This window comes from Mobula birostris, chromosome 10, assembly GCF_030028105.1.
Source record: "Mobula birostris isolate sMobBir1 chromosome 10, sMobBir1.hap1, whole genome shotgun sequence".
NCBI classification, from domain to species: Eukaryota; Metazoa; Chordata; class Chondrichthyes; order Myliobatiformes; family Myliobatidae; genus Mobula; species Mobula birostris.
In genome coordinates this window covers 45,340,012-45,412,100 of record NC_092379.1, presented here as the reverse complement: position 1 = coordinate 45,412,100, position 72,089 = coordinate 45,340,012, and the positions used below count along the sequence as shown (strand labels likewise).

The 72,089-nt window shown below is 43.3% G+C and overlaps 2 protein-coding genes and 1 pseudogene across 3 annotated transcripts; 1 reads left to right on the top strand and 2 right to left on the bottom strand.

Moving 5' to 3' along the window:
- Positions 1–29,548: 29,548 nt before the first annotated feature.
- Positions 29,549–31,124, bottom strand: LOC140203654 (probable G-protein coupled receptor 139). Its single transcript, XM_072269701.1, has 2 exons — positions 31,055–31,124; positions 29,549–30,450 (listed from the first exon to the last, which is right to left on the bottom strand). Exons 1-2 carry the CDS (start codon positions 31,122–31,124, stop codon positions 29,549–29,551), a joined length of 972 nt encoding a protein of 323 aa, XP_072125802.1.
- A 13,546-nt stretch (positions 31,125–44,670) lies between these two features.
- On the bottom strand, positions 44,671–57,974 carry LOC140203652 (probable G-protein coupled receptor 139; annotated as a pseudogene).
- Positions 57,975–65,703: 7,729 nt separating this feature from the next.
- On the top strand, positions 65,704–70,213 carry LOC140203962 (uncharacterized). 2 transcript variants are annotated; one of them, XM_072270156.1, is made up of 2 exons: positions 65,704–65,873; positions 67,460–70,213. In XM_072270156.1, exon 2 carries the CDS (start codon positions 67,749–67,751, stop codon positions 69,156–69,158), a length of 1,410 nt encoding a protein of 469 aa, XP_072126257.1. In that variant the 5' UTR covers positions 65,704–65,873; positions 67,460–67,748; the 3' UTR covers positions 69,159–70,213. The 2 variants fall into 2 exon arrangements, with proteins under 2 accessions (XP_072126257.1, XP_072126258.1); XM_072270157.1 differs by lacking the exon at positions 65,704–65,873 and adding an exon at positions 66,534–66,553.
- Positions 70,214–72,089: the final 1,876 nt, after the last annotated feature.

Sequence of the window (72,089 nt, the reverse complement as noted above, 5' to 3'; positions counted from 1 at the left end):
AGCCCGAGGCAAGACCCAGGTACTGAGTCCTTGCCCAGTCCGGTCTCGGAGTCCATACCCTAGCTTCTTCACATCTCCTCTAGTGTGGGAGCCGATTCGGAGTCCTAGCCCAGACCCTTGGTCCCAGCCTAGTCGTAGTCCTCAGTCCTTGTCCAGTTCGCTACTCCTGCTCCTGCCTAGCTCTCCTGATATCGAACAATAAACTAAATTTAATTGCCCTCACAAGATGTGTCTTGCATTTGGGTCCACCCTTGCTCCCTATGGCCCCGCCATTGTGACAAGACCTTTTCTATAAAGAACTTTGAAGCCTCCCTTTATACAGTTCGGAGTGGCGGAGACAGACGATATAAGAATATCACAGAGTAATATGAAACACACCCCAAAACTAAGGGACAATTGCTTTATTAACTTTAAAGTGTTATTTGTTGTCAGTTTGTAGTTTCTATTGACATTCAATTTTCCTAAAATAAAGCACGATTCATCTTGCAGGTAAGAAATTCAAACCTGCACAATTTACCAAGTCGTCAATATCCATAACTGATAAGAAAATTCAATGTAAAAATAGCCATTTTTGATCTGTCTCCAGAGCATGTGCTATGCTGTTCTCCTTGTGCAAAAGGCAAATAAAGTGTGATTGAGTGGGAAGCGTGTTTGTACTCTAGGTCCAGTTTTTTTTTCACTTTATTATTGGCAACAACGCACGCATAGAGACACTGCAGGAGAAATTCTCATGAGCATGTTTTATATACGTTTTGAAGAGTGGGCTCTGATTAGAAATGGTCTGCATAGCATTCGATGAGGGCACCCTTATTCCACTAATTTAATTGTTCTTTGTGGACATAACAAAAGGGAGGTAAGACGAGAGGCTGTAACGACAATCTGGACATTAGCAAGGCATTTGATAAAAATCCAGTTGGTACACGTGCCAGAAGATTGGATCCAAAATTGGCTTCATGATGGGAAGCAAAGTGTGCTTGTGCAAGAATATTTTCCTGATGTTAACTTTAGTGTCATAGGTGCCTTTGCGATTAGTGCTAAATATCATCAACTTGTATGTGAATGTAAGAGATGTGGTGGTACGAGAGTTTTTAACTTTGTGGTTTGCGACGAATTTTATCAAAGGCTCCAGAGGATACGACCAAACTGAATCCTCGGTGCAGCGTTGGCAGATGGAATTTAATCCAGGGAAATGTAAGGAAGTACGTTTTGGAAAATCAGATAAAGTAGGACATGACAAATTTATCACAAAATTTTAAGAATACAGATAAACACTTGAACCACGGATCCATGTGAGGTTAAGTACCGGGTACTGCGAAATCGGATTTCTACAGATAGGTATTTTGTGATTGGCAAGGACCGACGAGTTGAACCAAAGAGTCGGTGTTGTTCTGGATTACTCTCTGAGTTCACAGTGTTATTGTAAAGTTACTCATAAGGGATCTGGTTTACAATATATATTAATGACTTAGATGAGGGAATTAAATGCAGCATCTCCAAGTTTGCGGACGACACGAAGCTGGGCGGCAATGTTAGCTGTGAGGAGGACGCTAAGAGGATGCAGGGTGACTTCGATAGGTTAGATGAGTGGGCAAATTCATGGCAGATGCAATTTAATGTGGATAAATGTGAAGTTATCCACTTTGGTGGCAAAAACAGGGAAACAGATTATTATCTGAATGGTGGCCGATTAGGAAAAAGGGAGGTGCAACGAGAACTGGGTGTCATTATACACCAGTCATTGAAAGTGGGCATGCAGGTACAGCAGGCAGTGAAAAAGGTGAATGTTATGCTGGCATTCATAGCAAGAGGATTCGAGTACAGGAGCAGGGAGGTACTACTGCAGTTGTATAAGGCCTTGGTGAGACCACACCTGGAGTATTGTGTGCAGTTTTGGTCCCCTAATCTGATGAAAGACATCCTTGCCATAGAAGGGGTACAATGAAGGTTCACTAGATTGATTCCTGGGATGACAGGACATTCATATGAAGAAAGACTGGATCAACTAGGCTTATACTCGTTGATATTTAGAAGATTGAGGGGGGATCTTTTTGAAACATATAAAATCCTAAAGGGATTGGACAGGCTAGATGCAGGAAGATTGTTCCCAATGTTGGGGAAGTCCAGAACGAGGGGTCACAGTTTGCGGATAAAGGAGAAGCCTTTTAGGACCGAGATTAGGAAAGCTTCTTCACACAGAGAGTGGTGCATCAGTGGAATTCTCTGCCACAGGAAACAGTTGAGGCCAGTTCATTGGCTATATTTAAGAGGGAGTTAGATATGGCCCTTGTGGCTAAAGGGATCAGCGGGTATGGAGGGAAGGCTGGTACAGGGTTCTGAGTTAGATGATCAGCCATGATCATACTGAATGGCGGTGCAGGCTCGAAGGGCCGAATGGCCTATTCCTGCACCTATTTTCTATGTTTCTATGGTACCATCATTCTTTCAGAGGCTTCTGCTACATTCCCACAAAAAAATGTTCGTCCACAAAATTATAGCATACAGGTTTGGGGGTGATACCGTGACAGAGATTGCCTTAGTCTGACAGTCCTAGAGTCTTAGATGGATCAAAATGACTTAAGTGGCTAAATATGGTTTCTGGGCCAATATACTAACACCGAAGCTGCTGTAATTGTCCTTAGCATAATAATGAAACTGGGCAAAGGTGAAATTGTCGGTTAGAAAATATTTTTGGAACATTCACAATAATTCTGTAGGATGCAAGTTTGTTACAGAAAGGGGATAAGTTTTCTTCTCAGGTCAAGTTCTTAAATTTGGAAAGGTTGGTGGTCAGAGTTTAAGAGAGATGTAAATTTATTCCTGAAGCTGTTGCTTGCAACTGAAATGACTTCTGACCTGTAGAAATCTTTCCAAACAGGGATTACTGGAACTCAGACCAACTTCTAACAGCAAGCGTCAATGACACTAATGTCAAAATTAGTGAAACTACAGCGACAATTGAAGGTTTGAAGAAAAGGGGAAGCATATAATAGTTCCAGGTAACTCCAAAGAAACACATCCTTGAGGAATTATATAGACTGTGGGGGGGCGGGGGGGGCTTACGAACACATTTCCGATGTGGAACAAAGTGCCATGGCATATACGTGGCCGGAAGCTTAAGAGAACCCCAAGACACTCTAGGTGCAGGAGCGCACGTTGGGAACTATTGGGGCACTTTAGAGAGCACAAGAACAATCCATGTGTGGATTGAGGAGACATGGGTCAATTCTTAAATAAATAAAGTGTCTATATTCAGGACGGCAAGTATGTGAAAGTTGGTGAATTTAGGGTAAGATATGTTGTGATTATGGCACATAGTATTCGGAATAAGGTGGACGGGATCATGGCACAACTAGAGACTGTATGATGCTGTGGGCATCACTGAATCGTGGCGGAGAGAAGGCCATAGTTGCGAGCTTAATATCAAAGGATATACTTTGAACAAGGGGATAGGCAGGAAGGCACAGGCTGTGGTGTGGCTCTGTTGGTAAGAGATGAAATTACATCTTTAGAAAGATGTAATAGGCCATAGGGTCAGAGAATGTTGAATCTTGTAGGTGGAATTCAGAAACTACAAGGGTAGAAAAACCATTATGGGAATCATATATAGGCCTCCAAGCAGTAGCCAGATTGTGGGGTTGAGATTGCCAAGAAAGCTGAAAGAGGTATGTAATAGGGGTAATCAAACAATTCTAATGGGGAAATTCAATATGCAGGGGGACTGGGGACATAAGGTAGGTGCAGGATCACAAGAGAGGGAATTTGTTGAATGCCTACGAGAGTGCTTTTTAGAGCAGCTTGGATGTGCAGAAAGCATTTGATAAGGTGCCAACATGAGGCTGCTTAACAAGATAAAAACCTATGGCGTTACGCAAAGATTTTGGCATGGATAGAGTAATAGCTGGCAGGCAGGAGGTAGCGAGTGGGAATAAAGGCGGCCTTTTCTAGTTGGATGCCAGTGATTAGTGATGTACCTCAGGAGTTAGTGTTAGGACGGCTACTTTACACACTGTTTCTCGGTTGTTTATATAATGCAATTGATGGCTTTAAGGCAAAGTTTTCGGATGATACATAGATAGGTGGAGGGGTAGATAGTGCTGAGGAAGCAGCGGGTTTACAGCAGGACTTGGAAAAATTGGAAGGATGGGCTAAAAAGTGGCAAAAGGAATGATAATGCGTGTTGGGAAATGTTTGATAATGCATTTTGGTAAAAGGGACAATAGTGCGGACTATTATCTAAATGGGGAGAAGGTTCAAATATCAGAGGTACAGAGGAACTTAGGTGTCCTCGTGCAAGACTCCCAGCAGGTTAAATTGTAGGTTCAGTCTGTGGTGAAGAAGGCAAATGCAAAGTTCGCACTTACGACAAGGGGAATGGAATACAAAAGCAAGGAGGTAATGCTGAGCCTTTTTAAGACACCAGTCAGGCCGCACTTGGAGTATTGTCAACACTTGTGGGTCCCATATCTCAGAAAGGATGTGTTATCATTGGAGAGAGTCCAGAGGGGGTTCACAAGGATGATTCCGGAAATGGGGAGGTTAGCATATGAGGAGCGTTTGGCAGTTTTGGGCCTGAACTTATTGGAGTTTAGAATGTTGCATCGGGATCTCATTGAAACCATCCAAATGTTGAAAGGACTAAATAGGGTGGATGTGAAGAACATGATTCCTGCGATGGGGTATCCAGAACCGCTGGGCATCACCTCAAAATTGAGGGGTGACCTTTTAAAACAGAGTGCAGGATGATTTTTTTTTTTGTTTGCCATTGAATCTGTGGAATGCTGTGCCACAGACTGGGGTGGAGGCAAAGTCCGTAAATATATTTAGGGCGGAAAGCGATCGTTTCCTCATCAGTCAGTGCATCAAAGTATATCGCGAGTAGCAGGTGCATGGGGCTGAGTGGGATGGCGGAGCAGACTAAATAGGCTGAGTGGCTTAATTATGCTCCTATGTCTTCTGGTATTATGGCCTGAAGTGGGGGTGTAAGTGAAGTGTAGCGTATAAGCATGCGGGAATCCCCACACGCAGTTAACTTATGTAACCCCAGAACCAATGACAGAAAATTTGTACAACGTTCCCTGAAGTACAGAATTTAATTACATTTGAAAAGGCCGAACTGATTAGGTATTGCACCATGGTATTGTGCAGGAAAATCCTTTCTCAATGCTTAAAGTTGTGGAAAAAGTGACGCGGGGGGTGGGGGGGGGATGTTTTCTATACGGCATTTGACAAAGGCTCGTTTGCAAGATTGATCGAGAAGTTTTCGACACATGGGACTTAAGACAAGCTGTCAAATTGAATCCAAAATTGACTTCAAAGTTCAAACTACATTTATTGTCAATGTATGTATATGGTGCATAATCTTGCAATTCGACGTCTTACAGAAAGCCACAAAAAGAGAAATCCAGTAGAACCCAATAGAAACGAACGTCAAGCACACAGTGTGCGAAATAAAGAACAAATTGCGCACGCAATAAAAAATAAATGCGATACTCAGAACTAAATTCCTGGCCACGAGGCCACCACTGCAGCCGGTCCAGGAACTTGAGTATGGAATCAAAGCGTAGTGGTACAATAATGCATATTTTATTGAAAGAATGGTGGAGGAGACGGTTCTTGCACGCAAAATACACTAATAACAAATGTGAATGAGGAGATGCAACCGGGCATTTTGTGAAGGATGCTAATGAAGTTGAACTCCGCCGTTTCCGGACCCAAGCCCGGGTGTGAAATCAGCAGCATTGGGCATGGGGCTATCAACCTCCTGCCGTAAAAGCCCAGAGTTACAGCAACGTCAGCAGAAATTCCAAGGAACTCATTCCTGGGAGAGAAGGATGTCAGCAAGATGACGTGTGAAATCATGTGGTGACGGCGGAAGTCACAGGGCTGATCGACATTTGACTCAGGTCGAAGGTCTCCGGGGAGCTGCTGTTGGCAGTCTATGTCGCGTTGGGAATGATGGGCTTAGGAGGACGAGGAAGACTAATATATTTGCAGAAGTTGCAACCAGGTAATATCAGCATAAGTAAAATGAAAAAAGGTAGTGCATTAGTAAATGAAGTTTAATCGTGACAAGTGCGAAGTCATGTATTTTGAGGAAAGATATAGGGGATAGTGTATATACAGTAAATGATAGGGCACTGAGGAATTTTGATTAACGAATACATGGGTATTCAGGGTCATATTTCAAAGTGCAAAGTCGATCGACTAGATGATAAAGGCACATGGCATGGTTGCTTTCATAGGTCTAACTACATCAGATAAGAGCTGGAACGTAATATTGCAAAACAGTCGTTAGACAACACTTGGAGTAGTTATTGCAACCGTTGTATAAAAGGACTGGACTGCGCAAGGGAGAATGCAGATAATGTTGCCTGGTTTGGATCTGGTTAAATGTTGAGTAGGCTGTAGGCTGGGTTTCTTGTCTTTGAGTCAAAGAGGATGAGATGCATGGTACATAGATAATTAGAACATTATCGGAAGACAGTGATATCAAAGAAAGGGATATTGGATTCTGGTGAGCGAAAGAAAGATGAAGAAGCTTTTTAGGTGGGAGGTTTTTTTTAAATAAAGTGTAAGTAAATGAGCCCCGACAGAGATCAAGTATAATTAATAGGTTTGAGAAATGTTTGCACAAGGCACTTAAATGGGTAAGAAACAGAAGGAAACTGTCCTAGTGTAAGCAGACAAGATTTTTGTAAACGAGCGAAAAATATTGGCAAACTGTAGATTTCGTAGGCCGAGTTCACCATTTTTATAATTATCTTTCACTCCACGTATTTCCACAGCAGACCTGTCCCAGCAATTTTCCGACACAGGAACATGTGAGAATCTGTACGGAAGAATTCATCAGAGGATACAAATACTGCTGTCAGATTTCAAAATGTACGGTATTCTGAAACAGAATTCCCATCAGCCGTTTTTGCACATACTCTTAAACACAGTACAGTGCTGTGGGAACGTGATAGTGATGGCCAGCACCCTATTTGCAGATTTGTAGAGAATGCATAAAGGCAGGAGGATTCTCTCAAAATGTGCTTGAAAAATGCACACAATGCATCCATCTTAATTACTTTATTTTCCAATTGTTAGATTAAGTAAGTATTTAAACCCATTTTTAAATTCATCTCTGAACTTTCTTTGAGTGCCTGCATAAATACATGTGTTGGTGCAGCAGCTCAGAAGTAGCAACATGACTCCGGTTTCCTGGAGAATGAATCTTGGATTGCTGGGGCTTGAACCGGTCGAATAGTTGCTGTTTGTAAACCGGACAAATAAAAAATTGACAACACGAATCGCCGATAACAAGATGAAACTACCCGAAATAGTGAAGAGTAAAACAATAGACTTTCGGCGACTCTCTATTTCCGAGTCCTTCTGTTTCTCTCCATTACTGTGAACCCGGAGTCTCTTGCGGGCTCTGCTCGCTGCTAGAATGTGCCTAACGGTGAGTGCGTTGAGCAGTAACATCAGGACGAAAGGCACAAACGGATTTAAAATGTGGTCAATCCAGTTAAATGCTGTCCATAAAACATTGGAATAAAAACTTGACCTAAAGTTGCAGAACCACTGGATATTATTGATTATATACAAAGGTTCAATTGCAAAGTATATAGGGATATTTTTGACAAAAGACATGGCGCAAACAACTCCTATAGCAAGAGCAGCCGTTGTCTCGGCGCAATATTTCGTTTTTAGCTTTTGCCAGCAAATCGCCACAAACCGATCAAATGTGAAGGCGACGGTTAACCAGACGAAACTGTCTCTGGTTACAAAGATTAGAGCAATACGAAATCTACAGACTGGGGTGGCTTGGAGAAACAGAACGGGGAAATACAACATACTGATCCTGTGTAATAACACCGCCGTGATGAGCACCAGAAGATCCGTCACTGCCATGCCGATCAGGTACCGAGTGATACACCGAGAGAGACCACACCTTCCACGCGACAGGATAACGATCGTCACCAAATTACCTGATTCAATAAAAAGACACTTTCAAATTCCATAGTTCCGTGACATTCTAATCGCATTGTATATTTAAGAAATGCGCTACGAACAAGACGGGCATAACTACATTTAGAATATCAGAAAGATGTTCAGCTCTAACACTACAAGTCGCTGAGAACAACAGGAATTCTGCAGATGCTGGAAATTCAAGCAACACACATCAAAGTTGCTGGTGAACGCAGCAGGCCAGGCAGCATCTCTAGGAAGAGGTGCAGTCGACGTTTCAGGCCGAGACCCTTCGTCAGCTGAGATATGGATTTGACATGAGAATGTGCAATCCAAAAGATCCTAGGAACATGAATCCTAGAAAAATAGAGGGCTACGGATAACTCTCGGTAATTTCTAAAGTAAGGACATGTTCGGCACAGCATTGTGCAGAAGAGTTTCTATATTTCAATGTTCTATGCTTAAAACAAATTCCACGCGGACTCTAATGTATTTTCTTTAGGAAGATGAGATGGAGTGGCGGGGCAGCAATCTATTGAAACTGAGATCATTATTACAAACGTTGGGACGAACCTCTCTGAATGCGTCCACGATCAGTCCTTCAGATAAGTGTCAGAATTCTTTACAGTAGTTTCTGGTGTTTCAAAAAAAAACTGTTCATATAGAAAGGCATTAGTTGATGTCACAGAGCTGACTTCAGGAATCCCATCAAGATCATGACACTGAAATAAAATGAATCTCTTACAATTCGTTGATTGCATGACAGTGATAAAATAGTCATGTTCAACGGATGGGAACTAATAACAATATATACATAGCCCTGCACTGATGCAGAGACATAACCTGTTGCCTGACAGAGAGGGCACCAACTCTCAAATTGATGGATTACTATAAAAATAAATTATTCCGTCCTTACCTGGAACTCCAACAGCTGCCAGGACTGGGTAATAAATAGCGAACAGCAAGCCCGCCACACTTCCGTGCATCTTTTTTCTGAAGCTCTGACAGTCTGCGGAGCTGCAGTAAACTGGACGCTGTGTGAAATGCAGAAGGCTCTGTCATATAATGATTAGAATTCCTCCGTGGCCAATTAAGCCCTATCACCCATCATGTTATCTGCATTCCTGAAATAAACAAATTAAAATTTCATTTTGTATTATACACTGTGTATTAAATGGTGTCGTGGAAATATTAACCATTAACACAAATAAGAATCAAATTCAAAGCATTCAAATTATATTCAAATATAATTTGCATTGTTAATCAGTGCAAATGCATAAACAGCATCATTATGCATCAGAGCAAGTTACCGATCCACAGTCGGAGACTTGTGATAACCGGAGTAGCAATCGTTGCAGCAGCCATTGTTGGAAAGGGACAGGATTAGATGGTGGAACTGACGCTTTGTCTCAAGCACTTTCGACAAGAAGCCGAAGAGTAAGATCAGGAGGCCACTTCAGTCGGACACTGTTTGAAAAGCCATTTTTGGAGTTTGAATTCTACGGCTTTGTCTCGAGCAACTTCGGCAAGGAGGCACAAGAGGGTTGTTATCAGTAGCTAGCTAAAAAGAATCCAGATTGCAAATAATTAAATAGAGTAGGGATGCGGGATCTGGTGATGTGTATAGGTGCATGACATTGGAGCCGGCGGACCCCCGTGTGGTTCCTGCTGACCACATCTGCACCACGCTTTGGCTGTTCATGAAGCTCGGTCGCAAGGATACTCGCCTGGAATCCGAGGCTTCAAACAATGCGATGCATTAGGGAGGGGGTGGGTTACCTTGACCATGTTTACGGAGGCTGTCACAACAATTAGATTAACTACTTCAAATTCCATCTGCGGCCAGGGACCAGACAGTGTGACTCCCAGTGGGACAGATAGAGGGATCCGACAGTAGTGCTACTGGATAATGCAGTTTGGTAACAGGAACAACAGTGCGGATTATTATTAAATGGAGAGAAGGTGTAAACATCAGACTTGGGAGTCCTCGTGCAAGACTCACAGAGGGTTAATTTACAGGTTGAGTCTGTGTTAAAGAAGGAAAATGCAATGTTGGCATTTACTTCAAGGGGAATAGAAGCAAGAAGATAATGCTGAGCCGTTATGGAACACTTGTCAGGCAGCGCAGGGTATTATCAATAGTTTTGGGCAGCATATCTCAGAAAGGATGTGTTGTCATTGAAGAGAGTCCAGAGGAGGTTCACGAGGATGATTCTGGGAATCAAGGGGCGAACATGTGAGGAGCGTTTTGCAGCTTTGGGCCTGAACATACTGGAATTTAGAAGAATGCTGGGGGAGGGAGGTATTTCATTGAAATCTACCGAATGTTGAAAGAAATGGAGAGGATGGATGTGGAGAGGATGTTTCTATGGTGGCGGTATCCAAATCTGCAAGGCACGGCCTCAAAATTGACTGGCGACCCTTTAGAACAGAGGTAAGAAGGAATCTATTTAGCCAGAGAGTAGTAAATATGTGGAATGCTCTGCCACAAACTGCAGTAGGTCCAGGTCCGGGGTATATTTCAGGCGGAAGTTGAGCGCTTCCTGATCGGTCAGGGCATAAAACGATATGGCGAGAAGGCAAGTGTATGAATCTGAGTGGAATCTGGGATCAGCCATGATGGAATGGTGGAGCAGAGTCGTTGGGCTGAATAGCCTGTTTCTGCTCTTACGTCTTATGGTGCTATGGTCGTATTGAGCCTTCACATTTGAACTTGCCCCATAGGTCTTAGATTGTTCATTGCTGTGGGGATGATAATGGAAGCTGTATGAAAGATGAGCAATCGAACTGTGACACCATGGTTCCGATCTTCGTAGGTGGAGAAGAGTAATGCTTTTGTAAATGCTGATAATATAGTCGGAGGAATATGCACAATTATTGCCATGCTCCATGTACATGTGGACGATTTAGGAAGAACAAAGAAAGAGTTTCTGCAGAGGAAATGTAGTAGCTAGGGACTAAATTAAAATGCAGAACCAGAACGGAAATGATCTTTGGATTGTTATCTGAGACTCTGTAAATTAGAATGAGATCAGAGAGCTAAATTCCTGCCAGATACATTGTTGTGAGAGAAATGGGTTCGTAATCATGGGACATTGGCACCAGTATTGCAAAAGTGGGAACTGATTTGATGGGACGACACCATTTAAATAATGCCGGGATCAGGTGTCCTAGTGAATCGTAAACCTAAGGCTGTGGATGGGGTTTTAAGCTCAATAATAGAGGGTGTGGTGGGTTAGACAGCTTGGCAAAGGATGGAAAAATAAATGGAAAGGACGATGCTTGGCCTGTAGCTTATGACCTCATGGAATCTGTCATGTTATTTAAATATTGTCCTATCCATTAATCAAACGTAGAGGTAATAAAGCTGAGTTAATTAAATCACTTACACGACGAAAACTTTAGATATATTTCCAAAATTCCGCGGAGTCCAGAGGAATCTAAGCACTGAAGGGCCTTCGGTTGGTCGAAGTCGACCACGAATTTTGAATTCCAGCTGTCTGCATAAAACGCAAGTCAGTTGGTAAGTCAAAGTAGTACGATATGGAGGGAAACCTGTTGCCCGTGTATCAGGCTCCCCACTCCACGCAGTTGATGAATCAAAAGGAAAGGCAGAGACCGATGCATTTTACCACCAGCGGCGTCGCAGGAGATGCCAGTGAAAATTGGGCTCATCATAAGACTGCCTTAGGGAATCCAGCTCCGGATTTTCCACACGATTTACTCCCGAAGACTCCAGAAATAACGGGTTTTAAATGCTGGAAACCCGCTTTTGCCCATTCACCTGGCAGTAGAAACGGCTCCACCGGGGTTAGTACCTAAGCCACACGTGAAGCCTGTGAGATGCACTTGGATTTCAGAAGCCAATTGAGACGCATGCTATAGGGAGCATTTAATAAGTAATGGGTGCTTATCCCCACGACCAGACGAAAGAGCTAATTGTGGACTTCTGGAAGGGTAAGACGAAGGAACACAAACCAATCCTCATCGAGGGATCAGAAGTGGAGAGAGTGAGCATTTTCAAAATCTCTGAGGATCTAACCTGGTCCCAACATACTGATGCAGTTATAAAGAAGGCATGACAGTTTAAAGCATCCATTAGTCTTGCGAGACCATGGATCTGCGCCTGGAAAGTCTTCTCTCTCCAGGGAGCAGGCCTGGAAAAGGTTGTATGGAAGACCGGCAGTTGCCCATGCTGCAAGTCTCCCCTCTCCACGACACCGATGTTGTCCAAGGGAAGGGCAAAGGCCGGTACAGCTTGGCACTGGTGTCGTCACAGAGCACTGTGTGGTTAAGTGCCTTGCTCAAGGACACAACACGGTGCCTCAACTGGGGTTCGAACTCACGACCTTCAGATCGCTAGTCCAATGCCTTAACCACTTGGCCACGTGCCGACAGCCACTATAATTTATTAGGAGTCTGAAGAGATTTGGTATTTCAACAAATACACTCAAAAACGTTTATAGATGTACCATGGAGAACTTTCTGACAGGCTGCATCGGTTTCTGGTATGGGGGAGCGGGGTCTACCACACAGGTCCGAAAGTAACCGCAGAGGGCTGTAAATTTCGTCAGCTCCATCTTGGGTGTTAGCCTACGAGGTACCCAGGACATCTTCAAGGAGCGGTGTCTCAGAAAAGCAGCGTCCATTATTAAGGACCTCCAGCACCCAGGACATGCCCTTTTCTCACTTTGACCATCAGGTAGGAGGTACAGAAGCCTAAAGGCACAAACTCAGCGATTCAAGAACAATTTCTTCTCCTCTGCTATCCGATTCCTAAATGGGCATTGAACCCTTGGACACTACCTCACATCTTTTTAATATATAGTATTTCTGTTTTTGCACGATGTTTAATTTATTCACTATACGTGCATTGTATAAAGTATACTGAATAAGATCTACTGACTTTTTTTATTATTATTTTTTCTTCTATATTAATATTGCATTGAACTGCTGCTACTAAACTAACACATTTCACGTCACATCCAACTGATAAGAAACCTGATTCTGATTCTGATTCAGCTTTATGGAAAGGAATCCTACCATTGAACACATCTTTCCTGCCCTTGCGGTCCCCCCTCCCCGCCCCCTCACTCTCTGCCTTTCACAAGGATCTCTCTCGACACGATTTCCTTGTCCGCCCGTCCCTTCCGACTAATCTCCTACTTGGCACCAATGTGGCATCAGCCGGTGCCCTGCCACAGGCAGCAGTTGTCAATAGCACAACGGGAGATAGGATGTGCAGGGGTGTAAAGGGGATGGGCAATAAGTTGATTTAAATGTACCTTGAACTGATCTAGTAGGAGCTCTGAAAACCGTTCCTTTGCACTGTAGATTGGCGTAAGATACATAGTGTCATAAAAAAAGCATAGTGTAAATGAGGTGACTTTAAACTAGAATGGTTGGGGGGTGGGAATCAAATTAAAGAGGCTAGGCGAGAGGAGGTTAGTTCACAACAGGGGGATGGGAACTAGTGCAGAGAGACAGAGGGGTGTAAAATGAGGGTAGAAGCAAAAAGTAGTAAGGTGAAAAGTAAAAATGGCAGGCCAACAAATCCAGAGCAAGCATCAAAAAGGGCCACTTTTCAACATAATTGTATAAGGGCTAAGAGAGTTGTAAAAGCGCGCCTGAAGGCTTTGTGTGTCAATGCAAGGAGCATTCGTAACAAGGTGGATGATTTAAAAGTGCAGATTGTTATTAATGAATATGATATAGTTGGGATCACAGAGACATGGCTCCAGGGTGACCAAAGATGGGAGCTCAACATTCAGGGATAATCAATATTCAGGACGGATAGACATGAAAGAAAAGGAGGTGGGAATGGCGTTGCTGGTTAGAGAGGAGATTAACGCAATAGAAAGGAAGGACATAAGCCGGGAGGATGTGGAATCGATATGGGTAGAGCTGCATAACACTAAGGGGCAGAAAACGCTGCTGGGAGTTGTGTACAGGCCACCAAACATAGTAGTAGTGAGGTTGGGAATGGTATTAAACAGGAAATTAGAAATGTGTGCAATAAAGGAACAGCAGTTATAATGGGTGACTTCAATCTACATGTAGATTGGGTGAACCAAATTGGTAAGGGTGCTGAGGAAGAGGATTTCTTGGAATGTATGCGGGATGGTTTTTTGAACCAACATGTCGAGGAACCAACTAGAGAGCAGGCTATTCTGGACTGGGTATTGAGCAATGAGGAAGGGTTAATTAACAATCTTGTCGTGAGAGGCCCCTTGGGTAAGAGTGACCATAATATGGTGGAATTCTTCATTAAAATGGAGAGTGACATAGTTAATTCAGAAACAAAGGTTCTGAACTTAAAGAAGGGTAACTTTGAAGGTATGAGACGTGAATTACCTAAGATAGACTGGCAAATGACACTTAAAGGGTTGACGGTGGATATGCAATGGCAAGTATTTAAAGATCGCATGGATGAACTACAACAATTGTTCATCCCAGTTTAACAAAAGAATAAATCAAGGAAGGTAGTGCATCCGTGGCTGACAAGGGAAATTAGGGATAGTATCAATTCCAAAGAAGAAGCATACAAATTAGCCAGAAAAAGTGGCTCACCTGAGGACTGGGAGAAAGTCAGAGCTCAGACGAGGAGGACAAAGGGCTTAATTAGGAAGGGGAAAAAAGATTATGAGAGAAAACTGGCAGGGAACATAAAAACTGACTGTAAAAGCTTTTATAGATATGTGAAAAGAAAAAGATTGATTAAGACAAATGTAAGTCCCCTACAGACAGAAACAGGTGAATTGATTATGGGGAGAAAGGACATGGCAGGCCAATTGAATAATTACTTTGGTTCTGTCTTCACTAAGGAGGACATAAATAATCTTCCAGAAATAGTAGGGGACAGAGGGTCCAGTGAGATGGAGGAACTGAGGGAAATACATGTTAGTAGGGAAGTGGTGTTAGGTAAATTGAAGGGATTAAAGGCAAATAAATCCCCAGGGCCAGATGGTCTGCATCCCAGAGTGCTTAAGGAAGTAGCCCAAGAAATAGTGGATGCATTAGCGATAATTTTTCAAGACTCTTTAGATCCTGGACTAGTTCCTGAGGATTGGAGGGTGGCTAAAGTAACCCCACTTTTTGAAAAAGGAGGGAGAGAGAAACCAGGGAATTATAGACCGGTTAGCCTAACATCGGTGGTGGGGAAACTGCTAGAGTCAGTTATCAAAGATGTGATAACAGCACATTTGGAAAGCGGTGAAATCATCGGACGAAGTCAGCATGGATTTGTGAATGGAAAATCATGCCTGACGAATCTCATAGAAATTTTTGAGGATGTAATTAGTAGAGTGGATAGGGGAGAACCAGTGGATGTGGTATATTTGGATTTTCAAAAGGCTTTTGACAAGGTCCCACACAGGAGATTAACGTGCAAACTTAAAGCACACGTTATTGGGGGTAAGGTATTGATGTGGATAGAGAATTGGTTGGCAGACAGGAAGCAAAGAGTGGGAATAAACGGGACCTTTTCAGAATGGCAGGCGGTGACTAGTGGGGTACCGCAAGTCTCAGTGCTGGGACCCCAGTTGTTTATAATATATATTAATGACTTGGATGAGGGAATTAAATGCAGCATCTCCAAGTTTGCGGATGACACGAAGCTGGGTGGCAGTGTTAGCTGTGAAGAGAATGCTAAGAGGATGCAGGGTGACTTGGATAGGTTAGGTGAGTGGGCAAATTCATGGCAGATGCAATTTAATGTGGATAAATGTGAAGTTATCCACTTTGCTGGCAAAAATAGGAAAACAGATTATTATCTGAATGGTGGCCGATTAAGAAAAGGGGAGATGCAACGAGACCTGGGTGTCATTATACACCAGTCATTGAAAGTGGGCATGCAGGTACAGCAGGCAGTGAAAAAGGTGAATGGTATGCTGGCATTCATAGCAAGAGGATTCGAGTACAGGAGCAGGGAGGTACTACTGCAGTTGTACAAGGCCTTGGTGAGACCACACCTGGAGTATTGTGTGCAGTTTTGGTCCCCTAATCTGAGGAAAGACATCCTTGCCATAGAGGGAGTACAAAAAAGGTTTACCAGATTGATTCCTGGGATGGCAGGACTTTCATATGATGACAGACTGGATGAACTAGGCTTATACTCGTTGGAATTTAGAAGATTGAGGGGGGATCTGATTGAAACATATAAAATCCTAAAGGGATTGGACAGGCTAGATGCAGGAAGATTGTTCCCGATGTTGGGGAAGTCCAGAACGAGGGGTCACAGTTTGAGGATAAAGGGGAAGCCTTTTAGGACCGAGATTAGGAAAAACTTCTTCACACAGAGAGTGGTGAATCTGTGGAATTCTCTGCCACAGGAAACAGTTGAGGTTAGTTCATTGGCTATATTTAACTGGGAGTTAGATATGGCCCTTGTGGCTAAAGGGATCAGGGGGTATGGAGGGAAGGCTGATACAGGGTTCTGAGTTGGATGATCAGCCATGATCATACTGAATGGCAGTGCAGGTTCGAAGGGCCGAATGGCCTACTCCTGCACCTATTTTCTATGTTCCTATACTTGTAAGATGTCGAACGCATGCGTAAATGTTTTCAAACGTATTCAGGATTAACTCTAAAAGCCAGGACGCCAATTACAACCTCACTTAAAGGAAAATGTATACTGCTACTTGTGTGTGATGAGAAGAAATAAGTAAAATTGTGAATGTTTTCCAAAATTGCCAAAACAACAAAAACATCAAAGGATTAATGCTGTTAAAGGGATTGAGGACAATACTTGTGTGAGACTTCCCAGCTGCTCCGCTATAGCAACACACATAAGATGTGGGAGGAACTCAGCAGGCCAAGCAGCATCTATGGACAAGGGTACAGTCGAGACTCTTAATCTGGACTGGAGAAATAAGTTGAGGAGTCCGAATTAAAAAGTAGGGGGAGGGGGAATGAGGAAACCGAGAGGTGGAGGTGCGGAAGTAAACAGCTGGGAGGTTCTTTGGTGAAAGCGATATAGGGCTGAAGACGGATGAATCTGATAGGAGAGGACAGAAGGCCATAGAAGAAAGAAACCGGGGAGGAGCACCAGAGGGAATTGATGGACAGGAAAGGAGATAAGATGGGAGAGCGAAAAGGGGATGGGGAATGGTGAAGGTGGGATGGGCGATTACCGGAAGTTCGAGAGACCGATGTTCATGTCACCAGCTTGGAGGCTACCCAGGCGGAATATAAGGTGTTGCTCCTCTAACGTCATTGTGGCCTCCTCGCGACAGAGGTGGAGGCCATGGACTGACTTGTCAGAATGGGAAGTGGAATTGACATGGGGGCCCACTAGGTGATCCCAGTTTTTCTGGTGAATTTTAAGGTATAGCTTTGTTTTATATTTGTCCAAATTGACAGTGACCAATTTTTGGCTAATCATTATCAGATTGACTTCTGTGACTGTCAACTTTTTTTTTAATTTTTCGCTTTGTATACATGTAGTTTTCGTGGTCCACTTGTGACGGATAATATGTTCGCTTTGAACAGCGTAAATATATTTTAGAATTTGCTGTTCTAAATGTATGATTTATAATTTTTCTTTCACGTTAGAAAACATGGAAATGATTTTTCGATATGGTAGATACAGTAGAAATGGTGGATATGGTAGGGATAAACATGCGGATGACCGTACGGAGTAGCTTTGTTTGCTAACAGCCTGGCCATTGGGTTCAATTATCCCCTCGGGCCAAGGCAACTTTGACACATTTCCGCCTCCACGCCACCAGTACCACAGACAATTCTTCGGTATAGTTAGGAATATGAGTATTTAACGTACTCATATTCTTAACTATACCTAAGAACCTGTACAAGTTTAATTTTACTCGTTTGTAATTGAACTAGTGTGTCATTCCATTAAGCTTTCTCTCCCGATGCAATACTGGGAAAAATCCCCTTGGATGTGCTCCGTGCGTACCTCATATAACAGTTGAAGCGGCGCAGCTGCATTCCAACCTGTTCTGCTCAAGTACCTGTAACCTTTTTTTTTTTACCTTATCAAAGGTCGGCATCATTGCAGCCCTGGTTCTGTTGTAAACTGGACCTCATTAATACCTAAGGAGAAGCAGACGACAATTGAGGTGGATTTCTCACCTTTTCAGGATCTTTGAAAGAACACGGCAATCTAACTATGAATGTTAATCAACTTTTCAATTACCTACTGCAATTGCTGTTATAAAACATGCTGCTCATGCTAGCAGGAGGATAAAATAATTCAAGGGAACTCCTTTGCTAAGGCAGCAACAGCAGATCTTTGTTGCCACGCAGTGATCAGATTTTCAATGATTTAACATAGAACATAGAACATAGAATAGTACAGCACAGTACAGGCCCTTCGGTCCACAATGTCGTGCCGACCTGCAAACCCTGCCTCCCATATAAGCCCCCACCTTAAATTCCTCCATATACCTGTCTAGTAGTCTCTTAAACTTCACTAGTGTATCTGCCTCCAGCACTGACTCAGGCAGAGCATTCCACGCACCAACCACTCTCTGAGTAAAAAACCTTCCTCTAATATCCCCCTTGAACTTCCCACCTTAAAGCCATGACCTCTTGTATTGAGCAGTGGTGCCCTGGGGAAGAGGCGCTGGCTATCCACGCTATCTATTCCTCTTATTATCTTGTACACCTCTATCATGTCTCCTCTCATCCTCCTTCTCTCCAAAGAGTAAAGCCCTAACTCCCTTAATCTCTGATCATAATGCATACTTTCTAAACCAGGCAGCATCCTGGTAAATCTCCTCTGTACCCTTTCCAATGCTTCCACATCCTTTCTATAGTGAGGTGACCAGAACTGGACACAGTACTCCAAGTGTGGCCTAACCAGAGTTTTATAGAGCTGCATCATTACATCGCGACTCTTAAACTCTATCCCTTGACTTATGAAAGCTAACACCCCATCAGCTTTCTTAACTACCCTATCCGCCTGTGAGGCAACTTTCAGGGATCTGTGGACATGTACCCCCAGATCCCTCTGCTTCTCCACACTACCAAGTATCCTGCCATTTAATTTGTACTCTGCCTTGGAGTTTGCCCTTCCAAAGTGTACCACCTCACACTTCTCTGGGTTGAACTCCATCTGCCAATTCTCAGCCCACTCCTGCATCCTATCAATGTCTCTCTGCGATCTTTGACCATCCTGTACACTATCTACAACACCACCAGCCTTTGTGTCGTCTGCAAACTTGCCAACCCACCCTTCTACCCCAACATCCAGGTCGTTAATAAAAATCACGAAAAGTAGAGCTCCCAGAACAGATCCTTGTGGTACACCACTAGTCACAATCCTCCAATCTGAAAGTACTCCCTCCACCACCACACTCTGCCTTCTGCAGGCAAGCCAATTCTGAATCTACCTGGCCAAACTTCCCTGGATCCCATGCCTTCTAACTTTCTAAATAAGCCTACCGTGTGGAGCCTTGTCAAATGCCTTACTAAAATCCATATAGATCACATCCACCGCACTACCCTCATCTATATGCCGGGTCACCTCCTCAAAGAACTCTATCAGGCTTGTTAGACACGATCTGCCCTTCACAAAGCTATGCTGACTGCCCCTGATCAGACCATGATTCTCTAAATGCCTATAGATCCTATCTCTAAGAATCTTTTCCAACAACTTTCCCACCACAGACGTAAGGCTCACCGGTCTATAATTACCCGGACTATCCCTATTACCTTTTTTGAACAAAGCGACAACATTCGCCTCCCTCCAATCCTCCGGTACCATTCCCGTGGACAACGAGGACATAAAGATCCTAGCCAGAGGCTCAGCTATCTCTTCTCTCGCCTCGTGGAGCAGCCTGGGTAATATTCCATCAAGCCCCGGGGACTTATCTGTCCTAATGTATTTTAACAACTCCAACACCTCCTCTCCCTTAATATCAACATGCTCCAGAACATCAACCTCACTCATATTGTCCTCACCATCATCAAGTTCCCTCTCATTGGTGAATACCGAAGAGAAGTATTCATTGAGGACCTCGCTCACTTCCACAGCCTCCAGGCACATCTTCCCACCTTTATCTCTAATCGGTCCTACCTTCACTCCTGTCATCCTTTTTTCTTCACATAATTGAAGAATGCCTAAGGGTTTTTCTTTACCCTACTCGCCAAGGCCTTCCCATGCCCCCTTCTTGCTCTTCTCAGCCCATTCTTAAGCTCCTTTCTTTCTTCCTTATATTACTCAATAGAGCCATCTGATCCTTGCTTCCTAGACCTCATGTATGCTGCCTTCTTCCACCTGACTAGATTTTCCACCTCACTTGTCGCCCATGGTTCCTTCACCCTACCATTCTTTATCTTCCTCACCGGGACAAATTTATCCCTAACATCCCGCAAGAGACCTCTAAACATCGACCACATGTCCATAGTACATTTCCCTGCAAAAACATCATCCCAATTCACACCCGCAAGTTCTAGCCTTCTAGCCTCATAATTTGCCTTTCCCCAATTAAAAATTTTCCTGTCCTGTCTGATTCTATCCTTTTCCATGATAATGCTAAAGGCCAGGGAGCGGTGGTCACTGTCCCCAGATGCTCACCCACTGAGAGATCTGTGACCTGACCCGGTTCATTACCTAGCACTAGATCTAGTATGGCATTCCCCCTCGTCGGCCTGTCCACATACTGTGACAGGAATCCGTCCTGGAAACACTTAACAAACTCTTCCCCATCTAAACCCTTGGAACTAATCAGGTGCCAATCAATTATTTGATGAACTAGTACAATTACAGCGTGATGAGGCCGAAGCGGAGAAGGTTTTCTGGACTAAAGCACACGGTTCAATACCAGTAAAGTCTTCGGTATAACCGAAAATGAGAGCCTCTCATCCATAACAAGAAATGCAACATCACTTGTTTGATCTGCTGGATACGTAATCCCGAAAGACACTGCCAGTATCCGCCACTGCTGGGCACTAACCTGGAGGTCGTTTCTGCATCTCGAAGTAAACTTTATTCTGTCACCTAATGTATGTGATGGGGTGGGGCAGTACGGCTGGTCAGAGGTTATGTGTCTATTCTGAGGCATATCACTCACCTTCAGTCTCCACTCAACACTTAGTTCTCAGCTGTGTCTTCAAGTAGATGTTTGCATGAAAAAGCGGTCACAAGCTGGTATACTTTTTTTGACAGGAGGGGTTAAACCATTTGAGGGTAGCCGGAGGGTCTCATACACGGTGAGATGGGGAAATGCCTCTCCTTGCACACGAAGTCAGCTCCCGCGTACTTGACGGATGAGATTTACAATGATATCCAAAGGCCAGGAAGCGGTTCTGCAACGCTCCGCAGAGAGCAAGGCACGGAAGACGATATGGTCATCCACTGCAACCAAGGAAGACAACAGTTTGTGATACTTGTTCGTACCACTGCAACTACACCTCTGAGATCGAGAGAGTGGAACTGCCCTAGTGCAACGGCTTTTTGCACTTTAAGAACTCCCTCACAGATATCCTGTCACTGTTATCTCCATGGGTAGAAGTTGATCAAGCACATAGAGGTGAATCCGTAATGTACTAAATCACTGATTTCTAGACTTCATTCCTCGGCTTGGGGTCACTGAGAAAATCTCAAGTTATAACGGTTATCACTTTACCGGTAAAGTTATACGGGAGATGATAAAAAGCATTTCACCCGTCAGTCTTAAAGGATAGCTGAAAGGCAGCTCAGGGCCGTGAACGAGAACTTAGACCAACTGTAGAACGAGACCTAGCTAATGTGGCTGGATGGACTTCCAATGGTCCTTATGACAATGCGCTGCTTTCCAAACTATGTAACAGACCTACCTCCGCATGAGATAGTACTGAAAGGTCTCATGCGTTTGCCAGTCAATCCTCAATGTTCGGTTGAAGAGATGGACATCCATATTATGAGTGAAAGCATGTGGCATTATTGTATGGCATGAGCATAAACTTATCAGCAAGTACTTGAAGCCCAGAAGGTCGTGCTGGCTGTAGTGTGACGCATCTACCAGCCGGGAGATCAGGTACTCATGAGAGCTACAGACTGAAGAACATCCTGGGTTCGTGCTGGGAAGGTCCAATCCAAGGTTCGCTGTCCTCAAATACCGCTGTAAGGTTCAGCAGAAAGCCGACGTGCGTGCACCACTAGCACATTAACCCCGCTGTGCTGACGGACCAGAGAGCTGGTGGTCGGAAGGATCTTCGTGATAAGGAATGACGGACTGAAATCTTGGTTTTTGTTACTTGTCAGTTTTATTAATCCCTATGCACTGTAAGTTTTGTGTAATCTGAGCATTTATTTTCTGCCTGGATGCAGAAGTGTCTCACAACAGTAATACTCCGAACAAGTTTCGTCGAACTAGCTATGAATGTGCGTCACGTGCTATCCTGTCAGGTTGTTGGTTGTGCTCTAGAGGAACTATATATACAGGAGGATTACCAATGCGGTCAATTCAGAAAAATGTGTCTTGTCCTCTACAGGACAAAACTGAGGCAGTGTGGAAATAGCCGTTAAGTGAGGGATAAATACAACATCCAGGCAAGTACAGCTCGAGGCAGTAGTAGTCTATCCATACCTTTGAAGTGATACCGCCGGAGCCACCCTTGCACACTGCAGACGAGATAAGCGATCAAGCTAGACAAGTGGGGCTGCTCAGAAAGGATGCTACTTTTGGAAAGATCTGTGAGGAGCACAGCTCCTCCAACACAACTGGGGTGTGGTGAACACAGACGAAATAGGAATATAACGGAAGGATGCTATCTACACCCAAATACTAAGCGACAATTGTTTTACTAACTTTAAAGTGTCATCAGTTGTTAGTTTGTGGTTCCTATTGACTTTAATATTCCTATTGTGAATAGCGGTTGATTTGCAAGTACGAAATTCAAACATGAGCAATCTATCAAGTGGTTAATATCCATAACTGATAAGTAAATTCGTATAAAGGTATCAGTTGTTTTAATCTGACTTCAGAGCTGTGGGGTGACGTGTGCCATGCTGTTCTCCTTGTGCACAAATAAAATTATTGTGATTGAGTGGGAAATGAGACTGTGTTCAAGGTCCAGCTATTTTGTTTTATTTTATTATCGGCGACGACACATTCGTAGAGACACTACTGTAGAAAATTCTAAGGAACGGGATCCGGAAGAGTGAGCACTAGTTACAAATGGGAAGTATGGCTTTCGAAGGGAAGCCTTGTTTCGCTCATTTCATTGCTCTTTTGTGAGCATAACAAAAGGGATCGATGCAGTAAGACGATAGGTAATGATCATAATCTGGACATTTGACAATAATCCGCTTGATACACTTATCCAGAAGGTAAACATGCTAATTGGGTCCAAAATTGGCTTCAAGATGGGAGGCAAAGTGTGCTGCTGCAGGAAAGCTTTCCTGATGTTAAATCTGGTGCCATAGATGCCTTTGTTATTCATGATGTATAATTGACTTGTATCTGATCGTAGGAGGTATGTTAGGATAGCTTGCGGGTGGTATGGTAGCTTTTGCTGTTGTGGTTGACGAGGAATTCTCTCAAATGGTACAGGAGAATACAATCAAATGGAAAACTCGGTGGAGTATTGTTAGATGGAATTTATTCGAGGAAAATGTAAGATGGTGAGTTTTGGAAAATGAAATAGAGGTAGGACAAAGGACATGATTATCACAAAATTAAAGAGCATAGATAAACACGTGAACCACGAAGCCATAGCAGGTTAAGTCGGATATATACAGAAAGGCATTTGGTGATTGGGATGGACCCGGTGAAGCGAAGGGTCCATTTTGATCTGAATTACTCTCTGAGTTCATGACTTCAGAGTGAAGTGATTTATTAGAGATCTAGTCTCATTTTTCCTTCAGATGTATCTGCTACATTTCCACAAAAGAGGTTGGTGCACAAAATTAAAGTATGTAGTTTTGGAGTGATAAAAATAACTGCGATTCCCTTACACTTAGATTGAGAAGAACTTCTTACGTGACAGCAAGTGAGGCAAAATTCTACCACCGAAGCTGTTGTAATTCCCTTTAGGTTAATAATGAAACTGAGCAGATGGTGGAATTGCAGGTTAGGAAATATTTTGGGAAAGTTCAGAATAATTCTGTAGGATGCAAGATTGTTATGGAAAGGTTGTAACCTGTTTTTTTTTGAAATCAAGTTCCTAAATTAGGAAAGGGCGGTGGTCATAGTGTAAGAGAAGACGAGATCTCTAACCTTTATGCTTGGATCCGTTGTTTTCAACTAAAATGACTTCCAACCAGTGGGGAACTTCCAAAACAGGGAGTTCAGAACTAGCATATTACAGCAAGCGTGAAAGGCAGATATGTCAAGATTAGTGAAACTAAGAGGACAAAAGGTAATTGCATCCAGTGCTCCTGGTGCGGCCTCCCCTACATCGGTGAAACCCGACGCAGATTGGGGGAACGCTTCATCGAGCACCTCCTCTCCATCCGCCACGACAGACAGGATCTCCCAGTAGCCACCCACTTCATCTCTGCTTCCCATTCCCATTCATATATGTCCGTACATGGCCTCCTCTACTGCCATGATGAGGCTAAACTCAGGTTGGAGGAGCAACACCTCATATACCGTCTAGGTTGTCTCCAGCCCCTTGGTATGAACATAGAATTCTCCAACTTCCGGTAATTCCCTCCCCCTCACTTCCTCTATCCCTATTTCACTCTTCCCCCTCCTCCAGCTGCCTATCACCTCCCTCATGGTTCCGCCTCCTTCTACTACCCATTGTTTTCCTGCCTATCACCTCCCTGATTCCCCTCCCCTACCCCTTTGTCTTTCAAATTACTGGTTTTTCAACTGAACCTACCAGCCTTCGATTTACAACCCTCCCCCATCTTCTTTATAGGGCCTCTGCCCCTTCACTCTTTGGTCCTGACGAAGGGTTCCGGCCCGAATCGTCGACTCATCGTTTCCACGGATGCTGCCCGACCTGCTGAGTTCCGCCAACGTGTTGTTAGTGTTGCTTTGATCCCAGCATCTGCAGATTATTTTGTGCTTACGAAAGATAATTGAAGGTTTGATTTTAAAAAGTACCAGCAAGCATACGTATCGGTGAGGGCAAATACAGAGGCCTTTACGTATTTCGTATCTGCAAGAAGCAGCTATGACTTATACTTCAAGGAACCCTAAGTCACTCTGCAATATTATTAGGTGCAAGAGCGCACGTTGGAAAATATTTAGACACTTTCCGGAACACATAAACAGCCCATCTGAGGAGTAAAGAGATAAGGGCAAGTTCTTAAATGAATATCCTGTTTATATTCACGAAAGGGAAATGTGCGAAGGGCAGTGCCTTTATGGTTAGACACGTTGTGCGTTTGGAGCACGTCAGTATTAAAAATATGAAGGGGTAAGCGCCATGTGGCACGTAAGTGTGGATAATTCTCCACACGCAGATCACTTCAAGTTATCCTAGGACCACATCACGGAACACTTATTGCAGTATTCTCTGAAATACAGGATTTATTTACATTTGAAAAGATGGAATTTATTGGGTATCGTCAACATGGTTTTGTGCAGGGAAATCCTGTCACACAGCTTTACGTTTTTGACAGGTTTTACACAGGGAACTAGATCTTTTAGATACTGCATTTGTCAAAGCCTGGTATGGAAATCTGATCCAGTAGTTTCTGACAACTCAGACCCAAGGCGAACTATCAAATTTGATCCCAAATTGACTTCATAGTTCAAAGTACATATATCAAAGTATGTCCACTATATGCAGCCTTGAAACTTGTCTTTTTACAGGCAGCCACAAAAACGGAGAAACTCAACAGAACCCATTAAAAAGACGGTCAAACACCCAGTTTCCGAAATAAGGAACAGATCGCGCAGAGAATATAAAATAAACAAGTAACATTTTGAAATAAAGTTCAAAAAAGTGACTCCACAGCCACGAAGCCATCGCTGCAGCCTGTGCGGAAGCTTGTCAGTGGAATGAAAGAGCAATGGTGCAATAGTTAGAAGTATAGTGTTCTGCTGCAGAGATCCTTCAAGTGGCCATTGTTACTTGTGACATATCGGCTGCAAAAGGTGGAGGTTTGGACACGAGGCTAGAAACCCCTCCGGTAAAACTCCAGGGTGACAGAAAGGCCAAAAGAAGTTCCAAGGACCTTATTCCTGGAAGAGGGAGTAACTTCACCTAGAAGACGAGGGGTAGGCTCATTGAAACCTATTGAATGGTAAAAAGAGTGGATGTTGAGAGGATATTTCCTCTGGTGGGTGAGTCCAAGACCAGCGGACACAGCGACGGAATAGAGGGCGTCCTTTTAGAACAGAGATTTGGAGATTTTTTTTAACCAAAGAGTGGTGGGTCTGTGACATTCGTTGCCACAGTCAGCTGTGGAGGCCAAGTGTTTCAGCATATTTAAGGCAGAGGTTGATAGATTCTTGTTGGTCATAGCTTAAAGAGATAAGGTGGGGGTGGAGGAAGCAGGAGACTGGGCTGAGAGGAAAAATGGATCAGCCATAATTAAACGGTAGTCCAGACTGGATTGGCCACTTAGCCTGACTCTGCTCCTATAAATTATGGTCATGGTTTAAGTCACGTGGAGAACGCGGAGGTCATAGGGCAAATTAACCTTCAGCCATGTCCCCAGTAGGGGTGATATGCTTAAGAAGATGAAGAAGACTAATAAATTTGCTAAAGCTTCAACTAAGTTGGATTAATATATATTAAGTAAAACTGGATAGGGTAGAGCAGTAGAAGATGACGATTAATCTTGACAACTGTGAAATCATGCACTTTGGGAGATATATAGCGACATTGCGTATAAAGTAAATGATAGGGCACTAAGAATTTTTGATGTGCAGAAAGACATGGGTCTTCAGGTTCATATTTCCTTGAGCTTTGAAAGCCGATCGACTGAGTGATGAAGAAGACTCATGGCATGCTTGCTTCCATAGGTCCACGCACAGCATATAAGAGCTGGAACGTAATATTCCAAGCCACTAGTTAGACAACACTTGTAAACTAGTGTGTATTTCTTAAGGACACGGTATAAGAGAATGTGACTACGCTGAAGAGAATAGAGATATTGTTACCTAGTTTAGTTACAGACGACATTGAATGCCTCGGAGTGAAGGAGGCTGATAGAAGTACATGAAAATATGTGCGATATAGAGCATAGATAGTCAAAATCATTAGCCGAAATCATGATATCAAAACAAAAGCACATTGGGTTCTGGTAAGCGAAAGAAAGATTAAGAAGGTTTTTGGGTGTGAGATTTATTTTTACACAAAGAAATATTTGTAAGCAGTAAACGCCGATAGACGAGGTGATGAGATCAAATATGATTTGAAGGGAAAAGACGAAAAATAAAAGTAAGCTAGCAAATAATATTAAAGTGGATAGTAAAAGCTTTTCAAGTATGTTAAAAAATAAAAGAGACTTTAGAGTGGATATAGTACCGCTAGAAAAAGAGGCAAGAGAAATAATAGCGGGGGACAAGTAGATGGCTGATGAGATAAATAAGTATTTTGCATCAGGTTTGACTGTGGAAGACACTGGCAGTATGCCTGATGTTGTAGTGTGTGAAGGAAGAAACGTGGGTGCAGTTCCTATTACCAGAGAAAAGCTGACGGAAAGCTGTAAGACCTAAAAGTACATAAGTCACCCTGACCAGATAAACTGCACCCTGGGGTTCTGAATGAGGTAGAGTTAGAGTTTATGGTGACATTAGAAATTACCTTTCAAAAATCATTGGAGTCTGGCATGGTGCCAGAGGACTGGAAAATTGCAAATGTTACTCCACTATTTAAGAAAGGAGGAAGGCAGCAGAAAGGAAATTATAAACCAGTTAGCCTAACCTAAGTGGTCGGGAAGACGTTAGAGTCAATTGTAAAGGATGAGGTGTTGGAGTACTTTGTGACACAAGACAAGGTAGTACAAAGTCAGCATGGTTTCCTTCAGGAAAAATCCCGTCTGATGTCGCTGTTGGAAATTATTGAGGGGACTACAGGTTGGACAGATAAAGTGGATACAGTGGATGTTGTATAATTGGACTTCAAAAAGGCCGTTGACAAGGTGCCACACATGAGGCTGCTCACCAAGTTAAGAGCTCATGGTATTACAGGAAAGTTACTAACGTGGTTAGAGCATTGGCTGATTGCTAGGAGGCAGCGAATGGGAATAAAAGGATCCTTTTCTGGTTGGCTGCCAGTGCCTAGTGGTGCTCCACAGGGGTCAGTGTTGGGACCCCTTCCTTTTATGCTATATATAAATGATATAAGTGATGGAATGGATGGATTTGTTGCCAGGTTTTCGGATGATACGACGATTTGTGGAAGGACAGGTAGTGTTGAGGAAACAGTTAGGATGCAGAAGGTCTTACACAGGTTAGGAGAATGGGCAAGAAAGTGGCAAATGAAATACAATGTTGGAAAATACAAGGTCGTGCGCTTTGGCAGTAGAAACAAATTTTCTAAACTGGCTAAACTCCAAAAATTTCAGATGCAAAGGGACTTGGGAATCCTTGTGAAGAACAGCCTAAAGATTAATTTTCAGGTCGAGTCAGAAGGCAACTACCATGTTAGCAATCATTTCAACAGGTCTAGAATACAAGAGCAAGGATGTGATGTTGAGGCTTATAAGCAACTGGTGAAGCCTCACCTTCAGAATTGTGAATGGTTTTGGGTCCTTCATCGTAGAAAAGATGTGTTGGCATTGCAGAGGGTCCAGAGGAGGTTCACGATGATGTATCCAGGAATGAAAGAGTTATCATACAAAGAACGATTGATGGCTCTGGGTCTGTACTCGCTGGAATTCAGAAGAATGAGGGGGGACCTCATTGAAACCTTTCGAATGTTGGAAGACCTAGACAGAGTAGATGTGGAAAGAATATTTCCCATAGTGGAACAGTCTAGAACAAGAGGGCACAGCCTCAGGATAAAGGGGCGCCCTTTCAAAACAGAAATGCAGAGAAATTTCTTTCACAAAAGGGTGGTAAATTTGTGTAATTTGTTGCCACAGGCAGCTGTGGAGGCCAGGTCATTGGGCGTATTTAGGGCAGAGATCGATAGGTTCTTGATTGGACAAGGCATCAAAGGTTACGAGGAGAAGGCAGGGAACTAGGGTCGAGGGGTAGGGGAATAAAGGATCAGCTATGATTGAATGGTGGTGCAGACTCAATGGGCCACATGACCTAATTCTGCTCCTATTTCTTAATGTCTAATATAATTGCTATATTTGAGAAATGTTTAAACAAGGCACTTAATAGATAAGCCACAGATAGTTGCGTGTAAGCAAATAAGATTTAGCTAGACGGCTGAAAAATGTCGAAACGATTTGGTAAACCAGGTGACCATTTCTGTAATGTACTGTTTGATGACTCCGAGTATTCCAACAGTGGTCCTGTTCTAGTAGTCGTGAGACACGGGAACTTAGGACAATCCGTACAGAAGAACTCATCAAAGGACACTAAGATTTCTGTGATATTGTAAATTATATTCTGAAAGAGAATTTTCATTAACCATTATTGTTCTTCCGGCTTGACCACAGTGTGGTTCTGTGAGGACGTGGTAGAGATGGCCAGCACTCCATTTGTGTAGAAATATAGTGCATAGTGAAAGAATAAAGACAGGAGGATTCTCTCGAACAACTGTGTTCGAAAAGTGCTTAATTGCTTTACTTTCCAATTATCAGATTAAGTAAATACTTAAACCCATTTTTAAATTCATCTCTGAACTTTCTTTGAGTGCCTGCATAAATACATGTGTTGGTGCAGCAGCTCAGAAGTAGCAACATGACTCCGGTTTCCTGGAGAATGAATCTTGGATTGCTGGGGCTTGAACCGGTCGAATAGTTGCTGTTTGTAAACTGAACAAATAAAAAATTTACAACACGAGTCGCCCATAACACGATGAAACTTCCCGAGATAGTGAAGAGTAAAACAATAGACTTCCTTCGACTCTCCATTTCTGAGTCCTTCTGTTTCTCTCCATTACTGTGAACCCGGAGTCTCTTGCGGGCTCTGCTCGCTGCTAGAATGTGCCTAACGGTGAGTACGCTGAGCAGCAACATCAGTATGAAAGGCACACACGGATTTAAGATGTAGTCAATACAATTAAATACTGTCCATAAAATATTGTAATAAAAACTTAACCTAAAGTTGCAGAACCACTGGACATTATTGACTATGTACAAGGGCTCAATTGCAAAGTACATAGGGATATTTTTCACAAAAGACAGGACGGAAACCATTCCTATAACAATAGCAGCCGTTGTCTCGGTGCAATACTTCGTTTTTAGCTTTTGCCAGCAAATCGCCACAAACCGATCAAATGTGAAGGCGACAGTTAACCAGACGGAGCTGTCCTTGGTTGCAGAGACGAGAGCAATTCGAAGTCTGCAGACTGGAGTGGCTTGGAGAAACAGAACGGGGAAATACAACCTACAGACCCTGTGTAATATCACCGCCGTGATGAGCACCAGAAGATCCGTCACTGCCATACCAACCAGGTACCGAGTGATACACCGAGAGGGACCACACCTTCCACGCGACAGGATAACAATCGTCACCAAATTACCTGATTCAACAAAAAAAAACATTCAAGTTCCTTGGTCTGTGGCATTCTAGTTGCATTGTAAATTTAAGAAATGCACTACCCAACAGGACGGACACAATTACATTTAGAATGGCATAAAGTCGTTCAACTCGCTCAGTGCAAGTCGCGGAAGTTTGGGTTTGCCTTGGGAATATGCAAATCTAAGAGATCTTGGAACAATTTCCACACACACTTTTATGTAGTTTCTTAAGGCGGTGAGTGAAAATGGAGGAGACAGCTGTCAGTGGAAACTGAAATCACAATAGCAAACGTTGGGACAGATCTCCCTGAATACATCCGCATCAGTCCTGCAGTTATCAGATAACTGAAAATTCTACACAATATCTTCTCAAATGTTGGCGAAGAAGTTAATGATATCGAATTCTCATACCACAATTAATTTCAATAATCCTATCATATTAGAATTCTTGGCATTGCATGACGGAGATAACATTAACATGCTCCACGAATGGAGCTAATCGGAATATATAAATACACCTGCACGAATACGGGAAGATACCCTGTTGACTAACTATCGACTCTCAACTCGATTGAATGCAACAAAAATCAATTATTCCGTCCATACCTTGGACTCCAACCGCTGCCAGAACAGGGTAATAAATAGCGTACAGAAAGCCCGCCCCGTTTCCATGCATCGTTTTTCAGAAGCTATGAAATTTTCCAGAGCTGTAGGAAACTCGACACTGTGTGAAATGTCTAGGCTCACCTAAAAATGGTTGGAAATCCTCTACGGGCCGATTAAGCCCTATCACCCGTCATATTTTTTATACCCCTGAGATAAACAACGTAAAATTTTCGTCTGTTTTTTTTTTATCCTACATTGTGTATTAAATACTGTTGTGAGAATATTAAGTCTATGCAGAGGTAAACAACATAGGATATGGACATAATAATGGAAATGATCGCGACATTTTAACCTCAGCTATCCGGCCGTCTTCTACTCCAACCACTAGACCACATATTATGAAATGACCTTTTCGTTCTACACCCTTAATGTTGTAAAAGCTACATCTATGATTCTGTGATTTTATGCTAACATTCTCAACTAAAAACAGAACATTATGGGAATATGCAGTAGATCGGGAGACTTGCAACTTAATAAATGATTCAAAATATGTGACTTCCAAAGGTTGGAAAGAAGACAGGTCAAAACTTAAAGTGCCAAAACATGAGCACTCATAATTGGAGGATAGCAAGCACATTAAACGTTAACACAAACAAACAAGAATCAGCACTCAAAGAAAGTACAAATATAATTGGCATGTAGTGATCACGACAGATGCCGAAACAAACACCATCATCCATGCGGGACCAAGCTACCAACCCACTGTCGGAGACTTCTAAGTATACATATATGCCCTGGTTCTGTGCGAAAGCGGGAAACACTACATTGCGCATAAGTTTCACTTGGGCCAATAAAAGGAAGGGAAGAGTAAATGGAGCAGACATTGTGCGAGCGACCATTGTTGAAATGAAACAGGACTAGATTGTGGAACTGAGGCTCAGGAAGTTTCGGCGAAAAGCTGAGAAGGCCAAGGCTCAGAAGGCGATTTCAAATGGACTTTGCTTGAGGTCTGACACTTGAATGGCTTCGGCAAACAGGCACAACTGAGTGGCAAGTAGGAACCCGTAATTGCATGAACAAGTCGCTAGTTTAAAAGGTACCATGTTATAGTTAATTAAATAAAGTCGGAATGCACGATCAGGTGATGTGCATAGAAGCATGGTGGTGGAGCTGGTGGACGCCATTGTGGTTCCTTGTGGCCATTTCAGCAGCGGATGGTTGTTCCAGCAATTTGGTCTCAAAGTTGGTCTGAAATCTGAGCTTCAAACTCTACGATGCACCAGGAAGGGTTAGAGATACCTGGACACCGTGCTTCAGGAGGCAGGCACAACAATTAGATAAACTACCTCAAATTCCGTCTGTGGCCAGCGACAAGAGAGTGTGACGCCAAATAACGCAGTTAAAGGGATGCCAAGAGTTACTGCTATAGGGGTCTCAGCCTTTGCGTTTGCCCAACAGGTCTGAGATTATTGCTCCCGGTGAGTATGAGAGTGGGGGCTGTAGGAAGAGCAATCGAACTGTGGCACTATGGGTTCAGGCAGCTAATCAAGTGGGCGCAGAGAAGAGAAATGTAGTTGTAATAGGTGAAAGAGCAGTCATGGGAAGAGACACGATTCTGTCGCAAAGATCAAGAGTCCCGAAGGCTGTTTTGACTTCTTGGTGCCGCGGTTCGGGATATCTCGTCTGAACTGCAGAAGAATTTGGTGTAGGAGAGGAAAGATGCAATTGCCATTCTCCATGTGGATATGCACGACTTAGGAATAACAAGGAAAGAGGTTCTGGTAAGAGAATTGAGTAGCTAGGGTCTAATTTAAAACGCACAGCCAAAACGGTAACGATCTCTGGATTGTTACCCGAGCTACTGTCAATTGGCAGAAGATCAGAGAGCTAAAATCGTGGCAGAAACATTGTTTTCAAAGAAGTGGGTGTGAATTCGTGGGACATTGGCACCAGAATTGGGAAAGTCTGGGTTGTCCTGATGGGACGGTACCACTTGAATCATTCCGGGACCAACGTCCTGGCGAATAGCAAAACTGGAGCTGTGGAAATTGTTTTAAGGTTAATAACAAAGGATTTGTTAGGTTGAACGGATTGGAAAATATCAAAAAGCAAATAGAGTGCAGGCAAGGTTTTGGCGAAGCTGGTCCTTTTACTTATGGTCATGGTACAGACTGGTATCCATTAATCAAACAGATTGCAAATAGTACTGAGATATGCTCTGTAAATTCCACCATTGAAGGACCCTCAGCTGGTCGGGGTCGACGATGACTTTCACGTCCCAGCTGCGAACGTATTACGCAAGCCAGAGCAGTACGATATGAAGAGAAACCTGTTGCCGTGTAGCAGGCTCCCCCTTTCCACTCAGCCGGTGAATCCAAAGTAACTGCAAAGACCGAAACAGTTTAGCACCAACAGCTTTGCAAGAGCTGCCGGTGAGTATTGCGCTCAACGTTGGACTGCCTTAGGGAGTCCAGCTCCGGAATTTTCCACACCGTTTACTCCTGCAGACTTCTCCATGAGTAGACATGGCCGAAAGGCAGAGGAGGTTTGAGATCAGAGTTTTCCTTCTCCTGGATGAGCTGCCAACCACCGCTGACGATCCCCATGAGCCCGAAGCGGCAGGTTTTAATGCGCCAGTAAACCTCTTTTACCTCTTTTCCTGTCAGTAGAAACCTTTCCACCACGCTTAGTAGCTAAGCCACACGTGATGGCCAGGAGATGGACTTGGTTCTTGGAGGCTATTTGAGACGCCTGCCGTTGGGAGCATTTAATAGGTAGTGCGATCGTATTCTCCACTGCCATCCCGGCTACAACAACATGATGTAAACGAACCCTACCACTAAACATACCTTTTCTGCCCCAACCACCCCACCACTCTCCCCCTTCCGCAGGGATCTCCCTCAACACAATTTATTTGTCCACTCGTTCTCCCCGCTAATCTCTCACCTGGCGCTAAACTAATCCCTGTGCCTTCCACAGCAGCCCCTATACCTCCCGCCCCCCCCCCCACCACCATTCAGGAATCCAAACAGTCCTTCCAGGTGAAGTGGCACTTCATCTATGAGTCTGTCGGGACTTGTGTACTGTATCCGATGCTCGTGGTGTGGCCTCCACTACATCGGCGAAAGCCGTTATAGATTGGGGAGTTCGACGAGCATCATCGCTCCGTCCACAATGGGCAAGTTTACTCTGTGGTCACTCATTTAAATTCAACTTTCCATTCTCACTCTGACATATCTGTCCATTGCCTCCTCTACTGCCACTATCAGTCTATTCTCAGGATGGAGGAGCAATACCTCATATACGGTTTGAACCGCCCTCAACTTCTCGGCATGCATATCGATTTCTCTAACCAAGTAATTTCTTCTCCCCCACCCCCTCCATTGTTTTTCCACTCCTCTATACGTGGATTCCCCTCTTTCCCCCTTTTCAGTTGCTTATCACCCTCCTCTAGGTCCCTCCTTCTATTTCCCCTATGGCCCACTCTCCTTTCCGATCAGATTTCCACCTCTTCCATCTATCACCTCCTAGCTTCTTATTTCAACTCCTCCTTCCCGCGCACCTACCCTCCTCCACACTAGGATTCACCTATCATATTCCAGCTTATACTCCTTCCCTATCCAGTCCTCAACAGTTTCTGATACTGCCTTCTTTCCCTTTTCTTTTATCCTGGTGAAGGGTCCTCTCCATTGTTGCTGCCCGACCTACTGAGTTCCTCCAGCATTTTGTTTGCGCCACTCGGGACTCCAGCATTCGCAGAATCTCTTGTGTTTAAAACTGGACATTTTTTTTTCATTCATTCATTCTGAGAAACCAACCGAAACGATCTAAGCTCTAAAACCATTTATTAAACATTCTGCAATGCCATAGTATTTTGCATCTTTGTAATACCTTTATAACGCGCCCTGGCCGCGGACCCCAGAATGAGATCAGCAGAGTTTCCAGTACAGGCCAATTTGCCTCTCAGCCAGGTCAAGTAATGTAAATTTTGTAAATTTTGGTAAATTTCGCATGTTTGTGTATTCTGTCTCTGACAATACTGTGTTATTGGAATGGTTTCAATATGACGTTTTGTCCTCAGAAGTTTTTTAGAAAATTGCTGTGGACGACGTTGTTTCAACATAGGCGTTTGAGTTTCCAAAGTTCGCCTTGGCAGTTGCTATGTGTTTCCTTTTAGACGTTTCTTTCTATGGAACTAATTGACTACAGCTAATATATTGAGGTAAATTCTCTAATTAACTTATGAAAATATATCTGAAACACTGTCATCGTTTGTCTAACTGTATTTCAAAAATATATTTCAATATGGGATGTTTATTTTTACGGGAGATCTCGCCTGCATGTTGGCTTTTGCTGAATAATGTTCGCCTGTATGAAAAGCTCCAGAATTAGGATGGTTCAATATAAGTCGCAACAGAATGCCGCTGATAATAAAAGGCAACATCAATAATACGATGGGGGGATTATTTATGCATCCATATGCGCTTCTGTGGGGTAATATAAACATTTAGCATAAAAACGAGCCAACGACGTCCGCACTGAACTTCAAGTACCTATCTATACAAATCCCATTTACTAGCACACAGACCATTGGGCGCCATGGGAGCATTCCGGACTTCGGAGTTGAATTCCGGCGCCAATCTGTAAGAACTCCATGTAAGGCTTCCTTGTGAACGCGTGGGTTTTCTCGGGTCCTCCAGTTCCCTCCCAAAGACATTTCGGGAAGGTTAATTGCTCATTGTAAACTGTCCTGTGATTAGGTTTGAGTTCATCAGATTTGTTGGGAGTTGCTAGGGTGGAAAGACCTACTCCACGCTGTACCGCTAAATAAATAGTTCGTTTTTAATGGTTGTGAGGTGCCTACCTGAAGGCTGCCTGTAGCTGGCGTGGGCCAGATTTACAGATGAGACAGACTCTTTCAGTTCAAAGTTTCAAAGGTTCAAAGGACAAATTTAATGTCGGAGAAATGTATACAATATACATCCTGAACTACTTTTGCTTCGCAAACATCCACGAAAGCAGAGAAGTGACCCAAAGAATGAATACCATTTAAAAGTAAGAACCCCAAAGTCACACCCCCAGAGCCCGCTTGCCGCGCGTAAGCGGCAGCGAGCAACAATCCCCCACCGGCAAAGCAGAAAGCGCCCCCGCTACCTAGCTCAAGCGTCAGCTAAGCGATAGCAAACACACAGACCAAAGTTACACCAAAAGGTTTCGCATTTCATCCAACATTCGACAGACCACAGGTTCTCTCTCTCTCCCTGGCAAGGGAAAGGGAGGTGTCCCCCATTTTCACAGCAAGCGGGAGACATAACAACAACCCACTGGTTTACGGTGTTAAAAGTTAGTTTCGTCGCTTTTTTAGAGCTCTGTATCCGAAGATCGTAAAGACCTCGGAGTCTTCGGCCCGCAGCGAAAGATTTTCCGGCCTCGCCGAAGACACATGAGTCTCCTGACACCGATCTTCGGTCATCCGGTCTCTAGAGCGCCGAGATCTTAGGCTTCCGAACACGATTGAGACTATCAGGATAAACCCTTAGCATGTCGAATAACGGCCAGTCCAGGAACTCCGATTCCCACAAAGAACCGAAGCCTGTGTGTAACTCCAGGTTAGGTTCTTCAAAAGAACCCTGAAAGGGAAAAATAAAGATATTAAAGGTGGAAATAGAGCTGCTTCCGAAAATGCAAGCGAAGGAGTTGCCTTCTTTCGTCTCTAAGCTTCTTAAATCGTGGTCATCAAAAATCGTATCTAGTTTTCGACATCTATGCTAAGTAGAAAAGTTTCCTGCCATCTACCATAATCATTCTCGCAGAAACTTGTATCTAGTGATTGTAATCCAAGGAAAGAATTTCCTGGCTCTCTGAACTGAAAAATCTGTTGCTGGTAGCTCACTGAAACAATAATTATCGGTTAGGCACAGAGGGAATCTATATTAGCTGACAAATATCTTTATTTGTTGAATTAACAACAAGCATGCAAATCATTTAGAAGTAACTTTCTGTTACCCATCCTATTCAGACCATTGTCACTCGAAGGGCCTCCGGATTGAACCGTCATATTAAAGGTTTCAACAGAGGTAACTTTCTATCTGCATCCGCTTGTTGCACTACTCCAGGCTACTCTGTTTAAGGTAACTCTTATACATGTGAGATCCCTTTCAAATAGACCTTTGTCTTAAATGATTTGATTACCTCTACAGACATTGATTTTATGTCCTTAATTAAGTCCTGGTTAAAGCCAAATGAATATAACCAGTTATCTGAAATCTGTCACCGTGACTGTGACAGTTTCCGTTCGTCGAGGTCCAGTGGCCATGGTGGCGGGCCTGCATTTTAGGTGCAATCTACTGTCTGTCATCTTTTTTTTTCAACTTTCGAAGTACATATGATTAAAAATTGTGGTCCTGATCCACATGAGATAGTACTGAGAGGTCTCATGCGCTTGCCAGTCAATCCTTAATTTTCGGTTAAAGAGATGGACATCCATATTATGAGTGAAAGCATGTGGCATTATTGTCTGGCATTAGCATAAAGTTATCAGCAAGTACTTGAAGACCAGAGGATCCTGCCGGCTGTAGTATGACACATCTAGCAGCCGGGAGATCAGGTACTCATGAGAGCCTACCGACTGAAGAACTTCCTGGGTTCGTGCTAGGAAGGTCCAGTCCAAGGGTCGCTGTCCTCAAGTACCGCTGTAAGGTTCAGCAGAAAGCCGACGTGCGTGCACCACTGGCACATTAACCCCGCTGTGCTGACGGACCAGAGAGCTGGTGGTCAGAAGGATCTTCGTGATAAGGAATGACGGACTGAAATCTTGTTTTTTTTTGTTATTTGTCAGCTTCATTAATCACTATGCACTGCAAGTTTTGTGTAATCTGAGCATTTATTTTCTGCCTGAATGCAGAAGTGTCTAACAGTAGTAATAATCCTAATATGTTTCGTCGAACTAGCTATGAATGTGCGTCACGTGCTATCCTGTCAGGTTGTTGGTTGTGCTCTAGAGGAACTATAAATTCAGGAGGATTACCAATGCGGTCAATGCGCTATAGAAATTCAGAAAAATGTGTCCTGTCCTCTACAGGACAAAAACAAGGGAGTGTGGAAATAGCGGTTAAGTAAGGGGTAAATACAACATCCAGGCAAGTATAGCTTGAAGCAGTAGTAGTCCATCCATACCTTTGAAGTGATACCGCCGGAGCCACCCTTGCTCACTGCAGACGAGATAAGCGATCAAGCTAGACAAGTGGGGAATGCTCAGAAAGGATGCCATTTTTGGAAAGATCTATGAGGAACATCTCTTGTAAAACAGTTGCGGGGTTGAGAAGACAGACCAGATAGGAATATAACGGAAGGATGCGAAGCACACCCAAATACTAAGCGACAATTGTTTCATTAACTTAGAAGTGTCGTCGGTATCAGTTTGTAGTTCCTATTGACTTTAATATTGCAATTGATCTTGCAAGTACGAAATTCAAACATGCGCAATTTATCAAATGATCAATATCCGGAAATGATAAATAAATTCATATAAAGGTATCGGTTGTTTTAATCTGACTTCAGAGCCGTGGGGTGGCGTGTGCCATGCTGTTCGCCTTGTGCTCAAATAAAATAAATGTGATTGAGTAGGAAATGAGGCTGTGTTCCAGGTCCATCTATTTTGTTTTATTTTATTATCGGCGGCGACATATACATAGAGACACTACTGTGGAAAATTCTAAGGAACGAGATTCGGAAGAGTTGGCACTAGTTAGAAATGGTAAGTATGGCTTTCGAAGGGAAGCCTTGTTTCGCTCCTTTGGTTGTTCTTTTGTGAGCATAACATAAGGGATCGATGCAGTAAAACGATAGGTAATGATCATAATCTGGACATTTGACAATAATCCGCTTGACACACCTATGCAAAAGGTAAACATGCTAATTGGGTCCAAATTTGGCTTCACGATGGGAGACAAAGTATGCTGCTGGAGGAGAACTTCCCTGACGTTAAGTTTGGTGCCATAGGTGCCTTTGTTATTCATGATAAGTATCATTGACTTGTATCTGATCGTAGGAGGTATGTTAGCATAGCTTGCGGATGGTATGGCAGCTTTTGCTGTTGTGTTTAACGAGGAATTCTCTCAAATGCTACAGAAAGATAACAATCAAAGAGAAATCTTGGTGGAGTGCTGTTAGATGGAATTTAATCGAGGAAAATATAAGATGGTGCGTTTTGGAAAATGAAATAGAGGTAGGACAAAGGACTTGCTTATCACAAAATTAAGGAACGTAGATGAACACTTGAACCACGAAGCCATAGCAGGTTAAGTCGGATTTATACAGCAAAGCATTTGGTGATTAGGATGGACCTGGTGAAGTGAAGGGTCCATTTTGTTCTGGATTACTCTCTGAGTTTATGACTTTAGAGTGGAGTGATTTATTCGAGTTCTGGTCTCATTCTTCCTTCAAAGGTATCTGCTACATTTCCACAAAAGAGGTTCATGCATAAAATTAAAGTATTTAGGTCTGGAGTGATTAAAATGACTGAGATTCCCTTACACTTAGATTGAGCAGAAGTTCTTACGTGACAGCAAGTGAGGCAAAACTCTACCACCGAAGCTGTTGTAATTCCCTATAGCTTAATAATGAAACAGAACAGGTGGTGGAATTGCAGGTTAGGAAATATTTTGGGAAAGTTCATAATAATTCTGTAGGATGCAAGATTGTTATGAAAAGGTAGTAACGCTTCTTTTTCTCAAGTCAAGTTCATGAATTGGGAAAGACTGGTGGTCATAGTGTAAGAGAAGATGAGACCTCGAAAAATTATATTTGGATCCGTTATTTGCAACTAAAATGACTTCCGACCAGTGGGGATCTTCGAAAACAGGGAGTTCAGAACCAGCATATTACAGCAAGCGTGAAAGGCAGATATGTCAAGATTAGCGAAACTTAGAGGACAAAAGGTAATTGAAGGTTTGATTACAAAAGCAGCTACAAACGTACATGTCATTAAGGGCATATAGAGAGGCTTTCTCATATTTCGTTTGTGCAAGAAGGAGCCATGACTTATAGTTCATCGTAAGACCAAGAGAAACCTAAGTCACTCTGTAATATTATTAGGTGTGAGAGCGCACGTTGGAAAATATTTACACACTTTCGGGATCACATGAATAATCCATCTGAGGAGTAAAGGGATATGGGCAAGTTCTTAAGTGAATATCTTAAATGAGTTCGGAGCATGTCAGCATTCAAAATATGAAGGGTAAACGCTATGTGGCACATAAGTGTGGATAATTCTCCAAAGGCAGATAACTTCAAGTAATCCCAGGACCACATCACGGAAAATTTATTACAGTATTCTCTGAAATGCAGTATTTATTTACATTTGAAATGGTGGAACTTATTAGGTATCGTCAACATGGTTTTGTGCAGGGAAATCCTGTCACAGTGCTTTACGTTTTTGACATATTTTACACAGGGAAGTAGATATTTTAGATGCAGCATTTGTCAAAGCCTGGTATGGAAATCTGATCCAGTAGCTTCTGACGATTCAGACCCAAGGCGAGCTGTCAAATTTGATCCGAAATTGACTTCATAGTTCAAAATAAATATGTCAAAGTATGTCTACTATATACAGCCTTGAAACTCGTCTTCTTACAGTTAGACACAAAAATAGAGAAACCCAATAGAACCCATTAAAAAGACCGTCAAGCATCGAGTTCTCGAAATAAGGAACACGTCGCGCAGACAATATAAAATAAACAAGTAACATTTTGGATATAAAGTTCACGAAAGTGAGTCCACAGTCCCGAAGCCATCGCTGCAGTCTGTTCATAAGCTTGTGCGTGGAATGAAAGAGTAATGGTGCAATAATTAGAAGTATAGTGGTGTGCTGCAGAGATCCTTCAAGTGACTATTGTTGCTTGTGACAGATATATAAATAATACTTACGTGCGTATAGGAGGAAATCGACTGGAAAATTTATGAATGATACCAATAAAGTTCAACTCCGCCATGGACGATTCCAGGCCCGGCTGCGAAAGGAGGAGGTTTGGACACAAGGCTAGAAGCCCTTCCGGTAAAACTCCAGGGTGACAGAAAGGCCAAAAGAAGTTCCAAGGACCTTATTCCTGGAAGAGGGAGTAACTTCACCTAGAAGACGAGGGGTAGGCTCATTGAAACCTATTGAATGGTAAAAAGAGTGGATGTTGAGAGGATATTTCCTCTGGTGGGTGAGTCCAAGACCAGCGGACACAGCGACGGAATAGAGGGCGTCCTTTTAGAACAGAGATTTGGAGATTTTTTTTTAACCAAAGAGTGGTGGATCTGTGACATTCGTTGCCACAGTCAGCTGTGGAGGCCAAGTGTTTGAGCATATTTAAGGCAGAGGTTGATAGATTCTTGTTGGTCACAGCTTAAAGAGATAAGGTGGGGGTGGAGGAAGCAGGAGACTGGGCTGAGAGGAAAAATGGATCAGCCATAATTAAACGGTAGTCCAGACTGGATTGGCCACTTAGCCTGACTCTGCTCCTATAAATTATGGTCATGGTTTAAGTCACGTGGAGAACGCGGAGGTCATAGGGCAAATTAACCTTCAGCCATGTCCCCAGTAGGGGTGATATGCTCAAGAAGATGGAGAAGACTAATGAAGTTACAGAAGCTTCAACTAAGCTGCATAAATACACAGTAAGTAAAATGGGAAAGGGTAGAGCATTAGAAGGTGATGACTAATCTTGACAAGGGTATAGTCATGCACTTTGGGAAGACATATAGCGACAGTGCATATACAGTAAATGATAGGGCACTAAGGAATTTTGATGAACAGAAAGACATGGTTATTCAGGTTCATATTTCCTTGAGTTTTGAAAGCCAATCGACTGAGTGATGAAGACTCATGGAATGCTTGCTTGCATAGGTCCAGCCACAGCATATAAGATCTGGAACGTAATACCGCGAGCCACTAGTTAGACAGCACTTGTAAACTAGTGTGTATTTCTTACGGACATGGTATAAGAGAATGTGACTGCGCTGAAGAGAATATCGACCATGCTGCCTCGTTTAGAACAGTTTAGTTACAGACGACATTGAATGCCTCGGAGTGAAGGAGGCTGATAGAAGTACATGAAAATATGTGCGATATAGAGCATAGATAGTCAAAATCATTAGCCGAAATCATGATATCAAAACAAAAGGACATTGGGTTCTGGTAAGTGAAAGAAAGGTTAAGAAGGTTTTCGGGTGTGAGATTTATTTTTATACAAAGAAATATTTGTAAGCAGTAAGCGCTGATGGACGAGGTGATGAGATCAAAAATCATTTGAAGGGAAAAGATGAAAAACGAAAGCAATCTAGCAAATAATATCAAAATGGATAGTAAAAGTTTTTCAAGTATGTTAAAAATAAAAGACACTTGAGAGTGGATATAGTACCGCTAGAAAATGAGGCAGGAGAAATAATAACGGGGACAAGTGGATGGCTGATGAAATAAGTAAGTATTTTGCATCAGGTTTAACTGTGGAAGACACTAGCAGCATGCCTGATGTTGTAGTGTGCGAACGAAGAACCGTGGGTGCAGTTATTAATACCAGAGAAATGCTGACAAAAAGCTGAAAGACCTAAAAGTACATAAGTCTCCCTGACCAGATATACTGCACCCTTGGGTTCTGAAACAGGTAGCGTTAGAGTTTATGGTGACATTAGAAATTACCTTTCAAAAATCATTGGACTCTGGCATGGTGCCAGAGGACTGGAAAATTGCAAATGTTACTCCACTCTTTCAGAAAGGAGGAAGGCACAGAAAGAAAACTATAAACCATTTAGCCTGACCTCAGTGGTTGGGAACACGTTACAGTCAATTATTAAGCATGAGGTGATGGTGTACTTGGTGATACAGGACAAGGTAGTACAAAGTTTGCACGGTTTCCTTCAGGAAAAATCCCGTCGGAGGACCCTGTTGGAAATCATTGAGGGGACTACAAGTTGGATAGATAAAGGGGATACAGTGGTTGTTGTATATTTGGACTTACAAAGGCCGTTGACAAGGTGCCACACATGAGGCTGCTAATTAGGTTAAGAGCCTATGTTATTACAGGAAAGTTTCTAACATGGTTAGAGCACTAGCTGATTGGTTGGAGGCAAAGATTGGAAATAAAAGTATCATTTTCTGGTTGGGTGCCAGTGTTCAGTGGTGCTCCACAGGGGTCGGTGTGGAGAGCACTTCTTTTTATGCTGTATATAGATGACTTAGGTGGTGGAATAGATGGATTTGTTGCCAGGTTTACAGATGATACGACAATTTGTGGAAGGGCAGGTAGTGTTGAGGAAACAGTTAGGATGCAAAAGGACTTAGGCAGATTAGGAGAATGGGCAAGAAAATGGCAAATGGAATACAATGTTGGAAAATGCAAGGTCATGCACTTTGGTAGTAGAAACAAATTTTCTAAACGGACTAAACTCCAAAAATTTGAGATGCAAAGGGACTTGGGAATCCTTGTGCAGAACAGCCTAAAGATTAACTTGTAGGTCGAGTCAGAGGGCAAATGCCATGTTAGCAATCATTTCAAGAGGTCTAGAATACAAGAGCAAGGATGTGATAGTCAGGCTTTATACGGAACTGGTGAGGCATTTATGGGCCTTTCACCTGAGAAAAGATGGGCTGGCATTGGAGAGGTTCCGGAGGAGGTTCCCAATGTTGTATCCAAGAATGTAAGAGTTATCATATGAAGAACGATTGATAGCTCCGGGTCTGTACTCGCTGGAATTCAGAAGAATGAGGGGGGATCCCATTGAAAACTTTAGAATGTTGGAAGGCCTAGGCAGAGTAGGTCACAACCAATTTTTCCCATAGTGGGTGAGTTTAGGACAAGTGGCCGCAGCCTCAGGATAAAGGGGCGCCCTTTCAGAACAGAAATGCAGAGAAATTTCTTTAGCCAAAGGGGGGTGAATTTGTGGAATGTGTTCCCACATGCAGCTGTGGAGGTCAGGTCGCTGGGCAGAGATCGATAGGTTCTTCATTGGACAAGGCATCAAAGGTTACGTGGAGAAGGCAGGGAACGAGGGTCGAGGGGGGAGGTAAAAAAAAAGGATCAGCTGCTATTGAATGGCGGTGCAGACTCGATCGGCCAGATGGCCTAATTCGGCTCCCATTTCTTACGATCTAATATAATTATTATAGTGTATTTGAGAACTGTTAAAGCAAGGCACTTAATAGATAAGCCACAGACAGCTGCGTGTAAGCAATTTAGTTAGACGGGTGAAAAATTCCGGAAGTGTTTGTTAAACCAGGTAGATCATTTCTGTAATGTACTGTTTGATGACCCCGAGTATTCCAACAGTGGTCTTATCCTAGTGGTCGTGAGACACGGGAACTTGTGACAATCCGTACAGAAGAATTCGCCAAAAGACATTAACATTTCTGTGATATTTTAAATTAAATTCTGAAACAGAATTTTCATTAGCCATTATTGTTCTTCCTGCTTGACCACAGTGTGGTTCTGTGAGGAAGTGGTAGAGATGGCCAGCACTCCATTTGTATAGAAAAATAGTGCATAGTGAATGAATAAAGACCGGTGGATTCTCTCGAACAACTATTCGAAAAGTGCAAATAGTACATCCATCTGAATTGCTTTACTTTCCAATTATCAAATTAAGTAAATACTTAAACCCATTTTAAATTCATCTCTGAATTTTCTTTGAGTGCCTGCATAAATACATGAGTTGGTGCAGCAGCTCAGAAGTAGCAACATGACTCCGGTTTCCTGGAGAATGAATCTTGGATTGCTGGGGTTGAACCGGTCGAATAGTTGCTGTTTGTGAACGGAACAAATAAAAAGTTTACAACACGAGTCACCCATAACACGATGAAACTACCCGAGATAGTGAAGAGTAAAACAATAGACTTCCTTCGACTCTCCATTTCTGAGTCCTTCTGTTTCTCTCCATTACTGTGAACCCGGAGTCTCTTGCGGACTCTGCTCGCTGCTAGAATATGCCTAACGGTGAGTGCGTTGAGCAGCAACATCAGGACGAAAGGGGCACACGGATTTAAGATGTAGTCAATCCAGTTAAATGTTGTCCATAAAACAATCGAATAAAAACTTAACCTAAAGTTGCAGAACCACTGGACATTATTGATTATGTACAAGGGTTCAATTGCAAAGTACATAGGAATGTTTTTCACAAAAGACAGGGCGGAAACCACTCCTATAACAATAGCAGCCGTTGTTTCGGTGCAATACTTCGTTTTTAGTTTTTGCCAGCAAATCGCCACAAACCGATCAAATGTGAAGGCGACAGTTAACCAGACGGAACTGTCCCTGGTTGCATAGATTAGAGCAATTCGAAGTCTGCAGACTGGGGTGGCTTGGAGAAACAGAACCGAGAAATACAACATACAGACCCTGTGTAATATCACCGCCGTGATGAGCACCAGAAGATCCGTCACTGCCATGCCAACCAGGTACCGAGTGATACATCGAGAGAGACCACACCTTCCACGCGACAGGATAACAATCGTCACCAAATTACCTGATTCAAGAGAAAAGACGCATTCAAGATCCTTAGTCTGCGGCACTCTAGTTGCATTGTAAAAATTAAGAAATGCACTACCCAAAAAGACGGACACAGCACATTTAGAATTGCGTAAAGACGTTCAGCTCGGTCAGTGCAAGTCGTGGAAATATGGGTTTGCCTTGGAAATATGGAAATCTAAGACATCTTGGAACAATTTCCACACACTCTGTTATATAGTTTCTTAAGGCGGTGAGTAAAGCTGGAGGAGACAGCTGTCAGTGGAAACTGAAATCACAATAGCAAAAGTTGGGATAGATCTCCCTGATTACATCCGGGATCAGTCCTGCACTTATCAGATAACTGTGAGAATCCTACACGATATCTTCTGAAATTTGGGGGAAAATGTTAATAATATTGAATGCTCATGTCACAATTAATTTGAAGACACCTATCCTATTAGAATTCTTGGCATTGCATGATGGAGATAAAATTAGCATGCTCCACGAATGGAACCAATAGCAATATATAAATACACCTGCACGGATACGGGAAGATAACCTGTTGACTAACTATCGACTCTCAGCTAGATTGGATGCAATAAAAATCAATTGTTCCGTCCATACCTGGGACTCCAACCGCTGCCAGAACAGGGCAATAAATAGCGTACAGCAAGCCCGCCACGTTTCCATGCATCGTTTTTCAGAAGTTATGAAAGTTGCCAGAGCTGAAGGAAAATCGACGCTCTGTGAAATGTAGAAGCTCACCTAATATACTGGTTGGAAATCCTCCACGGGCCGATTAAGTCCTATCACCCGTCATATTGTTTATACCCTTGAGATAAACAAAGTAAATTTTTCGTCTGTTTTTTGACCCTACACTGTGTATTAAATATTGTTGTGATAATATTACGTCGATGCAGAGATACACAACATAGGATATAGATATAATAATGAAAATGATCGCTACATTTTAACCTCAGCTATCCGGCTGCTATAAATTATGAAATGACAGCTTCGTTATTCATCTTTAATATTGTGACAACTACATGTATCATTCTGTGATTTTATGCTCACCTTCTTAACTAAAGACAGAACATTATGGGAACATGCAGTAGATCGGGAGACTTGCAAAATAATAAATGATTCGAAACATGTGACTTCCAAAGGTTGGAAAGAAGACAGGTCAAAATTTAAAGTGACAAAACATGAGCACTCATAATCGGAGGATGGCAAGTACATTATACGTTAACACAAACAAACAAGAATCGGCACTCAAAGAAAGTACAAATATAATTTGCATGTAGTGATTACGACAGATGCCGAAACAAACACCATTATCCATGAGGAACTAAGCGACCAACCCACTGTCGGAGACTTCTAAGTATACATATATGCCCTGGTTCTGTGCGAAAGCGGGAAACACTACGTTGTGCGTAAGTTTCACTTGGGCCAATAAAAGGTGATTTATGGTCTGTAACTCACAATACATTATTAAGTGGAAACTTGTATCCTAGCTTGCTTGAAAAAATAACACAAGCACAGGTGCAAATTGCTTTCGCATCTCTAGCTCATGTGAATAATAAAGAATTTTGATATGTTTTATAATAAAATTAATTAATAAATTGCAGTTGAGGGTAATAATGAAATGCCTGTATCTGGAGATTACAGTAGAAATATTCAATCCATTAATCTATATTGTTAGAAAGGCCTTACATTGGGAATTACAATTTGATGAAAGGATACTCTTTCATTGCTGGGACACCAAATGGAGTGCTAAAGGTTAATACGAAGGTAAATATAAACAAATATTTCTCCACACTTACAGTCCTTACCCCTGCTGTGGAACTAAAATAAGTCCTGTTCCATTGTGAGGCATAACTGACAATTATAGCATAAAGCTGCAGGACCAAAGAACTAAACTAACGCAGGAAATGATAAATCGAGTAATGTACTTTATAACTATTTACAGTTAATTAGGAGAGTCAGAGTGCTTAATATCCTTTATGTTATGCTATCTACTTTTGTTAAATAGTTTCTTGCAAAAGCTGCACATTCAAGTTCCTGCAGCCTTAGTTTCCGTATGACGATGCTTCATTTTCAGCTTCAGGGAAATAATTGCCCTAGACAGGGAACATTGGTTGAAACTTCAATGTCTGAATTATTTCCTAACTTTATACATCAGTCTATTCTCTCTATATTCAACATCCAGACCCTTAGACCGTTTTAAATATAGTTATTTGTCACAACAAAGTTATTATCAGCCATGATATCGAAGCAAATAGATATTCAACGCAGTTCTACAAAGCTCTGGTTGTCATTTGGTGAGGAAACGGCGCTGGTTACAGATTATGGACCATTGCATAAACCTAAAGTATGTATTTGTCACAATGGGGTGCATGGAACGGACCCAAATGCGAGACACAGACACTGAAGCTCAAGGAACAGGACTTGACTAGAGTAGGGACGTGACAGGATACAGGCAAGGAGCAGGGCCAAGAATGCAGACTTGGGCTAGGGAAAGCGGGACCAGGACTAGAGTCCATGGACTAGGAGACAAGGTATCGACTCCGAGCCCGAGACTGGACAAGGACCCAGAACCTGGGTCTTGGCTTGGGCTGGGACCCCAGAACCAGGCAAGGACATGACATGGCTCCAGAACAGGACGTGGCTGGGGAGTAGAGGCGTGAGCTTGGAGACAGGCTGGGTTCTTTGCTCTTGAAGCTTGAGGCTGGCGTCTTGGGTCTTGAGTCTGGAGCTTGGAGGCCGGCTGGGGTCTTGGGTCTTGAGTCTGGAGCTTGGAGGCCAGCTGGAGTCTTGGATCTTGAGTCTGGAGCTTGGAGGCCGGCTGGGGTCTTGTCTTGAGCTCAGAGACCGGCTGGGAACTGGACATCAACATAGACCTGGGACTTGTCCTTCGAAAAGCCGGGACTCATCATTAACACAACACCAACATGAGACAGGACAGTACATAGACAAATAAACTTAGACAAGACGGGACCCAAACTCTCCACACCAAGATGGGACAGGTCCACCTGTTTGGGTAACAGCAGAACTGCTGGACTTACGCTACAGAGACAAAGAGAAGACAAGAATGTCCCCCCCGCAGGGCAACGCCAAAACGGCCTGCCTTACCCCATGGAGGCGAGGACAAGACAAGACAGATCCTGCCGCAGGGCCTCAGCAAAACAGACTGACTTACCCCACGGAGGCGAGGACAAGAAAAGACAACCACGAAAGAACGACAAACAGTTCCATCTCTGCTTCGGGGTTGCTCCGAGTCGTAGTTACAGTCAGCAACTTCCGCTGGCTACAGAAACAACCGGATCCCTGCCTAGCTCGAAGTGGCTGACAGCCACTCAGTTGGCCCGGGAAACAGCCAAATCCATACCACAAAGACTACTCCAACAAGTGGCAACAAGGCTGCATGAAGCGGTGGTCCTCCAACCAGGCCTAGAGATCACGAATGGTTTCACTAACCTTCCATCAGTAGGTTGCTCCAAGAGGGACTGACAAGACAAACCAGCAGCCCACACTCAGCCCCAAGGCTACTTACATTCCAAGCCCCAAGATGGGAATCAGGTGCCTATGCTTAACCCAATCAAAACCAGGGACAGCTGGATGACCCGGAGCCCTGAGTCCACAGACCGGACCGTGAAATGGAATGCGGACTTCACGGACTGGACAGTATTAACATTTCACTGAGGCATCTATGAAGCGTTACCTTACATGTCAGATATTAACTAATTTGAATCATAGTCATAGAGTCTTAGAGACATGCAGCGACTCAACCATTAACGTTACGTAATTAAATAGTTAAATAATCACACTTAATATCAGAGAATATATACAATATACAACCTAATTTTTTTGTTTTTCACAGACATCCACGAAAACAGGAGTGCATAATATTAATGCCATTTTCCCTGAATTATATTACTTAATCCTTCCCCCACCTTCACCTAAAAGAAATTCTAATAACCTGCACGCTGAAGGAAAATTGTAGCAGTTAATTAATTTCTTCCGTTGTGAAACGCTATGCAGTAACAGCCAATAAGGTCAAGTTAGACAGTCACCATCATTGCTCAATACATTGACCAACAACTTCAAGATTTTCACACTCAAAGATGTCATCTCTGATACGTGAATTTGTTCTTAGTGATCTGATACACTATCGGCATGTGTAACCTTTTTTGTTGATATCAATATGATTAGCGGCATGAATACTGATCTATTTACCAATAGTCATCGATGCAGAATTTTTTGAAATGCTAAAATAACTGCCTGAGCTCAGGATGCGTCAATCAAAACTGGTCATTCATGCTTTCCACTAATCTGCGTGCAAAGCCCTGTCTGAAAGTCCATAACAGAATTCTTTTGAACCGAATTCATATAATCTGGAAGACCCAATAACGTGCCAAAGGCCATTGCAGTGTAAATATTACATGGGAAGAAGACAAAATTGTCTTCTACAAAAACATAAAGACTTTGGCTGGAGGTTAAGGCAACTGTCCGGACACCCAATCTTTAGAAGTCCTTGTTTTTGTCATAATCTAATATACGTAATCCTTAGACATGAAGGCATCTCAAGTTTACCTTTCGAGAAAATAATATTGTAGATATAAAAGTTTGAAAATGGATTTTATCAATTTGGAATAAATGGTGAAATACTGAAGCATATTTCAAGCAGTTAATATAAATTAAGTTTGAATTATAGGTTTGAATCCGGTCTCTGGCACTGTAACAGATAATTCAGGGGCAGCCAGAACCCTCAGACATGATCCTAACCAGTAATACACAGCCAAAGAGCTGATCATTTCCTGAAGAATACACATTAACAAAACACGTAGTTGATCCTCGGTGATCCAATGAAACATCAGCATTTTTAGCATTTCCTACTAACCGTTTTCTACTTTCAGCAGAATATTGCCAAATATCGGATGATGGGAGGAAATACGCGCCGTTTTGCATTAGTATGTCACGAATTCTAGCAAGTTAAGTAGTTACTATATCTGAGATTACAAGCATAATTGCTGAAATTGTGTTTCACCATTCCTTCATGGAGGACAATGTAAGAGCAGGAGATGACAGAGGTTTCTAAACCATCTACGAGAAATATTCACTCAATACAAGGAATCGCCAGGGACCTCTGCAAGGATTTTTTAAAATAATTACAACCGAGAAGAAGAGATTCTGCAAGCTCTTGATTTCATACATTAGTTTTCTTGTTCACCTTCTGACGCTATTTAAATATTTTGGTAATTTTAAGTGTTTCCATTGCTATTATCATCCATTAATATTTAGAATCTTGAGAAACCATAGAATAAACAACCTTTAAATGTTTTACAACATTTTTATATTTTTGTCAATCTCAAACTCTTAAAAAATGTTCACAACTTCAAACTCCTTTGTTCTTTGTGTGATTTAGCTCAGTCTATTTCTTCCAGAGTTCTCTTACACCGAGATAGATTTGAAGATTATTTATCAAAAGCTCCACCATTTTTCTTTACAGTCACATAATTGCCGAGAGGAAGACCTTGCGATGGGGCATGGCCCTAAAATGGTCAACAGTTGCTAAACTTCAGAAGCTGAAAACAGTATATTGCTAGGCACTGTAGGATGTCGCTGACAGGAAAAATGGGACAGTACAGAATACATAAATAGGAAAACAGAAATGATCATGATTCCGGTTTAAGATGGTGCAGGTGAAACATAGTGACGAATTGGTGGTAGCAAACAAAACAAAAATCTCCGGTATTAATCACATTTTTATTGGATATGTTACGTACCTTGTAACTGGGTTGCCAAGCCAGCCGAATTGGAACGCTCATTGGAGTCTGTGATTACTGGCAACTAATAAAGTTTATTAAAGAAATAAGTAATACAGTACACTAATCGCAAGGATATAAATGTAACAGATTAGCAATGATAATACACACATATACACAGAAATACGATAATAGGAATCAACCAAGCTTGGTCGCGGTCTCGGGGTAAAATGATCAGTCTTAAGTGAAGCAGAGTTCAGTGCAGTGCAGTTCGAAGTAATCGCTGTTGTTGTACCGTTGGGGGGAGAGAGAGAGAGAGTGAGTGAATGAGAGATGCAGTTGGTTTCGGGCAGACCTTTTGATGTCTTCTGATCCCACTGTGGTCACCGACTGTGACCCCTTCCCTCCGGATACGATTGTTCTTCCGCTGTGAACCCGGCACCCAGGCAAGGGCGGACACATACCCCAGGTTCCACCGATCGTACCTTTACAGCCTGTGAGCCTCTGACCGATTCCCGTGAACCGATCCTCCAAATTCTCACCAACTTGTGGGGGCACACTGCTCTTTCCAGGGTCTCGTGGTGTGTCGTGCCTTAGCAAACCTGCTCTTTTTATCCCCCTGCTGGGGTATCAGCTGTCCATAAAACCTCAAACAGTTCAGGTTCAAAGCAAACGGTCTGTCAATATCTGAATTGTGTTTCTTTCTCGTTAATCTCTCTCTTCTGTTTTATTAGCATTTTGAATGTTACTCCATTGTCTTCCATTATCTCTCTCATTAGCATCATCCGTCCGGTAGCTCTGCTTGGCGTCACACATGACACCCCCACCCTTAAAAGGATTTTTACTGGGGTAAAAATTATGGGCATGAATGCACATTATAAGATACACACTAATATGCAGGTAGTCGTCAGCTATTCGGCTAATACAGAGAAATGTAAGTTTTAACACCTTGACAGACAATCAGCAATCACATTGTCAGTTCCTTTTATACGTTATATCTTAATATCAATTTCCTGCAATACCAGGCTCCAACTTAATAAGTGTTTGTTTTTATCCTTCATTGTGGGCAAAAACACTAATGGATTGTGATCAGTGTAAATTATCAGTGGTTTCCGTGCCGGACAAATATAAACCTCAAAATGTTGTAAGGCCAGTATGATTGCCAGTAATTCCTTCTCCACAGTGGAATAATTTCTCTGATGGACATTAAACTTCTTAGAAAAATAAGCCATAGAGTGTTCAATTTCCTCTTTGTCTGTCTGCAACAGCACCGCCCTGCTGCTTCGTCGCTAGCATCTGTTGCTAGGGAGAAGGGTTTTACAGAAGGGTCTGGCGCCTTCAGTACAGGGTTGTGACACAGAATCGCCTTCAGACTCTCGAAGGCTTGTCGATAAAGGTCGTTCCACACAAACTTCGCATTCTTCGGCAAGAGCTTAGTAAGAGGGAAGGTAATATCCGCAAAGTTTTTGCAAAACTTCTGATAGTACCCCACCATCCCCAAGAACCTTCTCAGGGCTCTCTTGTCCGTCAGGATGGGAACTTCAGAGATAGCCTGCACCTGAGCCTGCATCGGTGCCAGCTGACCCTGTCCTACTACATACCCTAGATAAGTGACCTTAGCGTGGCCGAACTCACTTTTTGCAAGGTTCAATGTCAGGTTAGCTTCAGACAGCCGTTTAAACAGTTCCTCTACTGCCACATTTTGTTCCTCCCACGTGTCACTCCAGACCACTAAATCGTCAATATACGCTTTGCGTCCTTTAACCTTTTTATCACTGAATTAATCATCCTTTAGAAGGTCCCTGGGGCGTGCTTCATGCCAAAAGGTAAAACATTATACTCGTATAACCCAGATGGAGTGACAAATGCTGAGATTTCTCTAGCACGGTCGGTTAAAGGAACACACCAGTACCCTTTCAGCAAATCGATCTTTCTGATGTACTTAGCTCTTCCCACCTCATCGATGCAATTGTCTACCCTTGGGATGGGGTAAGCATCAGTTTTTGTGATGGCGTCACCTTTCTGTAATCTGTACAGAATCGTATGTTCCCATTGGGTTTCGGGACAACCACACAGGGAGATGCCCATTTCGATTTGGATGGCCTAATAATTCCTGTGGCTAGCATGTGTTCAATTTCTTTCTCCACTAGTTTTCCCAAGTTTATCCTATAGGGGTGTTGCTCAATAGGCTGATCTGATGTGACAACAACATCATGTACGTTTCCTTGCATCGCCTCGGGACATCCAGACAGACATCTGCATGCCGATTAATTAGCTTTATCAGCGGATCGCTCTGTTCAGGGGTTAACTGAGAGACCTTATCAGCAAAATTGGCCAAAACAATAGAGTTCTCCATTCTGGTCGGCACCATATATATCTTTTCAAGATGGGTTTTCCCCTTATCATTTGGCACCCCAGTCTCGTTCATTTTTGTTATAACACCGACTAGATCTGCTTTCTGATCGTGGTAAGCTTTTAACATATTAATATGTACTAATTGGGTCAGCTTACATCTGTCCGGCGTCTCAATAACATAATTCAAAGAGACTATCTTTTTAATCCCTTTGTACGGACCGTGGAATCTCGCCTGGAGGGGGTCGGTTATCACTGGAAACAGAACTAAGACCCTATCGCCCACTTGAAACACTTGTTCGCGGGCACGTCTATCATACCACTGTTTCATTTTAGTTTGGGAGTGTCGTAGATTTTCTTTGGCCAGGTCACAGATCCTTTTAAGCCTCTCACGAAATTTTAAAATATAATCAATCACTTTGACTTGTACTGTCGGACTGGACCATTACTCTTTTAGTAAGGTCAGAGGTCCTCTGGCCCAATGACAGAAGACGAGCACGAATGGGCTGAACCCCAATGACTCCTGAATCGTGTCCCTCACGGCAAATAACAAAAGAGGCAAGGCATCATCCCAGTCCCTAGCGTTCTCTTGACAATAAATTTTAATCATGGTCTTAAATGTTGCGTGGAATCTTTCCAACGCCCCTTGGGACTCCGGGTGGTACACGGAGGCCAAAATCTGCTTTGCTCCCATCTCATCCAACATCCGTCGGAATGTGTGAGATGTGAAGACACTCCCCTGATCTGACTGGATTTCCCTTGGCAGCCCCACCGTAGTGAAAAATTTCACAAGCACCTTTACCACTGCAGGAGCCTTGACGCTTGCCAGGGGCACAGCCTCCGAAAACCTGGTGGCGGCGCACATCATAGTCATCGCATACTCTTGCCCGCTCGCAGTTCTGGGCAGGGGACCGACAAATTCCACAATGATTCAGGAAAAAGGTTCCCCGAAAGCGGGTACCGGTCGAAGGGTCGCTTTAGGCAGGACCTGGTTCGGCTTTCCTACCACCTGATAGGTATGACACCGTCTACAATATTCAATAATATCCTTCCTCATGTTCAGCTAGTAAAACTCTTTCATAATTCTATCGACTGTTTTCCTCATCCCAAAATGTCCACCGAGGGGTATCTTGCGGGCCAGGTTAAAAATCTCATCCCTATAAATTTTTGGCACTATCACCTGGTGTACCACCATCCACTCCTCATCTGCGGGCACGGTACTTGGTCTCCACTTCCTCATCAGTACTCCCTCCTTCACATAATTGCCCACTGGTTTTCCTTTTTATTTCTGCTTCAGAGAGAGCTGTCTCTGTCAAAACCATCAGCTCCTCGTCTCATTCCTGTGCCTGTATAAATTCCTTCCTCACCAATGATAAATCTACCTCAACTCCCTCACATCCTTCTGCTCCACTATACTCCTTCTTCTCACTTTCTAACCCCTCCTGGTACAAGGCTGGTAAAAACATCTCAGCTAAATCTACATTCACTTCGGCAGCCTTTCTGGACATGCGCCAAGTCACTGCACAAACGGGATAAACCTGTGAGTCCATGGGCGGGGCCTCAGTCCTGGCAGGCTTGCTTGTCAGCTTTACTGCTGGGTACACATCTCCACCTGCAAGGTCGTTACCGAGTAAGACCTCCACGTCCTCCATCGGTAATTCGGGCCTCACCCCTATCGTGACCGGTCCGGAGACCAAGTCACTTTTTAGGTGTATCTTGTACAAAGGTACTGCTTCAGTCCCTTTTCCAATGCCTTTTATCACACTGACCTCCCCAGTCTCGGTCTCTGCACTAAAGTCTAACACCCTCCTTAAGATCAATGACTGAAAAGCCCCAGTGTCTCTCCAGATCCGTACGGGAACTGGGTTTGACCCCTCCTTCAGTGACACCAATCCGTCTGAAATAAACCTCTTGAGCCCTTCCTGAACTCTATCAGACCTCTTCTCCCCTAGCGGTTTGTTTGCCGGCTCAATACAGCCAGTCGGAATTTCCGTTTCCTTTCCCCGTCTCCTTCTTTGGGGCAAAACACCTGGATGCTTTGTGACCGGCTTTCCCACAATTATAGCATACGACCTCAGGAGACTTCCTACCAAACTGCTTCCTGTCTTCCTTATCCTTCTCACTAGTCCTCGGCTTACTTTCTGGCTTTTCCGGCGGACTTTCTCCGCCCTCTCGACTATGCTTCTGGTAACTCTTTTTCGGGATAAACTTTGCTTTGTGTGTTAACGCGTACTCATCTGCTAACTTAGCAGTTGCGGCTAAGGTTTCTGCCTCTTTTTCATCTAGGTAGGGTCTCATACCTTCAGGGTCACAACCTTTAAATTGCTCAATCATTATTAGCTGTAGTAGTCTGTCATAATTCCCAGTGACCCCTTTCGAGGCGCAACAATGCTTACAATACATCTGCATCTGACGGGCAATCTCTAAATACGTGCAGCCCCACTGCTTCCTCACATTCCAGAACCTTTGTCAGTATGCCTCTGGGATGAACTCATAAATCCTGAGTATAGCCTCTTTCACCACATCATACCTCTGGGCATCTTCTGCTGACAACGCTGAGTAAGCTTGTTGAGCCTTCCCCTTACGTACGCTCTGAAGCAAAACAGCCCACTTATCCCTCGGCCAGTCCTGACTTGCAGCGACTTTTTCAAAATGTAGAAAGTACCAATCAACATCAAAATGGGGGAACCAACCTAATCTCCTGGGTCGCCCTGAACCCCCTCCACCTTGGTTCGGCATTTGGCCTCCCTCTAGTGCCATCCTTAAGTTCTCCAGCTCAAACACCCTTTCCTTCTCTCTCTCTTCTCGTTCTAACTGCTTTACACTCTCTTCCCGTTATAACTGCCTTACTCTCTCTTCCCGTTCTAGCTGCCTTACTCTCTGTTCCCGTTCTAACTGCTTCTCTTCTCGTTCTAATTGCATTACTCGGAACTCGTGCTCGAGTCGTAATTTTTCTATCTGCAACTGCACTGCCTCTTCACCAGGTTTGCTCATAGACCACACCGCCAGCTCCCCGTGGGGAAACATACACTTAGATACATAATGCTCAACGATAGCTCTGTGCATCTCCACTCTCCTCATTGTCGGCTTCTGCTTAAAAAGATTCAACTGTTTGGCAACAGTTGCCAATTCTGATTTCCTGGCATCCTCTAATGCCTCCAAGGTTGGCGCCTTTAGAAATTCCTCAATCTCCATTTCTACTGTTTGCGCTTTTTTTTCTTTCGGGAATTTTAACCTAATCAATTTACCCAATCCCAATTTTGGCGTTCAAAATCCCGGACGAGATCCCCACTTATGTTACGTACCTCGTGACTGGGTTGCCAAACCAGCAGAAATGGAACGTTCGTTGGAGTCTGTGATTACTAGGACCTAATAAAATTTATTAAAGAAATAAGTAATACAGTACACTAATCGCAAGGATATAAATGTATCGGGTTAGCAATGATAATACACACATATACACAGAAATGGGATAATAGGAATCAACCAGGCTCTATCGCAGTCTAAGGGTAAAATGACCAGTCTTATGTGAAGCAGAGTTCAGTTCGGTTTACTGCAGTTCGGAGTAATCGCTGTTGTTGTACCGGTGGGGGGGGGGGGGGAGAGAGAGAGAGAGAGATGCAGTTTCGGGCAGACCTTTTGATGTCTTCTGATCCCGCTGTGGTCACCGATGTTGACCCCTCCGTTCTGGATACAATCGTTCTTCTGCGGTGAACCCGGCACCCAGGCAAGGGCGGACACACACCCCAGGTTCCCACCGATCGTACCTTTACAGCCTGTGAGCCTCTGACCGATTCCCGCGAACCAGCCCGCCAAATTATCACCAACTTGTGGGAGCACACTGCTCTTTCCAGGGTCTCGTGGCGTGTCGTGCCTTAGCAAACCTGCTCTTTTTATCCCCCTGCTGGAGTATCACCTGTCCATCAAACTTCAAACAGTTCAGGTTCAAAGCAAACGGTCTGTCAATATCTGAATTGTGTTTCTTTCTCATTAATCTCTCTCTTCTGTCTTATTAGCATTTTGAATGTTTCTCCATTGTCTTCCGTTATCTCTCTCATTAGCATCATCTGTCCAGTAGCTCTGCTTGGCGTCACACATGACAGATACAATCACTGCTGTCAATAGCCTGTAACTTGCCTTTCGCAGCTGAGATGTTGATCCGTCTTTACGACCTGGACATTTTGCGATGTGAACTGAAGCCTTGACGATGCAGAACGGCTGCAACATGGCGTGAATCGAGGTGGCAGGACCCGGGCACGAGAGCGGGGATTGTGCCAATGTTTGGCCATTACAGGAGCGGACTTGAAGGAGCTTCATTGCGGCAAACCAAGGTGAGTGGAGACAATGCAGATTCGAGACAAGTCCAAGTGTGAAGAATGCCAGAGGTTTCAACAGTTTAAACGCCACGCCAGATTGAAAAGGTTAGGATGTTGGTGCCAGAGCTCCCTGCTCCAGGATGTTTACTCCTCTCTGCGATGAACCAACTACAGTGATGACTGACTTCATGGCTGCGGACTTACTTGAGTGAACCTAAGTTCTAAATGTCATTTGTTTACTTCTATTGATTACACGATTTGTTTTCTTTTCTGAATATCGGGTGTTTGACGGTCTTTTTTTTAATGGGTTCTGCTGAGTTTTATTGTTTTCCGGCTGCCTGTAAGGAGATGAATCTCAAAGTTGTACGGTGGTGCTTGGAAGTTAGTGAACGCAGTAGAATGTTCTCTATTTCTGCATAAATATGACCTAAATTGTGAGGTCTTAACGTAAGTACTAAAACTAGGTAAAGAGAACCCAATTAAATACATGACATAAGATACATTATTCATTTATTTATTGAGAAAAATAATCCATTACATACATTTGTTGGAAAAAGTATGTAGACCTTTGCTTTTATTAACTGGTGTAACTTGAACCAAACGTTTCTAGTAACTGTTGATCAGTCCTGCACATCGATGGAAGAATTTTAGGCCTTACTAAACTGCTTCAACTCTGGGATGTTGGTGGGCTTCCTTGCATAAACTGCTTGCTTCAGGTCCTTCTACAACATTTCCATAGGATTAAGGTCAGAACTTTGACAGGTCCATTCCAAAGCACGAATTTTCTTCTTTGTAAACTATACTGTTGCTTTACTCTTGGCTTAGTGATCATTGACTTGTTACATTATTTAACTTCTATTAAACTTCAGGTGACCGACTGCTGCCCTGTCACTTTCCTATAAAATGTCCTGATACAATTTTGAATTCATTCTTCCCTCAACGATTGCCTGTGTAAGTCCAGCTGTTATTACAACAACTCAGGAGCTGCGTCATAATCCCGCTTTTCTGGAGAATGAAGAATAGTTGATTAACCACAGAGCCCATTGAAAAGATTCCATATTGAATTTGGACGTATAAAAAGTTTAAGACATAGGCCATCCATAAAAGGATAAAACTTCCAGAAATGTTAAAGACTTCCTCCTGCTCTTCATTTTAGGGTCAATCGGTTTCTCTCTGCAGCTCTACACCTGGAGACTACTGCGGGCTCTGTTAGTAATAAGGCTGACTGTGTCACAACGGGGGACATTGGGAACGGATCCTAATGCAAGACACAGACACTGAAGTACTAGGAACAGAAATTGACTAGAGTCTAGGACGTGACGGGAGTTAGACAGGGAGGAGGTGCAAGAACGCAGACTTGGGCTAGGACATGGACTAGACAGGGAAACTGGACAAGGAACTATGAACTAGGAGCCTGGGCTTGGGAAAGTGGGACCAGGACTAGGAGCCTGTGCTTGGAGTCCGAGCCAGAGACTGGACAAGGACCCAGAACCTGGGTATTACCTCAGGCTCAGAACCCAGAACCAGGCAAGGACATGACATGGCTACAGGACAGGACATGGCTGGGGTTTTGAGGCTTGAGCCTGCAGGCTGGGGTCTTGAGGTTTGAGTGTGCAGGCTGGAAGCTGGGGTCTTGGAATGCAGAGGCTGATAACTCGGAGGCTGGAGCTCGGAGACAGACTGGGAACTGTACATCAACATAGAGCCGGGACTTATCCTTCAAAAAGCCGGGATTCATCTTTAACACGACACTAACATGAGACTGGACATTACATAGACATAGATCCGGGACTAATCCTTAGACAAACCGGGACTCAACTTTATCTCCACACCAAGGTGGGACAGGTCCATCCATCGGGTAACGGCAGAACGGCCTGACTTACCCAACAGAAGCAAACACAAGACAGCTCCCCCTGCAAGGCAACGACAGAACGGCCTGAATTACCCCACGGAGGTGAGGACAAGACAAGACAGATCCCCCCGCAGGGCAACGGCAGAACGGCTTGACTTACCCCACGAAGGTGAGGATAAGACAAGACAGACCCCCCCCGCAGGGCAACAGCAGAACTGCCTGACTTCCCCGACGGAGGCGAGGACAAGAAGAGACAAACACCGAATAACGACAGACAGCTGAATCGCTGCATTGGGGTTGCTCTGAGTCGCAGTTACGACCAGCAAACTCGGCTGGCTACGGAAACAGCCGGATCCCTACCTAGTTCAGAGTGGCTAACGGCCACTCAGCTGGCCCGGGAAACGGCTGAATCCATACCACTAAGACAGCTCCGACTACCGCCAGCAAGGCTCCATGAAGTGGTGGTTCTCCAACGCAGCCTAAAGATGGCAAGTGGCCGCTCTAGCCTTCCACTGGCAGATTGCTCCCAGGGAATCTTGACAAGATGAACCAGCAGCATACACTAGACCCCAAGGCTGCTGATATTCCAAGCCTCAAGATGGGAATCAGGTGCCTATGATTAACCCAATCGAAACAAGGGACAGCTGGAAGACCTGGAGTCCTGAGTCCACGGACCAGACCGTGAACCGGAATGCGGACTTCACAGACCGGACCTTGACAGACTGTCAGTGTATTGAGCAGTAACATCACATGGAAGGAGGCGAAATCATTCAGAATAAAGTCCAACCCATTGTATGCTGGCCATAAGTGATTAGAGTAAAAATTGAAACAAAGTTATAGCACTAGGGGACGGTGTTAATTGTACATAAATGTTTAAACACAAAAGACCGTGGTATATTTTCTGCATACAATGGGACACAAACCACACATAAAAATGGAAGCTGTTTTCTCAGTGCAATATTTCGTTCTCAGCTTCAGACAACAGACAGCTACAAGCCAATCGAAGTTGAATGTGACTGTTAACCAAATTGAGCTGTTTATGGCAGAAAAAAATGAAACCTATTCTAATTGCAGCGATTGGAGCATTGCAGAATTGAATGCCAGTAAAATATAATATTTTGATCCAGAACAATTTCACAGTGGTACGATGAGTCATTGCCATGTCAGCAGGTAGTGTTTGATGCATTTGGAAAGACTGATCTTTCCTAGTGTGACGAGAATACACATAGATAAGATGTTAGCTGTCCTGTGTGATCAGCAGTTGGTCTGCCATCTGTCCTCAGGGGGGAAGGAGAGATAAGGAACAATGAAGCAGCATGTGGAGATGTTAATGAAGGAGCCATCAGTCTGGCTATTGCCAAGATCGGCTCCCCCTTTGAACCCTGAACTGTTTGAAGTGATGGACAGGCGATACCCCAGCAGGGGGATAAAAAGGGACAGGTTCGCTAAGGCGACACACACACGACACCCGAGGTAACGAGACCCTGGAAGCGGTGCGCCTCTCACGAGTCGGTGGGAAGTACCGGACAACGCAAAAGTCGTACCGGAAAGGTACGATCAGCGGGAACCCGGTGTGTGTCCGCCCTTGCTTGGGTGCCGGGTTCACTGCAGAGGATCGACCGCATCTGGAGGAGGGGTCACAGTCGGTGACCTCAGGTGACATCACCAAGGACCTGCCCGGAAGCTGTTTCTGAGCAATATCGCTGGTCTGTGAGTGGAAGCCGTGTCTGAATGATCAGTCGTTCCCGTTCTCTCTCTCTCCCTCCCCCCCACGTTGTCCATCGCCATGACAACGATTACTGCGAACTGAACTAAATTGGACTGAACTTTTGTGTCACATTGAAATTTGGTCATTTACCCCTAGACAACGATAGAGTTTGATTGATGCTGTTATCTTAATTCTGTGCACATGTGTGGTTATCATTGCTGAACTGTTGCATTTATTATCCTTTCGATTACTGTGTTGCTTGTTACTTTAATAAAACTTTTAGTTCTAGTAACCCAGACTCCAACTGAGTGATCCATTTCTGCTGGTTTGGCAACCCAGTTACGGGGTACGTAACACTAGAGACAAAATTACTTTCGTCGCTAAGTTACCTGATTTTAAAAGGGGGGAAACCCATTATTTTCTAATGTACTAAGCAAACAGCACTCATGCGTAATAGTAGCACAGTATGTAGTTGGCCAGTGATGGATAAATGATCAGAAATTTGAAATGAATATAATTTGGAAAAAAGTTGTTTTATACTGTAGAACTCCAGAGGTCCCGCTTTTGAAAGTGTCCACTCACTCTCCGTTATATACCAAGGGAGAATACGTTTGATGGTCTGCTGCTGGAATTTTGTTGTCTGTATTTCCCACTTCACATTCTGCTCACAACAAATACCCTTTAATATCAATTGTCAATAAAATGGATAGGGTTTGCGGTGAATTGGTTGCTTGGATTCAGAACAGGCTTGTGCAAAGAAGACCAAGGATAGTGGGTGAAGACACTTATTTAAGCTGGAGGTCTGTAATTAGTAATGTAATTAGTAATGTGCTGGGACCTTTGCTGTTTGTGATGTATTTCAATGACCGGATGAAAATGTAAATAGTTGGTTTGGTAAGTTTTTAGTTTTACTAAGTTTTGGTAAAGTTGTGGATGGTGTAGAAGACTGGCAAAGAATACATCGCAATATAGATCTGTTGCAGATATGGGCAGAGAAATAGCAGATGGAGTTTACCGCAGATTAATGTGAAATGTTGTAACTTGATAGGGCAAATACAAGGAGACAGCACATTGTTAGGGGCAAGACCATTAACAATGCTGCTGAGCAGTAAGATCTTGGGGTCCAAGTTCATAGCTCCATAGAAGTGGCTACAAAGATCGATAGGGTGGTTAAAAAGGCTTATGAAATGCTTGATTTTATTAGTTAAGGCATTGAGTTGAAGAGTCAAGAGGTTATGTTCCAACTTTATACAATTGTGGTCAAGCCCACATCTGTGGACCGAAGGTCCTGTTCCTGTGCTGTACTATGTTCTATGTTCAGGATTTTGGCGATATTCTTCCCTGCAACACTGCATGATTCTGCACTCCAACTAATCAAAAAACATACCGAGGCTTGAAGAAAACACATATTTTTTTATCACATTCGTTGGCTTACTGAAATCAATAGTTCACAGCAAAATTATGTCATGTTACATTCCCAACAGCTCTAACAAGCCTGTCTGGAAGGATATTGGACCCTTTGGTTTCAGTTTTAACCCGTCCATTTTGTACCATCACCAGAAGAGATCCCAATGATCCAGAAATCTGAAACCTTGCCCCTTGCACCACTTCCTCGGACATTCATTCATCTGTACCACAAATTTATTTTTGCCCTGACTAGCATGTGGCACTGGGTGTAATCGGAAATTACTACCTTGGTGGTCCTGCTCTTCAGCCTCTTCCCTAACTCCCTACACTTCATCTGTGAATCTGTTGGTGCTATCTATTTTATCCAGTGCTCCCAATGTGGCCTCCTCTACATTGGTGAGAACCATGATAAATTGGGAAACTGCTTTGTCGACTACCTCAGCTCTATCCACCAAAAGCAGTATTTCCCAATGCTCATCCATTTTAATTCCTATTGCCATTCTTGTTCTGATATGTCAGTCCATGAACTCCTCTTGTGAAACAATGAGGGCAATCTCAGGATGGAGAAGAAACACCTTATATTCTCTAACGGTCGCCTCCAACCTGATGGCACAAATATCTAATTCTCTGTCCAAATTAACTTCCCTTCCCTCATTTCTATTCCCCACTCTGGCCTCTTACCTCTTCTCACCTCCCCCTTGTACCCTTCCTTCTTCCCATTCCCCTGTGGTCCACTCTCATCTTCTATCAGTTTCCTTCCTCTCCTGCCCTCTACCTTTCCCACCCACCTGGCTTCATCTATCATCTTCTGACTGTTCACCTTCCCCTCTCTCCAGCTGTTTGTCTGGCTTATTTCCCCCTTCCTTCCCAGTCCTATAGAAGGGCCGGCCCGAAACGTTTCATTCATTTCTATGGATGCTGACTGATCTGCTGTTCCTCCAGCATATTTGTGTGTTGCTTTGAATTTCCAGCATCTGCAGAATGTCTTGTGCTTATCAAAAGCAGTGTCTAAAAGTTAGGATAAAAAGTCCTTATCTGATGTTACCTGTATCTGTGCTGTACCGCCTTGTGAAAGCTTCATGATCCAAACCCTTAAACACAGCACTAAGATTAGACTATAGCTCTAGGATTAGACTTCTAAGTTATTTCGGGATCAACAGTAAAGGATAATAGAGATCATTTTGAAATTCAAGCATTGCAGAAAATGATGGCGGGATCCTGAAGAATGGCAATGTTATACAACGTCAATGGTGGTAGGTATTTAAGTGCTTCCTATTGAATATGTTCACTGCTCGGTGTACATAACGCTAAACGTTGTGGGGAGTCATTGCATTTTACTGTCTAGCGTTTATCTTTCTACAATTTTACACCCCTTTTGCCTGCCACGTGCCAGCACTCGACCTCAGATTGACGATCTTAAATTCTGTACTTCCTATAGACTCATTGCAAAATTGTAGTGCAGGCTCTTAGAGGAGAGTCCGGCGTATCACGAGTATGAGTTCGTGGCCTAAGGTAGATAGAGGTGAGTTATACAGCTCTCGTTACATGCACATGCAGTTCAACTCTTTGAGTGATTATGCAGAAAGTTGGAAGTTAATAACTCATCAGTTAGTAACACATCAGAGGTGATTGATAAGTTCGTGGCCTAATATAGAAGGAAATGCATTATTAACTTCAAATTTTCACTCAGAGTTGACCTGTATATGCATGTAATGAAAGCTGTACACGTCATCTCGTTCTACCTTAGGCCACGAACTTATCAATCACCCATCTGTGGACACTTTCTGGAGGTCCAAGATTCGTATGCTCCACGACCGCTGTGCTAAGTGTGTAAATGTTGGAGGGGACTATGTTGAAAAATAAATATGCTAGGTTTCATAAAATTGACTCTTTCTACCTTAGGCCACGAACTTATCAATCACCCCTGGTGTAACGATTAATGTACTTCCATGTAACGTGTTTCAGGATTTTCTCTGTGCTTCTGCTTTCTATAATGCTATGTGAATTCCCTCCGAGCCCACTGAAAACGGGAATGCAAACAAAGTCATAAACACAACACTGAGTACAGGCGCATAGCAAGAATGATGATTCACCAACGGAGTCAGAAGAAATTCACCAAGGAGGACTGTACTTATACGCAGAGATTGAACTGTCCAGGTTTATTCTTACTGGAACATAGGAAGATGGACGGTGAATTTAAAAGAGTTTATAAAATTATCGAAGGTAAGAATAGCATGATACTTAAACCCTCGATAGACCATTTTGACCTATCATGATATTGCGCCTTTTGTCGACAGATCGAAAAAGACTTGATAGACACTTTCCCCAGGCAATGGTCTAGAACTTAGAAATTTAACGGACTGGGCTAAATATTACACACACAGTGTGTTGGTTACCTGGAACGAGTTGCCTTAGGTGGCGGCAGAAGCTGATATACAATTACAATGGCATTTGCACAGATACTTAAACAGAACAGACGTAGAGGGATAAACCCTAATGTGAGTATTTGGGGTTAGCATAAGCAGGCAGCAGCATGGTCACATGAACGAAATGTGTCATAAGCACCCATTAAGTATTGTACGATTGATCCAAGCTTTCAATGGCGGAATAATCACCCGAAAGACACCGCGCGAGAGAACTGCCTTTGACATGACATGAGGAGCCGAGTGCGCAGACGTAGTAACTCGAGCGCTTCACGCATGCACACTTTAAACGTCAAAGGCGGTCTGAAGTTGGACGGGAGGTTCGGGTGATTGTGGGCATCAGCCAGGAACTGGACGGTTGGTAGACTGCAAAAGCTTCTTAAATCTTCCATCTAAACGGCAGGCGCCGAATGAAGCACTAAAGGAAATTTCACCGGTCCATTCCCAGCGTGCTGAACAAGTCCACGTTCTGCTCGGTGCAGTAAACGGTCGCCAGTTGCTGCAGAAACGGTGAGCAGCAGCGCACATGCGCGGGAGGCTTTGTGGCGGAACAAAGAATGGGCGGGACAATTGGCTGATTGGCTGATTTCGTTGATTAACGTTGCTAATAGAGGATGTCAAAATTAACCTTTACAGAGTTGGGAGTAGGAGCAAAGATGATGCAGAGTTTGTATTTGTTTAACACAGGGAGAATCTGTGGAGTGGAGTTGAGATTTGGGGCTTTACGATAACAGTGCCGTAGCTAATAGAGCTATTACCGCATAGCCGCTTTTGAATCCTGGCCTTGTGTCTTTTTTATGGAAGCTGCACATTCTATGTCGGTTCCTCCTGGTGCTCCTGTTTCCTCCCAGTAATGTACGGGCGGTAGATGAGCACCACCCAGCAAAATAATTTGGGGTAGCTTCAACAGATGAAGTACTGTGACACAGAGCCTGCTTCTGAGCTCGAAGATTCTGTGACTGTAACACCAAAATAAGTTCTTTGTTCACCGTGTCCATGTCAGCCAGTGTACCTAAGCATGCTGGTCACATTCTACAGTGTTCTGCCTGTAGTCTTTGATGCCATGTTGAAATGAGTATTTAAGGCTTGATTAGCCAGGGCATCAGAGGGTATAGGATGAAGGCAGGGGAGTGGGGATGACTGGAAAAATTGGATCAGCCCATGATTCAATGACGGAGCAGGCTCAATCGGTGAGTGGCCTACTTCTGCTTCCATATCTTATGGTCTTATGATGATCGAACTGCCTCTTAAATGTTTTGAGAGTTCTGCCTTCACCATTATCAGGCAGTATGCTACTGTTTCCATCTACCCTCTTGGTGAAAAGCACATCCTCAAACCTCCTATAGTTACCTACTCTCCGAGTATATGCCATTTAGTTATGGGCACCCTAGCTAGGGGGAAATGTCACTCACTCTCTATGCATGCCACTCAGTTTTGTTTCCCTCAGTGAGGATTACACTCGCCTTCTCTAGTCCAAGGGAATTAACACCCAGTCCAATCTTGCCCCATAACTGAAATGTTCCATACCAGGCAACTCCTTGGTGAACCTCCTCTGCAACCTCTCCAGAGCACTTATTCTGGAAAAGGGCGTCATTGCCCATGATGAGAAGTGCCCTGGATCTGCTGGCCAAGTTCTAGAATCAGTTGTAATTCAGATGTAAGTTTAGCTTTTTTTCCATTTTCAGCTCGGCTGGAACAACTTTTGGTAGTCCTTATCCCTCAGTGTCCTGATGTTAAGTTCACCAAAGATTCACACATATATTGAGCTCAGGGATCATACCTTGTAGCTGGCGATCCTGGAAGTATATAAGCACAGCTATAGTCACTGTGATCAAAAGAGGACAGTTTGATTAACAAGTTGGTGTGGAACTGAATCTAGCCAGACTCGGTTCCGTCATGGGAGGAAGAAAAGTTGACTTAAAGGAAAGATCTTTTGAGGTAGTGCATTGGTTTGAACATCAGTATAGGGAAATAGGAAAGTGTGCGTGATGGGAGATGATGACTTTCCAGAACAAAGGAGGAAGGGATGTACATCAGCAGCTTGTCTTGAGATTATGTTTAGTAATTATTGTAATGATTGTAAATTCTTTTTACAGGGCATTAAAAAGGGAGGGGTTTCAAATGGGGAAACCCTGACCTCACCTAAAGATCTGAGTGGATCACAGTTCATCAGAATTTGAATAATCTTGGTCTTTGAAGGTGAAAGAAAAGAAATGTTAATGGTTCTATCTGTCAGAAAAGAATTCAAAACATCAGTTTGACTGGGAAAGCACGGAATACATACCCAACTGGTGTCTATCAAAAGAAGGTCAACCTGTATCCTCAAACCATTCCTGTGCTCTGTGTGGTTCTAGCTTCTACCGATCATCCAGTCTGGGGAGAGACATGGACACCTGCACTGTGGAGAAGCTGTGGAAATGTGGGGATTGTGACAAGGGATTCAGTTACCAATCCGAGCTGGATATTCACTTACACAGTCACACCAGGGAAAGGCCGTTCACCTGCTCTGTGTGTGGAAAGGGATTCACTCACTCGTCTCAACTTGATGATCACCAATTTATTCATGCCAACCCGATTCCCCTTAAATGTCCTGCTTGTGAGAAGAACTTTAAAAGCACCAATCATTTGCTAAATCAGCAGTATAGTGACTCCAGGGAGAGGCCATTCATGTGCTCTGTCTGTGGGGACAGATTCACTAAATCATCCCATCTTCTGACACACCAGCACACTCACACTGGGGAGAAGCCCTTTACCTGCTCATTCTGTGGGAAGGGATTTACTCTGTCGTTCCATCTACTGAGGCACCAGTATACTCACGCCGGGGAGAGGCCATTCACCTGCTTCATGTGTGAAGAGGCATTCGCTCACTCATCTGCTCTCCAAGCACACCAGTTAACGCATGATGAGGAATGTCTATTTATATGTCCTGACTGTGGGAAAAGCTTCAGAACTTCTGAGATACTAATTAGGCACCAGCTCTTGCATGCTGATGAGGGACCATTCAGTTGCTGTTACCCTGGGAAGAGGTTCAGACAGTCGTTTAAGGTGATTGCTCACCACTATACTCAGGCTATGGAGGGAACACTTACCTGTTCTGTATCTGGCAAAGAAGTTGCTCAGTTACCCCACTTTGCGAGACCGCAATACACTCCCACTGGGAAGAGGCAACACGCAGTCACCGTGTCTGAAAAGAACGATGCTCAGTCATCCCAGCTGTTGGCACAGCAATACACTCAAAATGGGTATAGTCAATTCACCGACTCCATGCCTGAAAAGGAATTCACCCAGTCTTCTCATGCTCGCAGAGAGGGCAGGCTGTTTATCTGCTCTGTATGTGGAAAGGGATTCACTCAGAGGTCCAACCTGCTGAAACACCAGCAGGTTCACTCTGAATACAGACCATATAAATGTTCTGACTGCAGGAGGAGCTTTAAAAGCAAACAGGAAGTGCTAAAACACCGACGTATTCATACAGGGGAGAGGCCTTTCACCTGCTCTGTGTGTGGGAAGGGATTCCCATGGTCGTCCCAACTCCTGACACACTTGCGTGTTCATACGGGAGAGAGGCCTTTTACCTGTGCTGTGTGTGGAAAAGGATTCACCCAGTCATCAAACTTAATGAAACATCAGCGAGTTCACACTGGTGAGAGACCATTTGTTTGCCCTGTTTGTGGGAAGGGATTCATTCAATCGCAACATCTGTTAAAGCACCAGCGAGTTCATGAGAGACTGGACGGGTTGGATTCTGCCGGTAGTGCTGCTGTGGAACAGCTGAGGGCTAACACTCTGGGCTAATGTTGAGATGTGCAAGAGGTGTCCTATAGCCACCCTCTGCAATTTCAGAGTCAGGCTGAAGAATGGGGAGTGCTGAAAACATGCTGCCATGTTGGAGGTTGGTTTAAAGCATTGACCTACCCTGAATGCTTCATATAAAAAGAATTCCTATAATTATGATGTGAAGATGTGACAGGATTGAGTGTTCCATGTAGACAAAACACAGAAATGATAACCTGTATTTATATTAGTGGGTAGCTCTATGTAGTAGCATAGGTAGACAATATAGGGAAGTATGGATAAAAAGCTGGAGAAGAGGGTGTTAGTTGTAAAGAAGATGTAGTCAGCAATCCAATATACGTATGTTAGTTTGGCGCAAGAGGAATTTCATGTATGATTATGCAGGTATGCATTTTAGGAAGACTGAGAATGCTTTGGTGTAGGCATTACAGTGCTTCTGGTTATAGATTATGGTAATGTGGATAGACTGAAAAAGCTGTGTTTGACCTCCTTTGAGCAAAGAAGGCCAATAAAAGATTAGCTATCTTAGTCTGAATAAAGTCTTATTGATTCATACAAAACAAGTGCTGCCTGTCTAGCTATTTGCTGCATTTTCTGTTTTTATTTCAGATGTCTAACACTGCAGTATTTGGCAATTGTTCTGGATTAATTTTTTGTGCAATTGAACGTACTGACATCAGTAAAACAGGGAACATGGTGGGAGTCTAATTGAGGGATTCAACAGCTATCGTAGGGATGTGCAGAAGCCCAAGCACAACTTCCAGGCTGAAACAGTACAAAGAGATTGTGTGCTTATACATATAATAAGAGATATGAGGGAGTAAATTGCAGATTGGAATCTAAATTGAATGGATTAGGTTTTTATGGAAAATAAGGGGATGTGTTGCAGGCTTAAATCCATTCTAGAGATTTAGCGTTTATACTGGGGAGTAATTCCTTTGGACAAATGGTGAATACTTGGAGGACGCGATGGAGGCAGACACAATTACAATGTTTAAAAAGGTGTTTTGACAGGTGAGAAAGCATAGCGGAATATGGGCTGAATAATGGCAAAGAGGACTATCATATGTAACATCACAGTTGGCATGCAGAAGTGAGCCAAAAGGACCCATTGCTGCACTCTACAATTCTATATTGTGAATAAAGTAAATTTATACACTCTCATCTATCGAGACCCAATACTTGTAGATGACGAGATAAGGGTTTACTCTGTTGCTGATGAGCTGCAGATGTGAATAATGGTGGTGCATCGATGTGACTTGTTTTGAAGTAGGTAGCACAGAGTAATGGAGCATTGGTTATACAGAATAGAGAACTTTATGTTTTGGTAATTAGAATAATTTTAAGGGTTGTTCATTTTTTCTAGATTTAGTTGAATGTTGCTTTTGGCTTTTAACTTTAACATAAATTAGTAGGGGCATATAAGAAACTCTTAGATAGGCACATGGATGATAGAAAAATGGAGAGCTATGTAGGAGGGAAGGGTTAGATTGATCTTAGAGTAGGTTAAGATGTGGCACAACACATTCTATGTTCTTTGCTTATAGTTTCTTTCACAACGATATTGCCTATTGTGGAAAATTGCAGAGTTAAATTGGTGGTTACCTCTAATTACTGTCAGCATCAGCTAACTCAGATCTTTGGAAATGTTCATAGATGGCTTTTACTATTACATTGGAATGAATAATATGGAGTCCAGAGCCACAGAATACTGTGTTCACTGCCTATTAAACTCAGGATTTGGACTTGGGGTGGAGGGTGGAATATAAACAAAATGGAAGAAAGAGGTCCCATGTTTGTACTTTAAAGAAATGTCATCGTGGAGCTGTAGCACAGCTAGTAAAGCGGCTGCCTCACAGCCAGTGACTTGCGTACACTGCTGTCTATGTGGTGTTTCTTTATCCCTGTAATCATCTCGCTCTCCTTTCCTCCCTCATTCCAAAGTGGTGCTGATTACCCAACCACTATAAATTACCCGAAATATAAATAGTAGAACATGATGGGGTGGGCAGCACATGGGACAAGTACATAAATCCTGCAAATAAAAGCATGAAACTGGCTGTTTAATGGTTGACATGGACACAGTGAGTGGTGCAGTTTACCTTCATGACTCAGTATTGAATTCATAAAAAACACCTGAGGCAGCAAATCAAATCTTGAGCTTGATAAATGGACAAGAATCAGTGACATTATTGGGTGGCAAGAAAGTAAATGACAGGTGAGCAATACAGATTTTTTTTCTCTCAAAAACATTCCCTCCAATTTCTAGGCTGGATGAACTCAGCAGGTCAGGCAGCATCAGTTAGAAACGATGGGTCGACGTTTCGGGCCGGAACCCTTCGTCAGGACTGAAGAATGAAAGATGGGGAAGGATTTGAAGAATGCTTGTAGCTTCAGTTGAAAGACCAGTAATTTGAAAGACAAAGGGGTGGGGGAGGGGAAGCATTGACGTCATAGCCCTGAAAACAATGGGTAGTAGAAGAAGGAGGCGGAAGTAGCCCCCTCCCCCAGCTCCTTCATGGTTCCGCCTCCTTCTTCTACTACCCATTGTTTTCAGGGCTATGACGTCAATGCTTCCCCTCCCCCACCCCTTTGTCTTTCAAATTACTGGTCTTTCAACTGAAGCTACAAGCATTCTTCAAATCCCTCCCCATCTTTCATTCTTCAGTCCTGACGAAGGGTTCCGGCCCGAAACGTCGACCCATCGTTTCTAACTGATGCTGCCTGACCTGCTGAGTTTATCCAGCGTACTGAAAGTGTTGCTTTGATCACAGCATCTGCAGATTATTTTCTGTTTACCCTCCGATTTCTATCCCAGTACAGCATTGTAAAAATTTTAATACCTTAAGATTAACTAGACCAAATTATAATTTAAAATTTAGAAGTATGTAGGTAGTAATAATTTACAACAGACATTGGTGATGCTGTAAT

Bases quoted from the DNA above. Each gene is read 5' to 3' on its own strand.
- LOC140203654 (XM_072269701.1), bottom strand. From the start codon at position 31,124: ATGCATGGAAACGGGGCGGGCTTTCTGTACGCTATTTATTACCCTGTT. The intron at 30,451-31,054 runs GTATGGACGGAA...TTGTTGAATCAG, and splicing joins GGCAGCGGTTGGAGTCCAAG to GTAATTTGGTGACGATTGTT.
- LOC140203962 (XM_072270156.1), top strand. From the start codon at position 67,749: ATGGACACCTGCACTGTGGAGAAGCTGTGGAAATGTGGGGATTGTGAC.